Source organism: Protopterus annectens, chromosome 3.part0 (genome assembly GCF_019279795.1).
Source record: "Protopterus annectens isolate FY-2018-M chromosome 3.part0, PAN1.0, whole genome shotgun sequence".
NCBI classification, from domain to species: domain Eukaryota; kingdom Metazoa; phylum Chordata; order Ceratodontiformes; family Protopteridae; genus Protopterus; species Protopterus annectens.
In genome coordinates, this window is record NC_056731.1 from 1302881588 (window position 1) to 1302953676 (window position 72089).

The following is a 72089-nucleotide window of genomic DNA, read 5'->3' on the forward strand; positions in this document are numbered from 1 at the left end:
ACACACACACACACACACACACACACACACACACACACACACACACACACACACACACACACCAAGTTGGCTAGAGTGAGATTAGAACCCCTACCTATCTAGTCTTATACACTATAACTCACAGTACATATCGTACATGGTACAGGTTATGTCTGTTGTATACGTGATTACAGGCACAGTACTTGAGGATTACACAAGCTAGACTTCTGTTGCACAGCATGTATGGCCTGCAGAGTGATATTGCTTCATTTTTTTTTTTTTTTTTGCTGTCATTTAACTGTTGTTAGTGCTGTTTTTCTATTGTTTATTACTGTAATTCTAGTTTTATTTCTATTCTGTTTGCTGTGCTTGTCTACTACTGTAATGTTTTATTTTACTATCTGGAGCTTTTCTCCTTGGGTCTCCACTGAAAATGGGACAAAATTCCAGTTGGACTAACCTGGTTAACAAATGTCAATAAATAAATAAAAATAAAAATACTGTTATCAGCATCTAGTGTCCTAACAGTGAGATAACTATTAGTATTTTTGATGTGTGTGTACAGTTACCAGTATGGCCATATGTGGCTGATTGCAGTTAGATAGGCAAACCTGTGACCAGGGACATGGAGTCCTGTCCATGCGTGCATTGACAAAATTATACATTACACCACCTGCTCACCTGTGTCTGTCTACATGGTGACATCTAGCAGGCACAAGGGTCTGTAGGTGAGTGGATTATGTACTGTTGTGCCCTTAGTTTGGTTCCTTTGAGCAACTGTATGGATGTGTGAGTGCAGATTTACTCACCATTAATAGGGTATGTGGGACAATACATCCATCCATCCATATATCTGTCTATAACAGGGATGTCTCTATAAATGTAGCTGTGTGTGTGTATGACATGTATATGTGTCATGTAGATATATGTGGAGAGTCTATGTGTCATTGTAATATATATAGCTATATATATATCAGTATATATCTATTTGACAGTACATAGCAATAGATATACTAATCATGTGAGAGAGAGATAGGGACAGATGGATATGCATATGTATATGCCTGCATGTACAGATCTATTTACACATTGCTGGTCATTTTGATGATGAAAAACAGAACTTACACATTGCTGGTCATTTTGATGATGAGCAAAAGAACTGCGCTCATTTTAACTAAGTGTAGGAGCATGCCCAGTAGCACTGTCAATACTTACAAGGTGACCCCAGGCCAGACCAACCTGTACTCCAGTCTGGGATTTTGTGTGTTGCAGACATTGCCAGCTGCACCAATTTCTGCAGTACTGCACTTTCCTCAAATTGCCAATGGCATTCCCTAGCTGTCTGCTGTATTTAATATGGGGCTGAGGTTCATACTGTTACTCCACACACAAACTGACAGTCTGCATACATCTCAACTTTACATATTTTTGCAGAATGTTCAGAATTTTGCCTCATATTTCTGGTCTGTTCCTCATACATTTGTGGTGTTCTGGTAAATTATTGTATATTGAAGTCAATGAATAATAATAACTACAGACAAACATTTGAGTGTCAGACATTATATCCTTCAGATATTCTATAATAATACAACTCGATTTCATACTAGCAACTTTCTAGGTCAGTTGGAACAATATGTACTATTTGTTTCTATTTTTGGACCTTTGCCCCCCCCACCCATCCTCTATAGCTTGGTCTAGATTTCTTGCACTAACAGATTAAGAGGTATGACACTCTGTGGAAACACGAGCATACAAATACCTCAAATGCAAAAGCTGTGCATGCTTCCAGATTCAAGCTATCAACACCACTACCCAGGGTCTATATTATATTATCAAAAGGTCAGTTCAGTGAACAGCACTTGCATTGAAAATGCCATTCAGTGAATTTCCCCCCACACCTCCCACTATTTACATATGCCAACTCCAAAATCACACTACAGTGAGGAAAGGGCAAATTTTCTGATCTTCACAGTACTGTAACCTCACTATGAACAGTTCGGTGAACGGCATTTTTGATGTAAGTGCTGTGTGGTGAACTGTCTTTTCAATAATGTAATATAGACCCCATTATCCATACTAACACCCCCAGTGCACTGAGCCACACAGGCTGCTGACAGAGATCTGTCCATTACACAATCAACAGCATACATATGTATATTGTTATCCCCGTGTTACATGAGACATACACTGTTTCACAGCCCTGAGATTGCCTGGTCTGCTGATATATCATTGCTGACTTACTGTTACAGCATTTGTATAGGAACACTGATGTGTTGGGGGTGGGGGAAGAACAGCACATGATCTGCTGGCATAGACAATTGTGGAAATATCATGTGACCCCACTGTTTATCATCTCCCGTGACTGCTGCAGTGGATATTCCAACCATGAGGCCTAGTGAATATTATGGAACACATACTAGTAGACTGGGTATCTGTAGTCCCATGTGGATGTTACATTTCTCCAAATAGCCCACTATATTCTCTTGCATACATGTAGCAAGCCCATACATATGATACAATATTATAGTACTCCTTACAAGTGGTGTGTAGGTGAGTGAATTACATTGTGAATGCAACAGTTGACAGAACTGTAGCTCAAGGATGACTCTGTCTGATGCAAGCAGTACACAACCAATACATGATTAGGTACAGATTGTGTGGGATATCTGGCATCATTTTTAACATATGCATGTGAGTTGGAGTAAGGTGTCAGTCCCTAGGGCCCAAGGTTGTCAGTGCATGTGCTATGTATTGTCTCTTAGCCAAAGCCAGGGTGTACTGGGCATACCTACATCTGCATGCAGGGACATCTTTGGGGGTTCCTCCTCTGAGTCCTGTGAGTGTGGCTGTGGTGATCTAGGCACTGGTGGGGGGCTTTGTCTCCCTTCCCTTTGCTGATCCTGCTGCAGCAGTTTCTGCAGGATCGTATTGTGTAGCATACTGTGAATATCTGTGCACATGTGGCTGGAGAGTACTGCAGGGCTCCACCAGATATATCGAGGCACCGGAAGTGTGACTTCAGATGCCCACACATACACTCTGTGATGTTCCTAGTTTGTGTGTGTGCCTCATTATGGCATTCTTTCATGGTTGTGTGTGCATTTCTGATGAGTGTCATCATCCATGGTTCCTGTGCGTAGCCAGCATTTAGCTGTAAATGGCCATTTGGGATGCCCCCTGTAGCAAACATCTGGTACAGCTGTGATGTGTGCCAGATACGGGAGTTGTGATAACTGCCAGGGCTCCCAGCACACATATTCATTATAATGCCCTGGGCATTGCACATGACTTGGCAGTTGATGGAGTCGTACAACTTGTGGTTGACATAGATTCTACCTTCCTCACAGGCTGGTGCCTTGATATGTATATGAGTGTGATCTATGGCACCCAGTACCTCAGGGAAGTTCGTGAACATGGCATGGTTGAAGTGTTGCATATTGCTGGCCTTTCAGTTAGGGGTGAGGGGAAAAAATGTGCTCACTGACATGTGGTACCATGGCATCCAGGAACTGCTGGAGAACCCTGGATGCTGATGCCTGTGAGACCCCCATCATGTCCCCAGTTAGTCTTTGGAAGGTACCTGTGGCTATTATCCCAAGGGTTATGCATACCTTTGTTTCTATTGGGATGGGTTCCCCTCAGTTGGCTCTGGATCTGAGTTGAGAGCAGCAGAGCTCAGAGAGTTCTTGTAGTATGTCCCTGTCCACCCTTAGCACTCTACAATCTCCAGCTCATGTTGCTCCTGGGAGGTTACCCTGTGCCAGAACACTCTTCTTCTTCTCTGCTTAGACCTATTGTCAGCAGCAGCAGCAATGATGTTAGCATCTAGCACGTACAGATGTAGCAGACCTGCAGCAGTCCCTATCATTCTTTCAGTTAAAATTCCCAAGTCTGTAACCCAAAGATGCAGAGTATGGGGGGAAAATCAGATTGTAAGGTGTATGCAAACTTTATAGTGCTCTGCTGTAGTTGCTGATGTGTGATTGGCTGCCTATGATGCATGCTACCTGTCTAGTATATCATTAACATAATTTAATTGCCCTAGTTAAGTTAAACAGGGGTCAAACCTAATTGATATGTCATTGCCTTTAAGATACACTCAGCACTGTGCTGAGCCATGTAAACACTCCACTCATAGGTAAACAGAGCTTAGCATTTAGTGCACATCTTCCCCAGATTTCCATGCTCAGAATGGCGGCGTGCCACACAAACAGGTGCAGCTAAGCTCAAATCAGCTTAGAAGTTATTGGCCACACCCTCCCTTGATGTCAGCTACATTTTGTGTGGGCACCAACATGGTTCTGTGTGTACACGGAGGGGAAATGTGGACACAGATACCCATTTGTGCTATTCAGTAGCTTCACCTTATTTGCATAGGGATCCGTGCTCAGACCCTGGAAGCAACACAGTTCGGGTCTATATTAAATTATCAAAAGCTCCTGTGAACGAATGGCATTTCATCGAATATGCCGATCATCGATTTCTGCTCTTATGGGGGGCTGTGCCCCCCACACCCCCCATCAATTATATGTATATATATATATACCAACTCCGAGATCGTACTACAGTGAGGAAAGGGCAATTTTCCCGATCCTCCCTGTATCATGATCTCACTATGAACAGTTCGGTGAACGGTATGTTCTATGTAAGAGAACTGAAAATGCCATTCACTGAACAGTCTTTTTGATAATTTGATAGGGACCCTACAGTTCAAAGCTCTACCATGTTAGCAACAGCACAAATACACCATTTTAGATACACCACGTATGGTCCTGTAAGACATTTCTGTCAGATAATATTACTTTTGTTTTTCCAAAAATTTTTTTAATGAGGCATGTTTGTGCACTGCAGCACACCATGCGACTTGCAAAGATTATTAAAAAATATATATATTTTAACTTATTTCTCTTATTTTTTAGACACATGACTGATAGTTTCACTCATATCTGTATGTGCTATGTCATTTCCGTCCATCTACCTACATTTTTACAGTCCCTTTTGTCTGTCTACAGTCCTGTTCATGGAATTTTTCCTTGTACACTATGGAAACTGACGTGGGGTCTAAAGAGCTGCCTATCTGCTTGCTGGATCATTCTAACTGTCTCATTTGTATGGACTTCACCTGCTTATGAGGTGATTTGAATGCCACGGATATTTGCATGTTGCTGCATGCATGCACACTGCCCAGCTGTGTTTACTGAATCTAAAACCTGCTTACTTTCATTTAAGCACTGTGGCATGATGCCTACATGGAAAACAAAACCATGTAGGCTTTATTAAATTCCTCCCAAAATCTTTAAAAACTTTGTACATAGCATGGTTTTGGAATTACTAATGCAAATATGAACAAGCTATACTTGATGCCTAGAGGTGTCAATAGGAGTTAACTGCAGATGCACTTGGAGGCATCACTCAGATATAATGAGATAAGAATGTGGACATAACTCAAAAATGCCTTATGGTTTTCCTTAGCTTTGAAAACCATTTTTACCTCAAAGTCTGCTTTGAGAGACATGACTAGTTCCCTAATTCAGTTGTTTAGACTAATGAGGGACTTTTTGGTCTGTTGTGTACATTCCCTCTTACTTCTTGACAGTTTTTTCTTTCTTTTGTTGTACAACCTATTAATACCAGTATCTACCAGAATCACTTGTTTTTGTGGTTTAACCTGAGTTTATTGCAGTCTGGTACTGCCATTTCGATGCATTGGTTTATATGGTCATACAGGGCTTTGTTGTATGCCTCTGCATATGTTTCTAAGTTTTCTGGATTTGGGGGAACTTGGAAACTAGCTATGCTATCCTTTAATAGGGGTAATTTACCTTAGAGAAGTTCTTAACATTGTTGGGGTTAGGTGGGACCAAGGATGACACTTTGTCATCTGATCTTACTAGTGAGGACATAACACTGGGGGGGGGGGGTGCAGCACTCTCCCATATTTGTGCCAGATCTAGAGTGGGAGTGCAGACTAGCTGCTCCAGGGCTTTTGAATTTCTGAAGTCAAGAAATTTTTGGGCCTGAATGTTAATGGAAGTGTATGCCTTCTAATTAATGCAAGGGTAATTAAAATCACCTATAAGTATTGTATTGGGCTGGATAGTGAGTGATTCTATTAACTTCATCTATGATGTATGGGTTTCTAGGTTCAACATGAGGGACCTGCAGCCAGCAAGAATATGGTAATGGATGTTTCCCATGATTATTTGGACATGGAAAAGCTCAATCCTGTCATATTGTTTGACTAGCCTTGAGGTGTGCTTATCCTTGTCCTGTGGCATTAAAAATTAATAAACAGAAATTAGCAGCTTATCTTTCTTTTTATTTATAGGTTCAATTCCCAGGTTCTGTCCATCACAGTCGGTAAAATGTATGTCTTTCCAACCCATTGTGTCCCAATTTATATAAATGTATGTATGTATTACCATCACACACAGATTAATATCAACATCATAAGCAATGTCATGTCATATCGGAGTGTCATAGTAGTATATGTATGATTACAATGCAGCATACCAGGCAGCATGTCCAGAAGTGAGAATATAATAAATACTGTGAACATCACACATGGACAAATCTTAATGTCATATTTTGCACCTGTAGTGTAGTTTGAAGCAATCATACTCAATTTGTCTTCCATGTTATTTGTGTGTTTTCTAAGACACAAATGCAGTTGGCGAGGTTGTTAGTCAATGAGTACAGGCTGTTACATAACAGATTTGAATCAGGCACCAATTCCTTGCCAATTTTACAGATATTGTTATGTATGTATAAATTTGGTTATATATTGAAATTTTAAAATTACATGGGATTGATGGTATTTTATGTTTTCCTACTCCACCACCTAGGTCTTTTTTTCATTTTTATACATATTTTGTTCTTCAAGGAAAAGTTCCTAGAGCAATATGTATAACCATGAACATAGGTAGCTAGAACAAACACTGGGGATTATACCACCATATTACCACCACAGGCTGCATAGATACCATGCACATGTATGTCTCAACCTGTCAGAGTTGCCTCTACAACTCCTGCACTACCCACTCCAACTACATAAGGTAGCTTTGCCCCTAGGCCTTGTGTAAAGATACCCAACTGGTGTCATACTGTTGGAGGCAATGATTTTGTCACCTATCAGGGACTGATAAGGATAGTGGAGGACATTATGGAGAGGGGGCTTGGCATCCAAATTCACAGACTTGAGAAAGTCCTGCATCCAACAGTCAAGTCAATGCCCCATCCAACAGTGTCTCAGGGACTTGCAACAGGAGACAGTGATGACAGTTCTGCGGATGAGGACTAGATTCCAACTGTACTCATGCTGGACACAGATTATGCCTCACATGGCCCCTGCTTATCCCCAGTCATGGTGTCCACAAACATTTTGTGTCCATCACCATGACTGCCTGTCTTGTAAGCCCTGTGTATTTGTGCATGCTTCCTAACTTACTTATCTAAAACTCTTATTCCTAGCCGCCTTCCACAACATCCCTCTTTCTACAATAAAAAAATAAAATGGACACCTATCCCACAAATATATATACCCCATACATACCTTTCCAGTTTGTCTATGTATGTGCCTGCCACACTTGAATAGGTCCAGTTGTTCACACAATATTATTAAGTTGTTGTCAGCAACCTATTATCTGGTGACTATCCAAATTGCTCATATTCTTTGTACAAGTTTCCAGTTATTTTGTGTGATAAAGTGGATAACTATGGTGCTGCCCCACCACCAGCCTGCACAGTACTCTGTTCTTCTCCCTATGTCCTACCCGCTGCTTGTCTCCCACCCCATTTCACATATTTTCTTTGTTACTTGCTCCCTATTGAAAACACTTTATTGTACTGAGCATGACAGAATCATTACGATGACAAATGTAAGGGTAACGCAACACAAAGATAGCCAGAAAAGGACCATAAACAAAAAAAGCTGTTAGGTCTCTGTCCTTCACTCTGTATCTCTCTCTGTGTTCCACCACTTTCTGTGATATCACTCTTTGTCCTCATTATTTGCATGATGCCTAGCATTGCACAACTGTGGTATCTGATGGTAAATGACAGTTCATGCCTTATGGCAAAAAGTGTTGCATTTTCGCTTTGGATGCATTAATCTGCTGCTACTTGCACTACTGTGCTTATTCTCATTGCTCTCTGGAAATAAAGATTGATAGCATTATGATGAGACAATTATCATGTTTTGAATGTGCACCATATGGGACGATCCACTCATCAGTACTGTTACCAAGTATGTTGTCCACAAAATCCTTTGCTTCATATTGTTTTCATAGTCCCATCAACTATGCATGTACCTGACATTAGCCTTCAGTTGTGGTGTGATCAGCTGTTGATCATGTTTATAGAATGTCAGTGAAAACTGATTTGTGCATAAATCCAGTATCAGATCTAAAATTACAATTTCTGAATAAATGTTGCCCAAGAAATTATGGCTACAGATATTATTCTACCAGTAGTACCCAGCTTGGTCCATTGTGTGGTTCATAATCATCCCAAGCCTACTCATACCTTCCCAGCAATATATTTGTTTATTTATTATTTATTTCACATTTGTTGACCGTGTTAGTTCCACTCAGCTGAGTAGCCTATTTTCAGAGGAGACCTGGGTAGAAAAGATCCACAGTAAAATACACTTGTTATACAGAGAAAATTAGATAATAAGCAATCATTATTATACAATATATACATACAATGTGAGTATAGTTTTACACAAGTAGTTGGCAAAGAGGTTGTGACAAGAGTAAACATAATACCAATACAAAAATACATTACTGATAATAGCAATATTACAAAAGAATTTGTTGGATTTTGGCATATATTGATTTTGTAGAGGAGAAAATGAGACAAATGAAGAGAAAGAGTGATGGCTAAAGGAGGTTAAAGGCTATTATACCATGATACCCCCAAAACGTGCATGCTGATTGGCCAGCGTGCCCGTTGTAAATCGAGTTATACTAATGGAAAAAGGTCCGGTCGCCCGGACTTTTTTCCATTAGTATAACTCGTTTTAAACACTGTCTCGCTATGTTAAAGGGGTTAAACAAAGCGAGACAGCTTTAAAATAAGCAACGGAGATGTCCGTTGCTTATTTTAAAGCTGTCTCGCTATGTTAAACCCATTTAACATAGCGAGGCAGTGTTTAAAAAAAAAGCAACGGAGAAAGCAAGATCTCCGTTGCTTTTTAGTGTTCGCTATGTTAAATGAGTTTAACATAGCGAGACAGTTTTAAAATAAGCAACGGAGATGTCCGTTGCTTATTTTAAACTGTCTCGCCATGTTAAACTCATTTAACATAGCGAAACACTAAAAAGCAACGGAGATCTTGCTTTCTCACAGCTTTGCTCAACTCTGATGTACTGCGCAGGCGCCGCAGTACATCAGAACTGCCGCGGATGCCAGACATCTGCGGAAGGGCAGTAAACAGGCATTATACTATGCCATTATTTAAGAAAAGTAATAGTTTCTTTTCTTAAATAATGTCATGGTATAATAGCAATAACCCACTTCTGGGTGTGGGTAATGCTAAATTTACCCACGGTTGGCTTTGTTTGGTCCCTCGGGCTTCGCCCTCGGGACCAAACCATGCCAACCGTGGGTAAATTTAGCATTACCCACACCCAGGCGTGGGTTACTGCTATAAGATAAGATTGTAAGCTAGATAATAACTCAAGGAAGGAGGCTAGTGAGATCATACAGGAAGAGAGTGTAAGTGAGTGGGGCGGAAGTAAAACAGTCTTAGATGCATGGGAAATAGTTTAGGGAGGATCAGTGCAGTGGCAAGACCAGTGATTGTTTAGGTATTCTGTGGTGGCTGTTTTGAATTGTTTAGGGTGTTTGAGGGATCTAATTTCTAAGAGAAGTTTGTTCCAAGATATGGCAGAGTTATAGCTGTAGAGGTTGCAACCAGTTTTGGTCTTGGGTTTATATAATTGTAGCAGGTTTTGGTCAGAGCTGCGTAGAGACCTAGTTGGGGAATATTTACAGATAATACGAGTTAGGTTAGGTCAGAAATATTGCAGGTATAGAATTGAGTGAATTATCTGTAGTTGAGAGAGGAGAAGCTGGTGGGTTAATTCCAGCCATCTAAGTGTCTTAGAGAAAGACAGTGATGAGACTTAAAAGTATGGTGTGCAGCAAATCTAGGCACCTTGTTGTATTTTGATTCAAGTTTAACTAAGAGTGTGGAGTTCAGATTAGTAAGAATGTGACAGCTATACAATAGGCTAGGAAGAAGGTATGCATGAGAAAGGGTTATTTTTGCATTGCTTGTTAAGACCTTTTTGTTGCGGTAAAGGAGTCCCAAGTTTTTGGTGCATCTTTTTAAAGCAGTTATACAAATGTAAATCAACCTTAAGTTGGTCATCAATTGTAACTGCTAGAAGTTTTGTGCTGGATTTGACAGTGATAGATGTGTTATTGAGGGGCAGTATAGTAAAAGCTGATTTGAGATTAGTGAGGTTTTTGGGGAGAAAGAGTAAGAGTTTAGTTTTCTTAGGGTTGAGAATTAGTTGCTTGTCACAGAGCTAGGATTCTATGGAGTTCAAAGATTATTGGGTAGCACAGTTAATGTCAGAGATAGTGTCAGCGATGGTGATGACTATAGAATCATCTGCATATTGTATAATGGATGACTGGGGACAAGAGGTATATAGTAGATTTGTGATTATATTAAAGAGTAGTGGGCCAAAGATAGATTCTTGGGGGACTCCCATTTTCACTTGGAGGGGATAGAGTTGAGAGCCATTTGACAGATTGAAGATGATCTGAGAAATAGCTAGAAAACCAGATAATAGTAGAAGAAGAGAAATTAAGATTTCATAATTTGGGCAGAAGAAAAGGATGGGAGACCATATCAAAGGCCTTGAAGATGTCTGGGAGTAGGCAATAAACTAGTTTATTGTTATCATGAGCAAGAGGGATTGTATTTATGAAACACATTTGGGTAGTTGTGGTACTATGGGTAGGTGTAAGTAAGTTTTCCTAAAGTAGGTATTGCATGACTTGTTTATGTATATATATTTTTCCAATATTTTTGAGAGACAAGATAGGATCACAATCGGTCTGAAATTAGTGATGTCGATGGAGTTACCTCCTTTATGTATAGGTAAGGTGTAGAATTTTTTCCATACGTAGGGGACGTATGATTTGGAGATGGAGTGATTTATTAAGATAGATACAGGGAATGCAAGGGATTCTGCTGCAACCTGCAGGAAATAGGGGGATAGATTGTCAGCAGAAGGAGAGCAGGGTTTATGTTTTGAGAGTAAAGATTTAATATAGTTTGTAGGTACTGCTTTAAGCGTGAAAGTGTTAGAGGGATTGGGTGAAGGAGTAGATTTGGAAGAGTTGTTACTATTATTAGTAGAGGGGAAGGAGTAATTCATCTTAGATATAGATTCAATAAAGTGGGTATTGAATAAGTCAGCTGTTTCTTCAGGTATGTTGTTTGGGCATGTGTTAGGGTAGGAGGGGTTTACAGGATGCAAAATGTGATTTATAGAGTTCCAGAATTTTTTAGGGTCTAACCTTTGGGCAGAGGGGAGGTTTGTATGGAAGTCCTTTCTGTCTTTGTAGATATGTTTTTGACCAGGTTTCTGGGTTATGTTTATTTTTGTAAATGTATGGGGAGCTTAGTTTTTTCCACAATCTCCACATCCTGTCTCTGCTTTTATTAGGGTATGGGTAGGATTAGTTAACCAAGGAGATATATTAGATTTGATCCTGACAGTGCGAAGAGGAGCAAGTGAGTTTAGGAAGTTGGAGTTGAATGAATGGACAGCTTCATTGAGGGGGAGAAGGGTTAGACGTGACCAGTTTATTCTGGAGAGATGGTCTTTGAAGGTCTCTGGGCAGAAGGTGGAAAGATTGCAGTAAGTTATGTATCTGTGGGGCCTAATAAAGTGTGGAGTATATCGGACAACTCTTACAGGGGAGTGATAATTAAGGGAGTTTGGCAGGATTATGGTATATGTGGGGGTGGGAGACTAAAATCCAATCTAGGAGAGAGCTAGGGAGATTAAATTTGTAGGTATGAGTATGAGTGAGTGTAGAGATTAGTTGCACAAAGCCATGCAAGTTGATGAATGAAGTGGTGCTAGATGCCTGATGAGTAAGCCAGATAATATTAACATCCCCGAGAAGAATGGTTTCATTAAGAATGTTTTGAGAGAGGTGGGAGGGAATGTTTTCCAAGATGGTAATGTTGTCTCCTGGGGGAATATAGATAGCTGCAATAGTGATAGTTGTGTAATGTTTAGTTTAAAGTTGGCCATCAGGAGTTCAGCAGGTTTGAAGGAGGGAGTTGATTTGTTTGGGCTAGAGGTAGTAAGATGGTCAGAATAGACAATGGCCACTCCACCACCTTTTTTCTTTTGTCTATCAAGTCTAAGGATGTTATATCCTGGTGGGAAGATATCACTGTCTCATTTGTTTCAGCCAAGTTTCAGTCAGAATGATTATATCAGGGGTGTAGTTAGGCATCTAGGCATGGAATTTGCTAATTTTGTTAATAATACTTCTAAGATTCAGAGAGTAGAAGGATACCTGTCTTTTGAAGGAGTGTAGCTGGTAGGTTTTGGGGGCTTAATATTATTGACTGGAGTGGTGGGGCAGGGACCAGGTTTAAGATGAGTATCACCTGACAGAAGTAGAAATCTTCGGAGGAGGAATTGTTTGATTAAGAGGTGCTTTACTTTTTCTTCTAATGAGATAGTATGGAAAGGAGGTACCCTGATTTTAGGGTGAGGAAGTGTTTAGAGGAAAGATTGAAGAGCATATGAGGAAGTATTGCAGGGGTTGTATGAAAGAATTGATATTAATATTAGTAGGAGAGAAATGTGGCGGTGTTAGATGGGAGTGATAGGATATGAGAGTGCAAAGAAGGAGTAGGGGCAGTAACAAGAGAAAGGTTTGTTTTTTTAAGGCATGCTGGGGAGAGAGGCAGTAGATAAGAGGGAGGTGGAAGTTAAGGTTAAAGGGAGGGTGTGTGAGTGATGGGGGGAAAGGAACAGGGTGGATGAGAAGTAGTGAGGTAGCCAGTCTTGAAGTAGCTAGAGTCTAAGTCTGATGTAAGAGAGATGTGGGAGAGATAGAAGGAAGGTGTATCTGGGAAACAGGAAGGGGTGGTGTTTGAAGGTGGGATAAGTATAAAGGAAATTATATGGGAGTGGATGGAAATGAGGGTCGGTAGGGGAATGGAGTGGGGTTGCACCCAGGTTTGCAGCACTACTCTTGAATGAAAAACAATCAGCCAGATGCCACCTTGGAAATAAGGTAATACAGGGGCTACTGGTAAGCTTGAAAACTCTATTTACTAGTGGGAAAAACAGTCAGGTTTGTAATTGCAGGCCTTGGGGGGGGGAAGTCTGGGATGTACAACAGAAAGACGGGAATCTATTAGAACAGGGCTAAGGAATTAATGGATGGATGGAGTTCCAGGTAATGTTCTCACAAGGTGTCAGCTTAAATGGTTTAGTTTAGCTACTCTAACAGCAAAATATAGTTTGCATACTTTTTCTTTTGTTTTTGTTCTTTTTTTTTTTTTAGAAGAGCATGAAACTGTTCTTATTAGGGTAGGAAGAGACCCAAAAATGCTGGTAGACCATTTTTGCAGGGATTTGCTGTGAGATGCAGCTGGGAAATGGCTGGGCAGGAAGCTAAGGAGGGAAAAATAGGATAGAGAGGGAGGAAAAAATTAAGTACAAGAACAGAGGTCTAATATTCAATAAAAATAGCTCAAATAAAGCATGTGCAACATTTCCATCAAAGGTTGTACTTTTCCAGGACAGCCTAGCTAGTGATTACCGCATCACATGTAGATAAGGACTGAGGACACCTTAGAATAGAGAAAGCACTCGTTCTACCCTTCTAGTAGCAATTCTACTTCAGTACTGCCTGAATGTTCAGTATTATACAGTTCTATCTAGCTTGCTATGATATCATGAAAGTTAAAAAAGGAACAGCTCAGATTAAAACATTGATGCACATTAAAATGCATAGCAGCATGATTACAACTGGGTCGAATTATTACATTACAAGCCTACTAATGATACAAAAAAGTGAATACTGTTCAAAAAACAAAAAGCACTCTGCTAACAGGTATGAATGAGCAACAGCTAGAGCAAACCACACCTTATAGGGTCATGCAAGTGGAGTACAGTCACAGTAAGCAAAATACAAAACAGTGCTAAGTCCATATCCCTAATGGAATGGAAAGCTTTAAACTGCTTTAGTCACTTTCAGTAGGATTATAGTAAAGCATACTTCACCAAACAAACTTTTTTTCCAGTTTAGCTTCAATTAGGCATGGTAAAACACAAAAAGAAACATTAATAGTAACATATTCTGCAGCTGAGTCCTTACCTAGTGAGCACACTACCTCAGGTTAATCCACATCATGGGGATATTTTAAATATGGCACCCGTAGCTGCAGGGCAAAAATAGAGATTTGTACCAGATAAAGGTGCCAGGAAAAGGCACGGGATCTGGATGGGCTACACCCAGGTTCACAGTACCATGCCTGAATGAATGTTTTTCTTTGGAATAGCAGGAGATTGTTCTTATTAGGGTAGGAAGGGACCCAAAATGCCGGTAGACCACTTTTGCAGAGTCTCACTGTGAGATGCAGCTGGAAAATGGCTGGGCAGGAAGCAGTCAGACAAGCAAATTTAGAGTGTTACCATAATAAATAATAGGAATAATTTCAGATTAGGAAAAGTGCACACCAAGATATGTGCTTGTGTTATTGTTGGAGGTTGGAAGACAGTTATTCAGCTGCAGGCTATTTTTCTTAATAGTACAAAGTGCTTTTCTTTTTCTGCAAGTCTTAGTATGGCTCTCATTTCACTCCTGCTGGCTCATTCACTGGTTGTATCCTGCCTATGAGGAAGATTACACACCATGGAAGACAAACAGCTGCTGTGGGATTTGAAAAAAAAAGTTGAAAAAATATCTGTAAGACATTTGGTCAAATGAAGGACTTATGGTGTAACAATTGGAAAGTATTGGTCCTATACACACAGGTGTTAGGATTGATTCTTTAGCATTGCCATGCATTTCTGAAGTATTTTGAAGTATGTCAAATAGAAATATATTATCATGTAGTGACTGTAGTACCCAGCGATGTCATACAAACAAATACAAATGCATAAGAAGCAGTGGCAGCTAGTGACTTCAAATCAAAGGTGGTCTGCAGCAGTCAGCTGAATGTGTGTAGCCAATGTGAAGGTGTGTGGCCAACCAGAAAGGGGAGGAGCTATACTCAAAACCACAAAACTGAAACTTTAATTAAATACGCTGCCCTGGGTGCCAAACTGCAATTATGTGTGTCCAATCAAGACAAAATGAAGTGTAGAAGGAAAAAAAATAGTTCAATGTACTGGCTGCATGACAGCTTACTTAATATCTAGATGGAAACAAAATGGTTTTGAAGCATGAAAAAATAAATTACTTTTTAAATACATTACTGGAATGCCAGTCAAAGTCAAGTATAAGAAAAACAAGCAGCACACAATTCAAACCGCTTCTCCTTGCACTGCAGTTCTAATTATAATGTATATTCAGCTTTATAAAAGCATCAAGTAACATGCTGAAAGTAACAATCTCTGTGATACCCCCACTTGTAAAAATGTTTCTTATCCAAAAAAGACTTGCTGCCTGACAACAACTATCTACTTGTTTCATGGGGAAAACATGATCAAAGTAAAAATGAACAGCAAACAAGAAACAAGCTCAAGATAAATTGCTTAAAGGATTACTGCACAGGTTATGGACCAGACATGATAGATTGGCATTCTGTTTAGTTTACGGGTAAAGCCTGCAAAGATGACTGCAAGTCTCCAAACAAAGGTAATGAGCTTCTTAAAATACTGTAATCCTGTCCTTTATTACAAATACTGTCATATCCATTTCAATACCCAAGGCTTATACGTTATCTAGTTATGTAAGTATTGTCTGCATGGCAACAACAAAAAGGCTTTCCATGCTGGTAATTCTTTAACAGTATGCGCATTAAAGTTTACATGCATCTTACAATCTCAGACAAGCTTACCTGATGGTCATGAAAGCATTGCTACTTAAACACAGAGCAACAGGCACTTTTTAAATAATAAGAAGCATAAATCAACAGTATAAAAATATGACAGAAAAACAGAATATTCTGCAAAATCAAACAAGGACACATGTAAAGCCACTGTATTGCTTATGTCTACCTTGGATGGGGGGATACTCTGCACACTTAACACTGCATAACTGCTCCTTGCCTTGTTTAGACACATCCAGAGTCACTACATGGGTAAGTGGAGTGCAACAAGTATGTCACAACTTGAAATGTCTCTGGCTGACTGTGATGGCCCTGACACATTTGTCATACCTCTCAACCTCAGAGCAAGAAATCTGGAGAAAGCCATACATAGAAGTGGGACAAAGGCCCAAAAAATAAGGACAATATTTAAATATTGCTCTTATAAACTTTCTAATAGAATAGCATGTCTTGCATTAGTATGAATTTTCTGAAGGGTATGAAATATGAAACTCAAATGTCTGTCATTATTTTCTAACTTCAGTCTTTAATGATTTGCCACTAAGTTGCCAGAAAACCACAATTTTATGAAAAATAGACCAAAAATGTGATGCAAAAATATAAAATAACTACACAATACAGCTGGGAACCTGTCAATGAAAGGACACTTTTTTAATATTAATACTGTTAACATGAGCAGCTGTCAAAATAAATTTATCTACATGCATTCTGAAATAAAAGTAATCTATAACTCTGATTATTACAGTTATTTATTAATTGCAAACCCTCCACATTTTTGTCCAAAACTGCCATTTTGTGGAGATATTATTAGAGGGAGAGCAACATTTTGAGCCAGGGATAGTTGAGAGGTTTGGATATGCTTAATTCTATGAAGCAATTTATTTGCATGCACCTCTCAACCTGTTAACTCAGGAAATAAGGACAAGGCCAAATATATTGGGGGAACATACAAACAGTACTAAAATTGCTCTTGTATAAACTAAGTTGATAGAATAACAGGTCTTGCTTTCTGTCATTATTTAGTGATGTAATTCCTAAATTATTTGCCAGAAAACCACAAATTGTATGAGGAACAAACCAAAAATAAGAAGCAAAAATCTATTCATTCTGTGAAAATCTGAGTAGTTGAGAGGTATAGTTCAGCTGGGGCTGTCTTTGAGCTTGCTGCCTTTCCCCCTCACAAAATCATGGTCGAATTGAGCCTCCACCCTGCAGCCATTCCAATGTCCCATCACTTGGCTATTTTGCCCCATTTACCATAAAGACTGTAATGTGCATACTGCTTTACTTCTATGATGATTTGGATTTCATTTGAAAGTTTCATTTTGCATTTTACAGCACAAACACTAAGACATCTGCTAAACAATGCAATGCAGTCTCACAATGAAAATAGACTAAGCATTAAAACGTATCTGCCCTTGAAACTCACATTCATTGAAATAGCATTGAAATCCACATTCAAAGAAAATACATTTGGCTAGTAAAGAGATTACCTTTGGGCTGTTTTCAAATGACAGGCCCCTTGTACACAAGACATACATGTATTGTGTGATACACCTTCCTGATTGTATTGAATTATATTCCTTGGTATAATACAGTACAGGTGTTTTAAATTTGTTTTGAACATTTTTCCAGTAAACAATGAAACAAAATGCATGCACCAATAATGACAAAACTGCCCAATTGAGAACATTTCCATTACAAAAGTCTACTCAAACTTCTACAATCCACCAGTATCAGTAAATATGCACAATCTCTGCAGAAGTAAAATTCATCTAAATAAGTCCACATTAAAGAGATCTGTAACTAATAAAGAGGTTGCTGCTAGCAAACAATTTTATATTTCCTTGATTCATCTACAAATAAAGTGCCTGTATCTTCGCCGAAGAGGACATTCTCAGTACGGCAGCATTCACCCCCTGTGGGTATAGAACCCACATCTTTCTGCATCAAAAGCAAGTATACTACCTGTTGTGCCATAAACAATGCAAGCCATCTTAGAATAAGCAGCCCTAAACTTCTCTTCCCCTGCAGCTCTCAGCTCCTTGTAAAATCTACTCGACATTCAACTGTATGTCTCAACTTTGCAGCACAAGAAATCTGGAAAAGCATCTAAATTTATTGGGGGGGCAAAACCCCAAAAACCAGGGACACATTTTAAACATCGCTTGTTTAATCTTGTAAAGTTGCTAATATAAACTGCTGGGTTAACACCATACATTTCACTGCCAAGTCTTGAACCCAGGACCCTGTGCAAAACAGTCATAGAAATATACCACTATGCCAAATCAGCTGTTTTATAAAAGAGAGGAAGACTGAAACTTAAATGGCTACCATTTAGTGAATTCAGTTCTCACCATAGCTCTCAAACTTAGCACAAAAAACCTGGGCAAAGCTAATAATGGGGGAATACAGCCCCAAAAATTAGGACATATTTCAAATATTCATCTTATAAACTTAGAAAATTGCTAGAATAAAAGGTTTTGTGTTACTATTTACTTTCTGAAGAATATGAAGTCTGAAATTCAAATGCCTGTCAATTTTATTTATTTAACATTTGTTAATCAGGAAAGTCTGACTTGGAACAAAAGCAAATTTACAGCAGAGGCTCAGGGAGAAATACTGCAGACACATGTCATTGTAACATCGGAGGACACCAGATCAAACCCACACACAAACACAGGGAGGACATGCAGACTCTACACAGAAGGAACTCCAGCTAAGAAGCAAACCAGAGAACCTCTAGCTGAGAAGCAACAATGCTACCACTGTACCACCAACGATTTAAGGAATTAAAAATTCAGAAACCACAGATTTTATAAGGAACAGAACAGAACAAAATATGAGGCAAAAATCTGCAAAAGTTTCACAAATGGTGGTGGGTAGGGAATTCAGGCTCTTGTTACCTGCACCCAGGATATAGGGTTCAAGCCTGAGGTATTCTCTAACCACCGCCAGCAGGTATCCTGATTTCTCTCTATAGCCACACATACACACACATACACTACCTTCTGTACCTGCAATCCATCCTGATGATAAAATAATCCAAAGCTGTGTTCGCACCAGAATGCACACTTCTGGTTTTCCATCTGATCCCCTTCCAGTCTATGTGGTTCACACCACATAGACTTTTTGGGGCATCAGCAGTCTGCTGCCTTCTTCCTGAATCTGGACTGGTAAGGCAGCAGTCTGGATTCACTTTCATTCACTTTCTATGCGAGGTTAGGAAGATTGCACCATTGTGGTTCACAGCTGGGGGGGGGGGCTACAGTCCTGCAGTCTGATATCACAAGCCACCTCTGATAAGAAGCAGTATACAATGGATGTATGAGGACACTTTAAGCATGCATCTACATTATCCAAATAATGAACAGTTTACTGCAATTATCATGACAAATGTGTATATGATGACACACAAAACATTAACATGAAACACATCTGTTCTGAAATGGATCAGAATCAGAACTGCCTATGTCGTTGTACCCCTTACTTACATAACACTTGACAAGGAGCACTATAGTCCACTGTTAATTTACATTCTAAATTTAAACCCTGAAAAAAAGGTAATTACACATGTGATAATACTTTGTTATTATTCATGCAAGTGAACTTGTCAGTGATATGCTTCAGGAAGTGGTTTTGAAAAAAAATATTAAAGTCAGTGGCTTATGTAATTGTGCATGTTTTAATGGCTTGTTGTACTCAAGATATGATGAGTTCACTGTGATGCTATCTAAACACTAAGTGATGTATATTATGTTTACCCTGCAGCACGTTATATTTGCAAATGATGTACAATATTGTGGGACCATTGACCAACATACTTGCTGAGTGGTGTTAAGTACTGTCCTTTCATATGTTTAACATGGATATTTTATATTTACATGGCACATTGTACACAGATTATAAAATATTCACAATAGTACACAAACTAATGAAGATTTGCATAGAATCATCCTGAGCTGAACAGTCAGAAATGTTTGATTGTCACTTCACTGTTTCACAACTGTGATTATCATCCATAATTGGCATGGTCAGTACAACATAATGTGAAACAGCTACATCTCACTCACCTTACTACAATGCGCATGAATGAAAGCATATATAACCTATGTGAGCAATATGTAATTACTTGTGATCAGCATACTGCTGTTTTGTCTGCTTGTCAAATCATATTGCTTTTCATACAACAAATGAGGCACTCTATCTTTTCTATGACACACTAATGAGGTCATCATTTTAAATGTGCTGTATCTCACACTTAAAGTCAGACTTCTACAGTGATGTTTATCACTGATGTAATGTACTGTAGACTGTGTACTTAGAGAGCTAGGTGTTTGAATCCAGGCAGCAATGAGTGTGAGTGTGTGTGTGTGTGTGTGTGTGTGTGTGTGTGTGTGTGTGTGTGTGTGTGTGTGTGTGTGTGTGCACGTGTGTGTGTGTGTGTGTATGTGTGCATGTGTGTGTGTATGTGTATGTGTTTGTGTGTGTGTGTGTGTGTGTGTGTGTGTGTGTGTGTGTGTGTGTGTGTGTGTGTGTGTGTGTGTGTGTGTGTGTGTGTGTGTGTGTGTGTGTGTGTGTGTGTGTGTGTTTATGTCTCTTTTGCTAGGTAGGAATGGTTTCACCCACAGATCTGATGTGTATACTTCTACTCTGGAGAAACATTTACACACAGAAACAGCTCACTCAATCACTATTTATCCCAGAAATCCTCATTGCAATGTGCTGATGAAGTTGTCCTTTCAGTTGTGCTCTATCTCACACTTAAAATCAGACTTCTCATTTGACACTTACAATTTATTATGGTGTAGCCTGGATTGTGTAATTAAGGTAGGTGGGTGGTTCAAATCCATCAGAGAGTTAATAATATGAGTGTGTGTGTGTGTGTGTGTGTGTGTGTGTGTGTGTGTGTGTGTGTGTGTGTGTGTGTGTGTGTGTGTGTGTGCCTGTGTGTGCATGTCTTTGTGTTTTTGTGTGTTTGTCTCTAGTGCTAGGTACCGATGGCATTACTCACAGATCATATATATTCACTTCCATTCAGAAGAAATATTTATGATGTATGATGGGAGAGGACATCCCCATCAATTTCTTCCATTTTTAACACAAACAGATGATCTGCATTGCAATGATGATGGTATCCTTTCAAAGGTGTTATAGCTTGCTTTTGTAATCTGAATTCTCTTGTGGTGCTTGCAGTTAATAATATACACTCTAGAGTGTGTAACTAGATATGTAGGTGGTTCAACTTCAACAGTGAGCAACTAGTGTGAATGTGCCCATGTGCCTGTGTGTCTCTAGTGCTAGTTAGGAATGGCTTCACTCACAGATCTGATGTTTACCTTTATAGTGGGAGACAATTCTCCCACCACTTTCAGTACCCTTTAGCAGACACACACACATCTCCTTTATAAATAAATGAGGAAATCATCCCTTTAAATCTGCTCTAGAGTGTGTAACTAGATATGTAGGTGGTTCAACTTCAACAGTGAGCAACTAGTGTGAATGTGCCCATGTGCCTGTGTGTCTCTAGTGCTAGTTAGGAATGGCTTCACTCACAGATCTGATGTTTACCTTTATAGTGGGAGACAATTCTCCCACCACTTTCAGTACCCTTTAGCAGACACACACACATCTCCTTTATAAATAAATAAGGAAATCATCCCTTTAAATCTGCTCTGTTCACATTTGTGGTCAGAATTCTTATGTGCTGCTCACAATGCATTAAATATCCTGTAGTTTATGATCTTAGACAGTTAGGCAGTTTGAATCCAGATATTAATCCATAGACTCAGTTGTATCTGTATATTTGCATGCATGCATGCATGTGTGTCTGAATCTACACATAGGTGGGAGTACTGTCATCCACAGATCTGATGTATAGCTAGTAAGGGCTCATCCATTACGTTCTGTCCCTTTAAGTCCAGAGAGCTGCTTTGGCAAACAATGGTGAGGCCATTAATTAAAATGTAATTTATCTCTCTCCTGCCATAAAAATTCTCCTGCGATTCTAGAACATGATACAATACTCTCTAGCTTATGGACTTAATTAGGTTATGTATTGTTTGAATATTTCTACATTCACAGGGATGAATGGATTATCCAGCACATGTTGTTGTGTGCAGTAACACTCAAGCAAGATACTGACATAGACCGACAACTCACATCACTCTTTCAATCAATTTCAAGATACATATATGCCTTGCAGTACAGTGATGAATTTTTGCTGTCAAATGCACTCTGCCAGTTGGAGTAAGATTTATTTTGTGGTGTGTACTTAGGCAAGTAGGTGTTTGAATCTAGCAGTGACTGAGTAATATGTGTGTTACTCTACTGCTACTACTACTGGGGATGAGTGATATCCACTAGAGTTTTAATTTATAGAATTACAATATTGACAGACAAGAATAGCTAACGCAGCATACACTTATATGGCTATCTCACACTTGTGTGAACAATAACATGGCAAAATCATTTCACTCCCTCAGAAACATTTTTAATGGATACATGAGCATCAAAATCTTTCTTTGTTTCCACTTTAAAGTGTGTCTCTTCTGACATATGTAGATGTCAGTCTCCTGTGGCAGACGCAGTTAATCCACAGCTCAGTACAGTATGCAGCATGTTATGAATCTTGTAAGGTATGTCTGTCAGACAGATCTGAAAGATGAAAGTGTCTTAGCCCAAAGAATGTTAATATAACACAGTAAGAGGACACATTTTAAGGCTCACACTCCATGGAAGAAGAAACATAACCAGTCCAAAGCAATATTGATGTAATTATTTCATGTGTGTTCTTTATTACTTGGCAGACATTCTTCTTTTTGTAGCATCAGTGGTTGATAAACATATCTCAGATGTCTAACCTCAAGCATGTGTTCTAGTCTAGCAAGGTGTGACTGCTGAGTATGTCAACAATGCCTACAGGTATTGTTTACTTCCACAAAATAATGCTCTGTATTCCATTACTTTCTGGTTCGATTCTCAGCTAGAGCGTCTTCTGTGTGGAGACATGCGTGAATGGGCGTACGTTCGTTGAAGGCTGTGCATCAGACCTGGCAACTCGGCACATAAAAATCTACTGCCAATAATTAGCGGACCGGAGTTCCGCTGTGGCGACCCTAACTGGGAAAAGCCGAAAGACACAAACAATTTCCATTACTTAACTGAAACATTAACATATACTGTTTTATTAATTTATTCACAATATAAGGCTTTAAAAGGAATATTGGCATACTCATCCGTTCTTGATGTGTGTCATGCTGCAAAGTTGTCACAAAGTATGCGTGGACCTGTGTTATGATGCTTACTTGTGTTTATGTGGTTGGGAGGTGAGATTTTTGTATTTGTTGCTGTATTTCCATATGAGCATGCCCATTATAATGCTGTAGCAGATGTTCCCTATTTTAAGTAATTGATGTTATGAGGTAGTTCTTTTTTGTCAAAGCATAATATAATTAGCCTCTGGAATGTTGGCTTAGCCAGTGTCTGTGCAAGAGGAATTTTTGACCTATGCATAGAGGATAACAACATTTGTTACTAGCTTGTGTACTTTCAGTGTATGTGAAATGCAGATTTTCAACAGTTCACTTAATAATGCACATTAATGTTTTGCTGGCTTTGATTTGTACTAGTGTACTGTCATGCAGGTATTACTAATGTGTTAGACAAGGCTCACTTCAGGGCAAAATGTGAAGTACAACATGTTTCCCTACTGCATTCACAGGCTTAGTTTGACAGACTTGTGTATTTCAACATGCACAGTGTGACACTTTCAGCAAGAAGGACATGTAATATGACTGATTACACTCACACAAGCGCAATATAATCAAATCATTTTAAAATGGCATGTGATACATTTGCACTGTAGCTGATGTTATCATACAATACCGCTGGCATGTATGTTGTTTTAGGTCAAGTTTTCTGTGGGCTACCTATCCATTTGTGGTCTTTCTGTCCCACATACATGCATCATATGCATAGGGATATACTGACATTCCTGCACACAACCCAGTTGTCAAGACAGTGACTACACTTGAGTTTTGCCTAGATTTACATGCATGTTAGTACATGTCATTGATCATGTCCCTCATTTTTGCAAGTACATCCATTTCTGTTATAGCTTAACAGCTATATATATGGAGAGCATCAGAATATTCTGTTGAATCAAAGTGACAGTTTTGTACATGTGTCAGGTCCTTCTGGATTGCAGTATATAAATACACAATTTGTGTGAACATTCACACTTTCTAGCATTAACAGCATGCAGTTTGCTGTCACAAATGATTGTTTCCAGAATTAATAGTTTTATTGGAATGATTTCACAGAGGTGCATGATTCTTCTCAGTTTGTCACTGTTTTTAAATGTGTACATTGCCATTACAACTTCATTATTGTTTACTTCATAAATATGAGACAATAAAATGGTTAAAATTCAGTAACCTGTATGTATGTTCAAACATCAGTCATGTGTCTGTATATTATTTCCTTTAATTGCTTTCACACCATAAATAATAATGGTTGTGAAGTTGCATACATTTGCACCAAGGGAGTAGCTAGATATACTGAATATACTCCAGGGATTACAGTTTTTTTCCTGAGCATCTCTCTAAAAATATAAAGTGCAAACTGTACCTAATTTTTTATAACTGTCTGAACTATCATATATTGTACATGCCTACACAAAACATGTTTTCTTAAGAACAATATACCTCTGAAATAGCCACCTTTTTATGGCTACAAGAGACAACAACTGGAAAAAATCCCTTTCTGAAGTGCATGTGGTAGCAGTTTGATAGCTAAATACATTTTTTAAATGATAGGCAAGTTGTGGGACAACAGCAAGTGAGGTACAAAATATACATTTCTGGCGACACACCTGATGTGCACTCCCTGCAGTACAGGCAATATCCCCTAATGTATTTGCTGTCCTTGCCAACTGTTATCTCATCTATCCACTTTAACAGTCATTTAACATATAACACATTTACTCCCTCTGTTTCACTGTTGCTGTGACCCTCTCATGTCCTTCTGTCAGTGTTTCCTTTTTATTAAGTAGATGTGTTCCTGAGTGGATATGATTATTTCTATAGTTATCAATAATTATTATTAGTGTTGCTTGTACAGTAATCTATTTTTAAACTATACATTACTCATAAAGCTCACTCTGTCTCTTAATCATGTAAATCAAGTTGCCCTTGCTTTGCATTGTGCCATCTGCTTGTGTTCACTTACTGAGGTCAAGCTTATTCACAACTTGTTGTTTATACTGTGCACTTGAGCCGATCTGCACCTCAATGTGGCCGCTCGCAGGTGGTCTTGGCATGCACATGTGTTGCTTGATGTGTAGGGTGTTAATAGCAGCTTACATATTCTATGAACACTGCTGCTCATCACGATAAGACAAATGAACGTGTGGGCTTAGCATGATGTGTATGCACTTGTTTATGAATCCCTGGGTTAATCTCGTCAGGTATCATTAAAAAACATCAAAAAATAAGCACAATATTGCAAACATTTAAAGTAATCATAAGTATACAAACATGTTTTTCAAAACCTTAGTATCAGTTAGACATAATTAGGTGCAATTCACCTTAATTGCTGGCAATATTGTTTGCCATGCATAAAATATCTGTTAGATAACACCAAATGCATGCACTTTGTCAGGACCTTAGCTTTATGAACCCCATACGCAGTGTCCTTTGTAATCATATTTTACACCTGATTCAACCTCTGCCCTTGTGAAATCTTTCTCTGTGCAGGAACTTGATATCTATCATATCAATGGATGATTCTTCTTTTCTTCACCGAAGTAAATTTTGAAATAAAATGAAGGAGTTCTCTAATGAACGACTTTTATCTTCCCTTAGCATTGCTCGAGGCTTTTTTAACAAGCATAGACATAGTCTCTAATTTAGAGCCAACAGTAGAAACAATATGTTTTTGGACAGGATCATTTTAGTTTTAATAAAATGTTACTCCAGTTTCTGAAAAATGCATACATCTCACTAGTTAAGTTACCTTCTGGTAATATATCATTAAATTTGTCTGTATGCTTTTTTTTCACATCATAAATAATGACTTTTTTGTAAACAGATATTGCCAGATAAGAGGGCATTCATCCTTTCAGGAAAACTTACACTATCCATTAGATGAAACTGCCCACTCTTGCCTGCGTTCATGACATGTTGTTTTATCCATGGACAAGTGTTTCAAAATGTGTTTTAAATTTAAATTCTATTGCACTTACTGCTGTAAAGCATGTTTGACTTTTGCCACAATTCTGATATCTGTTTTATTTCTTTTTTCATAGAGATTTAGTAATTCATTTAAGCTGGTCCTGATTTTTACTTATTTATTTAGTTAGTTAGTTAATATATTTCTCTGTGTATGCATTTATGTATGTACTTATTATGTATGTATCTGTTCATTATTTATTTATATATTAAAGTATGTATGCTTTGTTTTTTGGGTATTCATAAATAACATTTGGAAATGGTCACAGTTTATTCAGTCGTTCTACTATGAAATGACAGTTTCCTGAAAGTCAGTGTATCAAAAGCATGAAAAAGAATGTCCAAAATTCAAAAGGATGACAAAATCCATTTTAGTTGTGTTTTGCAGAGGCCAAGCCCCCCTGCAACTTCCCACCACCTGAACTTACATATACCAACTCCACAGTCGCACCAATTTGAAGAAGGGAGAAATCTCCCCAAAACAAGTGAATCATTGCGGGAGCACACTTAGAAACCATACCAGCAATCATTTTCAGTAGGAAACAGCATCTGGAATTATGCCATTCATCTTTTTTTTTTCCTTTGAGCCACTGAAGCTTGAGAAATTTCACCTCAGGGAGGTGTAGAGGAGTCTTGTTCTATAAGTTTCTTGTGGACTGTAGATGGCTCTGTTATACCTTCCTGTAATTCATTTTTCTGAGAGGGATTTTGTTTCCTAGAGGTGTTTACACAGAAATAACAGCCAAGATAGTTTTAGTTTGTCTAATCTGGTTTAGAATTCAAGTTTGGCAATACTTTAATGATTCAAGTCCCACGTTTTCGAAGACCACTGTCTCAAAACAAGGGACTCAAGCATCTTGTAGCTTATAGAGGCAGCTCTTCATGCTCAAACACAAATAAGAGCTCAGGCAAGCATCTACAGCACCTTACCCAAACACTTTATTTGGGTTCAAGTGAGGTAAGCAGCTGTGGGCAGGGAGTGCAAGGGGCTTTTAGGGTTAGGGAGTGAAAAGAGAGTTTTAGGGTTAGGGAGTTGGAAGGGAGTTTTAGTTTTATGGAGAAGGAAGGGACTTTAGAATTAAGGAGTGATTGGGAAATTTAGGCTTAATGGATGGTGTTGAGTTATGTTTATGGACTGATCAAGGATTTTAGGTTCAGGGAGGAGCTGTGGACTTTCATGAATAAGTAATGAAGAATGTGGTTAGAAACTGGATGGAGTTTTAGGGTTAGCATTAGGACTGTAGCAGGGGCATGCAGTTTAATCAGTGTGGGTGTTGGGAGGGCTAAATACTTATGTAAGATTGAGCTTGTGAGAGTTAAAGCTTTGCCTTTATGAGCAAGGTGGTATCAAGCAAATGTGTTGTGAGTAAAGGCATGTGAACACTTCTAATAAACATGTTTTAAGCTTATCCAGCTCTCTGTATTCTGTCTGTGTGTATGAATATATATTTATTATCTATACCTCTATCTATCTGTCTATGGTTGTGCTTGGAAATATTGAAATACAAAAATACTGAATGGCAAAACATTGATACAAAGTAACAACAACAAAAAAAAAACAAAACAAAAGAAAGCTTGTGTTTTTTCAGGGTGAGTGTCAGCCCCTATGTGATGGGGTAATCCTTGTTAATTACATACGCTAACTCCTAGAGTGCACACCAGTGGTGAAAAGACAAATACCCCTTTACAACTGTTGCTTAAACTTCCAGAAAATAATGGCAAAATAGGCAGTCAAATGAGTATCGAATCACTCCTGCTGGCAGTAAAAAAACATTTATTATTAATGTTAAATTATATGACATATTTCCATATATATATATATATATATATATATATAGAGAGAGAGAGAGAGAGAGAGAGAGAGAGAGAGATAAAGAGAAACAGAGGCAGGCAGACACAAGCACACATACAGATGAAACTCACAATTTGTGGAGTCGATTCTAGTAATACTCAATTTCTGGGAGTATAATAGCAAACATTAACTTGCAAAAATATAATTTGACATAAAAGGGTTTAGAAAGTGCTATCATGCCTCTCAACTACCCAGAATGTTACAAAATCTTCAGATTTCTGTCTGATATTTTTGGTCTGATTCTCATTAAAACTGAAGTTTTCTGGAAAATAATTTAGGACTGAAATCAATAAATAATGACAAACATTTCAGTTTTAAACTTCATTTCCTTCAGAAAATGTGCACTAAAGGGAAAAGACTGTTATTCTATCAATTTTTTGTTAGTAAGAGTGGTATTTAAAATGTGTCCCTAATTTTGGGACTTTGCTCCCCATAGTTGTTGGCTTTCTCTATTTTTTGTGATGACAGGTTGAGAGGCGTGAGCACTATTTATGCCCAGTCATATGATGCATCTATAGTGTTCCAATAAACAAAGCTACTGGCAATCTTTCTATCAGTATATCAGCAGATATTTTTGATGTTTGATCTAACAACACCCTTATCCATGTATGAATATTGCTGCCAACAACATTTAATGTATACAACTCATGTTATTAATAGAACAATAGCTGTCTCCTATCAAATATAAAAAATACACAGTTATCAGCTGCATCTTCCTCAACACTCTTCCAAGGCTCCAATATGCTTAAAAACAAACCAAAGGAAAATGAAGTACTGCAGCTAAAATGATGTTCAACCCAACATGAAGTAGCAAAAGAAAAAGAAGTCCAAGCAGAGCTTCAGGCTATCATACTTTAATACACAAATGTTAAAACATATGATATGATATATATATATGGGTCCCCTTGACTTCATCGACACGCCGAAACACCAACGCTAAGAAGACGGAGTTGAGAAGACTGACGAGACAGATGATCGACAATGTGAAATCTTGACAGCCAAAACACCGACATGGGCAACGTGTGAGCGCGAGTCGGTAAGTGTGCGATAGTGAGGGATTTAGCGTTAGGGAGCGGACAGGTAAGTGTGTCCTAGTGAGGGATTTAGCATTAGGGAGCGGACAGGTAAGTGTGAGCTAGTGAGGGATTTAGGGTTAGGGTGTGGGAAAGGTGAGTGTGCGGTAGTGACGGACTTTAGGTGTAGTGGCGGGTTAAGTGAGTTAGGGTTAGGATGTGGGTAGGGTAAGTGTGCGATAGTAACGGAATGTAGGTTTAGTGGCGGGTTAAGTGAGTTAGGGTTAGGGTGCGGGTAGGGTAAGTGTGCAGTAGTGTTGGACCTTAGGGTTAGGGTTTGGGTTAGGGTTAGTGCATGTATAGTTGTGTGTAATGTGTAGTTTACGTTTTGTGTGTCGGTGTTTTGGGTGTCGGTGTTATGGTGTTCAGTTTTGTGAGTTGCCGGTTTTCTGTGTTTTCGGTGTTTTGGTGTCGTTGTTTTGAGTGTCGGGTTTGTGGCCTGTCGGTGTTGTGATAGGGACCCATATATATATATATATATATATATATATATATATATATATATATATATATATGTATATATATATATACATGTTTTCAAATATGACTCTTCCTCAGATGCTTAAAAAAATGATATTTTCCTTCTTCAGCCAGAATCTCCTTCCTGTGATTGTCTTGTCATAAAATAGTGTCTCCTTTTATCAGAATATTAAGCATATGTTTTGCTGTTTTCAATATAACTGTACTTCATTTTTCATAAAATAATTTATCAGCAATTATGACATCTCTCATAATTTTCTATTACAAAATGGAAAATGTTCATCATGCATGAAAATAGCTGGAGAATGAAAACATGCAGCACTTTCCTTATTGGATATGGATTGTTCTTAGAAGAATGATGTTTAGTGGGTGTCAGCCCGTTCATAGTGGCATGATGTCTAATGGGTGTCAGCCCATTTTTACATTAATGGGTGTCAGCCCATTCTTAGAGGGATGATGTTTAGTGGGTGTCAGCCCATTCTTAGTGGGATGATATTTAATTGGTGTCAGCCCATTCATAGTGAAATGATGTCTAATGGGTGTCAGCCCATTTTTACATTAATGGGTGTCAGCCCATTCTTAGAGGGATGATATTTAGTGGGTGTCAGCCCACTCCTAGAGGAATGATGTTTAGTGGGTGTCAGCCCATTTTTACTGGAATGATGTTTAATGGGTGTCAGCCCACTCTTAGAGGAATGATGTTTAGTGGGTGTCAGGCCATTCTTACCGGAATTATGTCTAATGGGTGTCAGCCCATTCTTAGAGGAATGATGTTTAGTGGGTGTCAGCCCATTCTTAGAGGAATGATGTTTAATGGGTGTCAGCCCATTCTTAGAAGAATGATGTTTAGTGGGTGTCAGCCCATTTTTACTGGAATGATGTTTAATGGGTGTCAGCCCACTCTTAGAGGAATGATGTTTAGTGGGTGTCAGCCCATTTTTACTGGAATGATGTTTAATGGGTGTCAGCCCATTCTTAGAGAAATGATGTTTAGTGGGTGTCAGCCCATTCTTAGTGGAATGATGTCTAATGGGTATCAGCCCATGATGTTTAATGGGTGTCAGCCCATTCTTAGAGGAATGATGTTTAGTGGGTGTCAGCCCATTTTTACGTTAATGGGTGTCATCTCATTCTTAGAGGAATGATGTTTAGTGGGTGTCAGCCCATTTTTACTGGAATAATGTTTAATGGGTGTCAGCCCACTCGTAGAGGAATGATGTTTAGTGGGATTCAGGCCATTCTTATTGGAATGATGTCTAATGGGTGTCAGCCCATTCTTAGAGGAATGATGTTTAGTGGGTGTCAGCCCATTCTTAGAGGAATGATGTTTAATGGGTGTCAGCCCATTCATGGAGGAATGATGTTTAGTGGGTGTAAGCCCATTCTTACTGGAATGATATTTAATGGGTGTCAGGCCACTCTTAGAGGAATGATGTTTAGTGGGTGTCAGGCCATTCTTACTGGAATGATGTCTAATGGGTGTCAGCCCATTCTTAGATGAATGTTGTTTAGTGGGTGTCAGCCCATTCTTAGTGGAATGATGTCTAATGGGTGCCAGCCCATTCTTAGAGGAATGATGTTTAATGGGTATCAGCCCATTCTTAGAGGAATGATGTTTAGTGGGTGTCAGCCCACTCTTAGAGGAATGATGTTTAGTGGGTGCCAGGCCATTCTTACTGGAATGATGTCTAATGGGTGTCAGCCCATTTTTAGAGGAATGATGTTTAATGGGTGTCAGCCCATTCTTAGTGGAATGATGTTTAATGGGTATCATACCATAAACTGGATATAACTGATAAAAATGGTGTTAGAATAACACCTACTGACTTAAATATTTGCCTTTTGTGCTTGCAATTGTACTTTCCGACACATGATATATACTCTCCACTCTATTCTCGCCATACATATTGCTGTCTCTTTCATTGTACACTATGTCAATTCACTACTTTGTTATTTTTGTTGAGCTCACATAGTGCTGAAGTAAGTTATAGGTGAACATGTCATATAACCTGTGCTACAGCCTGATAGACTTTGGTACCATATGAATCAGACCATGATAAACAGCACATGTGCCTGGTACACAGATCCACAGACAGATTAGGACCTACTTTACTAGTGATCATAACAGTAACTTGAGTAGGCCTTCCACAGATATTTGCTGCTAGCTGCAGTTGTTTTATATGTTGTCACTAAGGACAGCATAAGAAATGGTGTTTGCTAACAGACACATTTGTTTCTGGGCCCTGCAATGTCATGATGTGAGGAGGGCAGCTTGATTACTTAGGGGGTGGAAATTGACAGGTTAGAGTAATTAGGGTGGACTAATTATAGATTACAGATGGATGCTAAGGGGATTGATATATTAGGCTAGGTTTGGGATGGATTACTGTCTTTGTTGTTGCAACTTTGATTTGCATCTAAGTTGACCGTTGCAGTATACAAACTGATCAGCAGGTACCCTCGTATTGGGCTTTGAAGAAGGGTAACTCTCCTTCTAAGACATGGGTAAGTAATGCTTTATTTTCTATAGGGTTCATTCAGATAAGAACTGAAAAAGAGAGAATGAAAAAAAGTGTTAACTCATTCCCTCCATTAAGGGTCTATTAAGTGTGCACCTTTAACTCCCAGTGTGTGTGGCTTAAGGCTTTAAAAAATAAAATTATAACCTCACAGTTCAAACAAATATTCATATCTCTGGAATGTAAGTGTTACTAGAAAACTGTAAATGGCAAACTATTGAGAATAAATTAGTTCTTGCATTGGTTGCATTCATTCAGTTTGATGCCTTAAACTAGATTTTATAAGCCAAAATAAAGGCTGTGAATATTAATTTTGTAATGTTGCATAAACAGCTTATGATATCTCAGTTACTATTCAATCAAGACACATACTGCTAGTAGGGTTTTCTTCATACAACTGTGGGCTTTCCTATGAGGCTATGCAATTCTGTCTGTGTTATCCGATTGTCGAGATATTTAGAGAAATATGAAAATTATTACAATACAAATAGACAGTATACAAATAATATTCAATATCTCTTTAGCTGTATTAGACAATGATCAAATACCAATGCAGTTGTATTTGCCATCATGTATGCTTTAAAATAAAATCTTCTGATACCTTGCATGTAACATGATTTTGGAATTTTTATTTGTTGTACTTTGCATTACTTTATTGCCTTTTTCTATTTTGTATACTGTGATTTGTTTTCTTTACACCATGTTTTACTTGTATTATGCTTTTAACTGCATATTAAAACTTGAAAAGAGACCACAGCTCTGTCTCTTGTGAGTCAGGCTGAAATTTTTCCCACCCATTTACTGTTGTGTTCTTAAACCACATTATCGTTCTAGTTGCCTGCTGCTTATGTTAATTTGACCATATATCTCATTTCCTCTCTGCTTTTACTGGCTGGTGTGAGTAAGCACAAAATTATCATTTTCTGAAATCACTCCCCTTCAACTATTTCAATTTATTGGCTATCTTACTGTATTCCATAGAACCAGAATACAAAAGTGACCACCCCCTTTCAGTCTATCTTGCTGTTTTAAAAATAGTGACTCTCCACTAAAATGTAACTTTTTAGACAGGTAAAACTTAAGTTACCTACTTTCACATCCAACTCCTCTAGTGCACACTGTAGTGTTTAGGATAAACCATTTTTTATCTTACCTTTAAGCATCTATTGCAAGACCACCAGTTATTGGAGAGCCCACATTCTGCCTCTCAGTAGTCATCTTGGGATTAGTGCTTCTGTTTTCTCCTGGTGAGAGGAGGAGTGCAGTTACATTATTTCCTGGAGTCTGTTGATCACCAGAAAGCTTAATAACTACTTTATAGTTGACAGCTTGGAATCTGTGCTTATATTCGGATTCTAGTGAGAGTAGGAGCACAGCACATTGATTCATGACTCTTTCTGGTTGTCGAGTGAGTGTCTGTGCATAACATACCTGATTGGTCTGTTTGCTATTTGAGGCATCTACCAGATAAAGGGTACACGCTTGCAAACCCTTGCATCATCTGGGACAAGACTGTGGATCACCAAACAGGCTGTGGCCTGCTTCTCTTCTTTGGATTGGTGCTAACATTTTGCTTCTAGTGAAAGAATAAGTAAAGAAGCATTGTATCCCAACAGAATGAAGCTGTGCTGAGACCAGCATTAGTAGTAGCCAGGCAGGAGCCATTCATGCAACTCCCCACTTTTCATCATTCTTGACGAGCTAATTCTTTATTTTTCACTAAGTGCTGCTTCATTTCTTCATAACTTCAGAATATCTGCGTAAATACTTCATCCTTAAATTTTCATGCTCTACATATTAGTTTCCTCTCAGGTGTTTGGGAGTGATCTGTACAGACTCAGACATCTTGAGTGACATTTTTTCTGTAAAAGGAATATATAAGGAAACAGCTACATTACTTAGTAATAATGACCATCCCTCCTGGTATATCTAAAGGTCAGTTCCCTGTACTTTCTCCTATTAACATGGTGAACTTGGGCATTCTGCAGCAGTGTAGCAACTGCCTCATGTACACAGACAACCCTCTTCTCTTACCTCCCAACACGCAGACTTGTGAGAGATGCACTTATATATCCAAATTGGAAGCCATGCACTCTCAAGCCAAGACCGGAATAACTGGTCATGAGGAGAAGGTCAACACCTGCACCACACCACATGCAACACATAGCCCTCCAGAACACCCACCATCACAGGTCTCACATAAAAACACAAACCACACACCCACCTTTACGGAGATTCTCAATAGAAATCTACCCAAACAGCAGAGACCACCAAGGTAGAAATGCACTCAACCACCACAACACAATGTAAACCACAAAACACATAGCTCACCTACACAGTGTGCCCCTCAACCTAAGCCCCTAAGGCAAGACAGCTTGCCCAATACACTAATCTTATGTGACTCGACAGTGAGGCACACTCATGTCCCACTCACTAGGTTGAATAAGGAGAAGGTAACAGTCAGCTATCAGGTGCAAGAATCCGACACATAACACATGCACTCAGGTCACTCCACAGCAAGTACAAGTATGACTCTGTCCCACACACCCACCTTCACAAAGGCTCTCAATAGAAATCTACCAAATCAGCAGAGACCTCCAATGCAGAAATGCACTCGACCACCACAACACAGCACAGACCATAAGACACATAGCTCACCTACACAGTGTGCCCTTCAACCTAAGCCCCTAAGGCAAAACAGCTTGCCCAATGCTCTAATCATACATGACTTGATAGTGAGGCACACTGATGTCCCACTCACTAGGTTGAATAAGGAGAAGGTAACAGTCAGCGGTCTATCAGGTACTAGAGTCTAACACATAACACACACACTCAGATCACTCAACAAGTACAAGTATGACTCTGTCACTGCCCATGTGGGTGTGAATGACCTAAGACACACCTCCCTTGTCTACATGAAAAGAGACATGGAGGAGCTCTTGGACTATGTGGCCCAGGTAGGTATGACCCTAGCCCTGAGCAGCATCCTACCGTCACCAGAATGATACTGCAGTACAAGCAGAAAATTCTAAGGGAATCCAGTATCTGTCTGCTTGGGATGACATGATTGACAGACCTCGATGCTTGGCCTGCATGTGTCACCCCTGGGTTTCGGGATACTGGCTAAAGCTCTTGCCAACCCTATAGTGCCTTTTTAGGTGATGTTCCAAAGACCAAGTTGCAACTGTAACAGCTGTAATCAATGCAATCTGAGGGCCATGCTGCTCAATGCTAGAAGACTAAATCTCAAGATGCACTTGCTCAAAGCACTCTTCAAAACAGAGAACATCGACATTTGTGCTGTAACCGACACCTGGTTTAAAGCAGCAGAAAGCACTCCTGCACTACCAGGCTATAACTCATTCTACACCTTGTCGCCTCAGAACATGGACTGAAGCTCCAAAGATGGTGGTGTCTCCATATTCATAACGGATATGCACACCTCCAGACTAGTAGTCTAGCATAACTACAACTAACATTAGTTAAGATGGTGATTCAGGTCGTAGCCTGCTATAGGTGCACAACCATGTCCAAGACTCTCATTCCTAAGCACCCTGGAAACTATTAGGGTTCAACCTAACACTATCATACAAGGTGACTTCAACTACTCCACCATCAACTGGGAAAACTACTCATGCACCAATACACTGGCTCAATGCTTACTGTAATTCATCATTTCCAGTGCCCTGGACCAGCTCTTTCTTATCCTCACTAGAGGAAGCAACATCCTTTACCTGGTTATTACTAACATGGGCAACCGTTTCTCTACACCAATAGTCAATTCCTCCCTGGTTAGATGCAACCACAAACTAATCACCATGGAAATCCACATTTCATACCCATCCCCCGCAAAGGTAACCACCATGAAAAACTTCTCCAAAGCTGACTTTGGGCTCCTAAAGACAGAGGTGGCTAACTTCACGGCACCCATGTCAATGGAAAATAGATGCATGATTACCGAATCATACACCAATGCACTATACGAACACTTACATAAATGCATGGAACTAGCCATACCCAACAGAACTAAGACACTCTTCTCCAAAAAAAGGAAGACAATCTGATGGTTCCCTGCCATTAATAAACTTTATAACAGAAGGAAGAATATGTTGCAGAAAAAAGTGAAGTCTCAAGATTGGAAAAACTTCCTTATTAGCCTCAACAAAAAGTTGAGATCCCTCATCAAAACCTCTAAAGCCAGCTATGAAGGCAGAATTGCAGCAAACACTAAAAACAACCACAAAGCCTACTATAGTTATATTAAGAATGTCCACAGCAATACCCAAGTTTGCTCTGAGTTACTGCACAATGGTACCTCCTATACTGAGCCAGCAGATATTGCCAACATACTGGCCAACAGATTCAGTGCCAAATTTACCGCTCTCTCCCCCTCTAAAGGACCAATCACAATACCAGAGGAATGCCAGGCACCCAGCATTACTGCAGCACAGGTTAAAGCTGCATTGTACAAGGTCAAGAATACAGCTTCCATGGGACCTGACAATATCCCTGGATGTGTACTACATGAAGTAAAAAGTGAATTGGCACCACATCTGTGTGCCCTGTTCAATCACAGCCTCATCTCAGGCTTTGTCCCTACTGAATTGCGCACTACTACAGTCATCCCTTTCCATAAAGAGGGAGCGACTGCAGACCCTGGGAATTATTGCCCCATTGGCCTGATGAGTCTGATATGTAAGGCTATAGAGCATCATCATGGACCTAATTAACAAGGATATAGGGAATCTCCAAACTCTAGATCCCATGCAATTTGGTTTTTTGAAAGATAGATCATGCCTGCTCACCCTGGTTGACTTGTTTGAGTCAGTCACCGGAGCTGTGGATGAGGGCAATGCAGTTCATACAGCCAACCTCAATCTGGCCAAGGCCTTTGATACCATTCCCCACTCAGGAATTATTGATAAACTCACCAAACTAGGCATCAACCCCTATATCACCTGGTGGGTTGCAAACTGGCTCACAGGTAGAACCCACAGTGTGAAAGTAGCGGAGTCCAAGTCAGATTGCCGACCAGTTATGAGTGGAGTCCCACAGGGATCAGTCCTGGGTCCTCTCCTGTTTGGCATCTACTTCTCAGTAGTCCAGGTCAACACAGAGGGTCTCTGGCTGACCAGGTTCACAGATGAATGCAAGCTGGGAGTCATTATTAACTCCCCAAGTGATGTAGACATCCTACAGAAAGGCCTCACTGAGACCAATGACTGGTGCCAAAACCATGGCCTTAAGCTTAATGCCAAAAAATGCATCGTCATCCCCTTTGGAAAAATCTCAGTTCCCACTAATTATTACATCAATGGGAGCTGAAGGTGTTATAAAAGATCTGTGGACACAGGTTGATATCAACATCTCCTTCGACAACCACATTGCCACTGTGGTCAGAAAGTCCTTCTATGTGGCACATCTCATTGCCAAGGGTTTTGCATCCAGGAAGAAAGAGGTCATCTTCTCTCTCTACTCTTCCTCATTAGGCCAATCATTGAGTATAATGCCCCATTTAGCATGTTCCTCACTAGACACATGTAACAGCTGGAAAGGCCACAAAAGTACCTTACGAAGAGGATCCTAGGCCTTAAACACATGTCCTATATGGACAGACTCAAAAAACTCCAGCTATTCTCTGTTTCATATCGTCTACTAAAAGGCAATCTCTGCTTGACTTACAAAGCCATGTCTGCCCCAGCTCTATTAGAAATGCTACATCTAAAGAAATCCAAATCCCACCACACCACACGCTCCGGAGACCTCAACCTCATTACCACAATTAACAGAACATGCTGGAGGGACAGGTTCATAACACACAAACAAGAAGAGCACCAAACCAGGACTAGTAATCCAAAAAAGCAGGGCAAAAAAGGCTTCCATACTCCAAAATGGTTTTATTCCACATAGAACAGCTAAAAACTGCTTCAGCCAAATGCAGTGCATAAAAAGGCAACACACTAGTTAAAAGTAATCCAAAAAAATAAGCGCTTTTGTCCCACTAACATATAAAAAGGAAATTCATCAGATAAATGAACAAACTGAATGCTCTTAAACCAATCACAACAAAAATTCAGCAAATATCCTTTTTGCATCAATTAGCCTGACATAACCTAAGCATAGTAAAAGAAATACATCCCACTGGGGACTGAACGCAGGACCTTCTGCATGTAAAGCAGATGTAACAACCACTACACTACTCCATTCATAAAAAGAATGTAACAGTGTTATACACAATACTAACATCCTAAGGCTTAAAGAAATACATTTTATCTGTTTAAAGCTCTTAATTTAAGCAGGCATTTTATATTCTCTGCATCATTTAGCCCTGGCCAAAATCGTGCATTTAAAACATAGCTGCCAGAGCAATTTTGCTTTCTCAAGTAAAAGGGACCAGGCACCTCCACGTTCTGACATTATTACATTTGTAAAACAACAACTAGCAATAATATGTCTTGCTAAAGCATTTGTTTCTTTCCTTAGACGGATGTCACTAAGGTGCTCACTCATTCTGTTTTTTAATTTGCATTCAGATTTCCCTACATAAAAACATGAACAATGAGAACAAATAGCACAATATACTATCTTACTAGTATTACAATTATGTCTACCCTTAATGCTCACCATATATTTATTAATGAATGTCTCACTAGTTTCAAGAATATAGCGACAAAATACACATGAACCACATTTATGCATATGACCTATTTTACAACTAGGCACAATGTGTTTGAAGGCTGACAAAAATGGGGGAACCACCCAAATGGTCACTTAGGGTATTTTCTCTCTGCAAAATTTCCCAATTCTTATAGAGAATATCCCTAATTGTATAACTGTTATTACTAAATGTGGTAAGAAAAGCAAGAGAAATTTTTTTATTATTATTTTTACTCATTGTTTTGTCATTACCATTTCCAGTAGGAATAATAACATTATTACGATCCATTGATGAAACACAAGAAACTACCTCATGTCAGTAGGGAGCATCCTATTAGGCTTATCACCCAAGATGGGTCGGAAATACCCCCTAGCTCTTTTTTCAGTAACTTCCTGACTTAATTCATTAACCATCAGGTCAGGATACCCTCTATGTAAGAACATATTTTTCATTTTATCAACCTCATTTAAAAATGATGACCAAATAGTAACCATCCTCACTGCTCTAACAAATTGTCCTTTGTGTATAAGGATGGTTACTGCTAAAATGTAAGACGGTATTGGAATATGTCATTTTCCGATAAATTTCGGCTACAAATCTATTATTAAAGATGTGCTTGATGATAAGAACATTTAGATAAGTTATTTGGTCTGTACTAACAGTATGGTAAATTTCAGAAACAATGCGGTGTTATTGATGTATTCAGTAAAATCAACAACAGCTGTACTGGGGCCCTTCCATAAAATAAAAATATCATCCAAAAAGCAGGTATGTGACACACAGTAGGTGTACCTATCAGATGGAAAATAAATCTTCTCTCCCACTGAAGCATCACTATGTTGGCATATAAACCACCACATGAGGACCCCATAGCTACCTCTTCTTTCTGATGGCATAGTTCCTTATTAAACAGAGTAAAATTTGACATTAACACCAAATCTAATAGTTGTTCAAAGGTGATAATCTGCTGTTGACCTATACCCTTAAGCCTGAGGTATTCACAGAACCAGTCTTCACCAACATCATGGGGTAAGACTGAGTACAGATCTTTGACATCAATGGTGATAACCAAATAATCTGAATCAAAGATTACTGTATCAAATCTCGTTAAAAAATCTCTCAAATCTATACACAAATGTGATTCACTCCTAACTACATCTTTTAACTTAGTATCCAGGAATTTAGGTAGTGGGTGAGTGATATACCCTCTAGCATCAACTACTGGTTGCACAGTTGGCTGGTTCAGGTCTTTGTGAATTTTTGGTAATCCAAAAATTGTAGGCGTAACCGGGTATAACACCGACAACTAATTATACTCGTCCACAGAAATAGACCCATCAATAAAGAGATCCTGTAAGAAACTTCTAATTCTAGAATATGTGATATTTAGCTCATTCTGTGAACTGTGATCATATGTTCCACTGTCCAAAATATGTTTCATCTTACTATTACAATAATTTACATTCATAATTACCAACACCCCCTTCCTTATCAGGTTTCATGAATTGGATACCAACCAATGACAAAAGCAGGTCTAGATTGAATTTCTCATATTCAGATAAATTGTTTTTACTTCATTTATTACCTGTCTGAACTAAATGTTCTGATTTAGAATAAATAGACCTAATGTCCAATTCACACATATGTTCAAAAATCTCCAAGGAAGGGTGGGGGGGGGGTTAAATGTAACAGAAACTGTCAAACTATTATTTGGAAGAGTGTCATTGTGGAACATTAAGTTCATATTTAATTTACGCACATAAAGTTGAAGATCAAGCAGTACTTGTACCAAGTTAGTACTTTTGATGGGAATAAAAGACAAACCTTTAGCTAGCAGATCACACATATCAGTATCAATGACAACCGAAGAAAAATTATAAATTTTAAAATCACCAAGGGAATTTTCCACAATATTTAAAGCAGGTGCTGTATATGAGAAGTCATTAGTAGGCAAAATATAAATAGTCATCTCCTCCCTTACCAGGAACCTCTGTTGTAACCTCTGAATTGATTGGATACTCTCTGATATTGGTGGTGCCCCTGTTGTCTCAATGCATTCCAGTAGATGTTCGATCTATGCTGGTCCATCAGACGTTCTGATGCTCTCAGGGAGGGAAATTGTTGTTGCCTAAAAAAATCAGGCTGTTCTCCCATCTCAGAGGCAAAGTGTGTTCTTCTATTCGACACTTGTGAGTGTGGTGGTGGGGGATAAGCCATGTTACTTCTATATTTCTCTATGTCCCTTGTACGTTTTTTTAAGTTTCCTGTTCTTAATGGTTGTCATCTGTTCATCTATTGAATGCAAAATATGAGCATATTCATATTTATTGTCATTAAAAGTCACATCTTGTTAAATAGTATGGTCTAAATGTGGTGTCTCTAGTGAGGAACTCAATCAGTTCTGTGTTGTGTTTAATCACCAACTCTATAGATATATATATATATATATATATATATATATATATATATATATATATATATATATATATATATATATATATATATATATATATATTCAAAGCCATGCCTATCGAATAATTGAAGGAGTTGGTTATGAAAATTGGAAATGGGAACCAAACCTGTAGGAAAACGCGAGAGTCTAACACCTTTAGGTACTACTTTCATTTTACTACATTCCTTAAAGTAATCAGTGTCGATCTGTTTTTTTTTCATTTTTAACAAATTACGGTCCAGTTCAACAAGTTTCTCATTTAGGGAGCTATTACTAGCAGCAGCAACATTATTTAGATAAACATTTGCATCTGCTTTACATGCAGAAGGTCCTGGGTTCAATCTCTAGTGGGGTGTATTTCTTTTACTAGGTTTTTTACTATGCTTAGGTTATGTCAGGCTAATTGAGGCAAAAAGGGTGTGTGCTGAATTTTTGCTGTGATTGGTTTAAGAGCATTTAAGAAGCTCAATGACTGTTCATTTATCTGATGAAGTTCCTTTTTATATGGTATATGTTAGTGGGATAAAAGCACTTTTTTTTTTGGATTACTTTTAACTACTGTGTTGCCTTTTTATGTATTTCATTTGGCTGAAGCAGTTTTTAGATGTTCTACATGGAATAAAAGCATTTTGGAGTGTGGAGGCCTTTTTTGCCATGGTTTTTGGGACAGGTTCATAACCCAGAGATATCCATGCTCTGGAATAGACTTTGCCTACATGTCAAGCAGAGCACCTCACTGGCCCACTTCAAGAGAAATCTTGATGAGTGGATGGGAAATAGAAGTTCACTCTGGGGATCACTGCAGTGGCTCTACTTGATAGAGGCACTGGGAACTAACGTTGGGCAGCACAATGCCAGGGCACTTCTATGGTCTAGGCTTGTAAAGGGTCCAGAGCCATTAGCCTAGTACACACCTATGTACCTTTGAACCTATTAATTCAAATATGAACAAGCAATATTTGATGCCTAGAGACGTCAGTAGGGGTTAACTGCAGAAATGCCTGAAGGCACACTTGGCTGTAATGATGGGATTATTTGGGTATTTGAGTAGGTGGTAATTGCTAGATTAAGAGGGTGGACTGCGGATAAGCAGTATTTGTTATTTTCTCCAGGTTTTGTGAGTTTGGTAGTATTTTGGGTCCTGGGCTTCACTTGGCCTCATGTGTTAGCTACAATAAATACATTTTAAAAAGTGGTAGTGAAGGCTTGCTGCAAGCTAGATTTTTGATCGCTTGGGTGGTAAGCTGGGTAGGAGGCTAGGCCACCTATATAGTACTTCTGACGTATATGATTCATGAGTAGGAGCTCCCCTTAGCTGAATGTCATTACCACATTTTTAATGGCCCAGATTGATGCCTTTTATTTTACTACTGTCCTAATAATTTATGAATTGATGACAAATCATTGAAGGTAATAATCATAAGATAGTGACAGACATTTGAGTTTCAGGCTCATGTGTAGACTAGCAACATTTTAAGTTGTTGAGTAATTCTAAATTGTCCCTGTTTCATACCTTGTCCTCCCATTATTGCTGACTTTGTTCAGAGTTTTGCTCTAAATGGTAGAGAAGTATGGTTCCATAGGCTTCCCATCCTTCCTCTTAGTCCTATAGCAAACAGTGATTAAAAAGAGGGGGAGGGGTATAATTGGAAGTTGCTTCAGTGGCTGTCAGGGGCTCTAGGCTAGTCATCTAAATTATGGCATGGTCCCCAGAATGAGGGCAGAAAATTGAGACCACAATAAATAATTTCAAAACTTTTCCCACCATTAATGTGACCTATAACCTGTACAATTCAATTGAAAAACAAACAAATCTGTTAGGGGAAAAAATATAAAAAAAATGTACAATAAGCTGGTTGCATACGTGAGCACACCCTTAAACTAATACTTTGTTGAACCACCTTTTGATTTAATTACAGCTTTCAGTCTTTTTGGGTAGGAGTCTATCAACATGGCACATTTTGACTTGGCAATATTTGCCCACTCTTACTTGTAAAAGCACTCCAAATCTGTCAGATTGTGAGGGCATCTCTTGTGCACAGCCCTCCTCAGGTCACCCCACAGATTTTCTATTGGATTTAGCTCTGGGCTCTGGCTGGGCTATTCCAAAACTTAAATTTTCCTCTGGTAAAGCCATTGTTTTGTTGATTTGGATGCATGCTTGGGATCATTGTCGTGATGAAAGATGAGATTCCTCTTCATCTTCATCTTTCCAGCAGATGCCTGAAGGTTTTGGACCAAAAGTGACAGGTATTTGTAATTGTTCTTTATTCCCTCCACCTTGACTAATGCCCCAGTTCCAGTTGAAGAAAAGCAACCCCAAAGCATGATACTACCACCACCATGCTTCACCATGGGGATGGTGTTCTTTTGATGATGCAAAGTGTTGTTTTTGCGCCAAACGTACCTTTTGGAATTGTGGCCAAAAAGTTCAGCCTTGGTCTCATCAGACCATAACATATTTTTCAACATGCTTTACAGAGATGTGATGTATTGTTTTGCAAAATTTAGCTGGGCATGAATGTTTTTCTGTTTAAGGAAAGGCTTCCGTCTTGCAACCCTACCCCATAGCCCAGACATATGAAGAATATGGGACATTGTTGTCACATGTAGTACGCAACCAGTACTTGCCAGAAATTTCTGCAGCTCCTTCAGTGTTGCTGTAGGTCTCTTGGCAGCCTCCCTGACCAGTTTTCATCTTGTCTTATCATCAATTTTGGAGGGAAGCCCAGTTCTTTGCAACATCACTGTTGTCCCATATTTTCTCCAATTTTTGTTGACTGTCTTCACTGTGTTCCATGGTGTATCCTGATACCTTTCAACAATGAGATCCCCTTGATGCTTTGTAAGCTCTCTGCAAACCATGGCTTTTGCTGTAGCAGGCAACTGAGTAAATGTCAGGGAAAATCCTACAAGGACAGCTGAACTTTATTTGGGGTTAATCAGTCTATTTAATTGATGGCAGGTGTGTATCCAAGAAGACTGAATGCTGTAATTGAATCAAAAGGTGCTTCAACAAAGTATTCTTTTAAGGGTGTGCACACTTATGCAACCAGTGTATTGTACGTTTTTTATTTTTTTATATTTTTTCCCCTAAAAGATTTGTTTGTTTTTCAATTGAATTGTACAGGTTATATGTCACATTAAAGGTGGGAAAAGTTTTGAAATGAAGTATTGTAGTCTCATTTTTATATATCACAAAAGCCAGGCATTTTAACATGGGTGTGTAAACTTTTTATGTCCACTTTATAGATAGATAGATGGATAGACAGACAGACAGACAGACAGACAGACAGACAGACAGATAGATAGATAGATGGATAGATATCATTAAGTAAACAGAAGGCAGCATTTTGTACACCTGGTTCTGAAGGGAATTGACTATGTGTGGGGAATAGGAGGCTTGGAGGAGCTTCAAGACTGTTCTTTTCTTTGTTGTAGCATCAACAAGTGTCAGCATGGCACAGAATAAGCAGCTTGCCCAGAGATGGAAAGTGATTGACACAAACAAAATATTTGTTCTAGAATGTACAGAATCAAGAGCAATCAGCAGAAGAGACAGAGCATCTAGAGAAGCAACATTGGTGTCGGAAGAGAAGAATCATGTAAGACTAGCTTTCAACGAAGGTCTCTGGATTGAATAGCAGAAGGACCAGGACAGCGGCAAACTGGGTCATTAACCCAGCACCAATATAACCTCAACTGGTGACAGTTGATTAATTTATTGACTGCTAGGGGAAGGGCAATTGGATAATAGAAGTTCTGACTATTATTTGATTTGTCTGGCGCTGCATAACAGGGCTAGTTTACAAGGTCTGCTAGTATTAGAGAGTCAATAGGAAGCAGTACCAGTTAGCCATGGTTGGTTCAGGACATGGAAAGCTCACTGGGGATAGGGATTTCCCTCTTCTAGCAGGGTGTTTCAGTGCAGAAGCAATGAGTAATGTGGTAGGGGTAAGGGTGGGAAAATGTTTGCAAGCATACTAAGGAGGGTTCCAGGAACAAGGTTGTTTTAATTACCACACACATCCCATTGGGTAAAAGAAAAGAATAGAATAGAAAAGATTTTGTGGAGGATTTTGTGGAGGTATTTGATCTTATTGATGTGGAAGGATCTCAGAGAATTGCAGAGTCCATTGGGGTCTATGATCTTATAACAGCTTTGGCATCACTGGAAAGGAAGGGAGCAACTAGGTAGAAGCCTGGGATACCTGAATTCTGAGATTTGTTAAATTGTTTGGCTGTCATACTTGGATGGAGCCCCAACAAAGTCTTGCATTGCTGCCATATTTTTTGACCATTAGACAACCCATCTTTTTTGGGAAGTAGGTATTGCTTTGGTATGAACACCATTTCCATAAATTGAAGGCAGTGGACAAGTTATTGTCTAGGGGATGCAGGCACCCCAGTTCATGGATGGGTACTATGTTTGACAAAGTAGGACATCCTGTTAAGGAGATGGCTGAAGGGGTGGGGGGTAAAGCTGTGTCATGCTGTATTTTTAATGCAAATAAATGTAGTTGACTCACTTGGCGGCCATGGTGGTACAGCGGTTAGCATTGCTGCTTCATAGCAAGAGGTTCTCTGGTTTGATCCTTGGCTGGGGTGCCTTCTGTGCGGAGTTTGCATGTCCTCCCTGTGGTCGCGTGGGTTTCCTCCAGGTGCTTCCGTTTCCTCCCAAAGACATGCTGTAGGTGGATTGGACACTCTAAATTGGCCCTAGGTGTGAGTGTGTGTCTATGTGTGCCTTCTGTGGAAGGTTGGGCACTGAGCTGGCAACTTGACACTGTAAAACTCCACTGCCAATCATGATCAGACAGGTGATCCGCTGTGGCGACCCCTAACCTTGAAAAGCCGAAAGAAGAAATGCAGTTTACTCACTTGCACATTTCCAGGTTTTCTGGGTGGGGGGAGGGAATTTTAGGTTTGCTAGTGGTAGTGAACTAATGGTAAAAGACAGATGTGGTCCAGGGAGGAACACAACCTTGTTACCTTTTCGAGTAGGAGCTGGCTAGGCATTCTGCTATTAGGGTAAGTATGTTGGCTTCTTTGTAAAAGGCTACCTGGATAGGAGTGTCACTTGTCCTTCTCTAACACTGATGACAGGCAGGCGGGTTATTTTGATTAGATACTTTAATACATAAAAACACATCAAGATGGATAGTAGCATCATACAATAAAAGCAGACTGACTAACAGATAGACCTTACATATATACATGCTTACATCTCAACAACTAACTACAAAATGGCAGTCAGGCTTGCACGTGCTCAATGTTTATACACTTGTGCAAGCCCTTGGATAGCTTCTTAAAGGTACATACACACACACACTGATCTACATACTCCCTCTTAAAAGATTGCCCTTTGTAAAATCAACATTAGTGTTAGACATGCATTACTATAGACATTAGAAACAAAACATAATATTCATGTCCAAGTTGCTTTGTATCTGTTACATTATTTAGAGAGGTGACCATATCTCGTAACATAACAAATTGGACTAAATTTAGCAACAGGAACAGTCTTCAGTGAACAACTCATATCAGGAACTTTTGGATTCTTCACAGGAGCAGGGATATTCTCTGGAACTTCCTCTGGAATTGGAACACTGGACAACTCACTCTGACATAAAGAATGTTTCTCACAGGTTATGTGCTGTGGTATAGGCTCAGACACTGGTATTAAATGCTTCTGATTCCACCTAAAGTCTGCTCCTTGTGATTCCACAATGTATGATTTTGGGTCTGGGCAAATATTCTTCATGACACCAATACGATCATAACTTCTGGACATCTGCATCCTTAACACTTCTTCTCGTAATGGATTGAGTGGTTTTCTGGTTTTATTGTAGTAGACTTCTGGGTTATATGCTTCTTCAACAGATTGGTTTTCACTGACCTGTTGTTCTTGACACATGGGACCAACAATTGACTACTGATTAGTAATGTGTTTCTGGTTTGTCTCGACAGAAGTCTCTGAGCAGGAGAACCGAGTTGTCTATCACGAGGAATGTTTCTGAGAGTCAAGAGATTTAAGAACACTTCACTATTATCTTGTTTTGATTTCTCTAATAACTGCTTTGCATTTTGAACTGGACATTCTGCCAAACCATTTGACTGCAGGTACTCTGGTCTTCTTATGACATGAGTAAAATCCCATTCTTCAGCAAATGTTTTGAACTATTGGCTTGTAAACTGCATGCCATTGTCAGAAATAACTTTGTGCTGACTACCATGTACTGCAAAATTATGCTTAATCTTAGTAATGACAGTACTGGATATTAGGTTAGGAATTAAGTCAATCTCAAACCAATGGCAGTAAGAGTCTACTAACACCAAATAATGTTGACCATTCCACTCAAAAATGTCAGAGAAAACTGTCAACCAAGTAAGTTCCAGAATATGGTTTAACTGAAGTAGATCTTCCTGTTGATGTGGGTTAGCACCACTACACACGGAACAAGACAAAGTGCTCACTCAATGTCTAGTGACATAGAAGGCCAAAATACTAGCTCTCTCACCATTCTTTTGGTTGAGTTGGTTCCTGAATGACCACAATGCAAGATAGTAATGTACTCTTGTTGCAAGGACTTTGGAACTATTACTTTTGGACCTTTCATAATCATACCTTTGTCACACAAAATCTCATCTCTGTATGGAAAATAAGGTTGCACTTCTTGAGATAAACTAGGTTGCTCTGATGGCCATCCTTGTTAAATAAAGTGGTTGAGGCTTTGTTAAACTATATCTGTGGCTAAGTGATCTCTCAGCACATCAAGATGTATAGAAGAAAAATGCTTCACTTCCTTGACTTCAAAATCAAGATTCTCATTTTCATGCTGTTCTGTGGTGTTTTTGGGTGATCTGGATAATGTATCAGCAAAATAAGAAAGTTTACTTTTCTTGTAGACAAGACTGAAATTATACTTTTGCAATCTCAGCATCATACATTGCAGTCTGGCTGGAGCTGAATGCATAGGTTTTCTCAAGATAGTGACTAGAGGTTGGTGGTCTGTTTTGGTCTGGACAGGTCTACCGAAAACACAGCTGTGGAACTTTGAACATTCAAGCACAATTGCCAAAAGCTCTTTCTCGATCTGAGAATACTGCATTTCAGTTTGGGTAAGAGTTCACTATGCATAGGCAGCTGGTTGATCCTCTTTAGAATGACTGCAACAAGACCAGATTTTGAAGCATCACATGAATGACTAACTGGTTTATGAACATCATAATATCTGAGAGTTGGTGGACTAGCAGTTGTCTGTTTCAAGACATCAAATGTTATTTGGTGTTGCTCTAACCACGACCATGATACATCTTTACATGTCAGCTTCCTGAGTGGTGCTGAAAGTTGGCTCAAGTCTAGAATTAACTTGCCTAGGTAGTTGACCATGTCAAGAAAATGTTGCAAGGCTTGAACATTGTCTGGAGCTGGCATCTTGAGAGTGGTTGTCTGCTTAGAAGGGTCTGGTCATAGGTCTGTATTGATAAATAAATGACCAACATAAGTGACTTCTTGTAACCTGAATTTTCATTTCTGTGGATTGAACTTAAGATTCACTTGACGTGTCCTTTCTAGAAGTTTTCTGAGATTTCCGTCATGTTCAACTTCACCACGACCTTCTACTAGTATGTCATCAACTATGATAACACAAGGATACCCAGAAAAATTTGCTCCATTTCATGCTGAAAGACTTCACTTGCAGAATTTTTCCCAAATGGCATTCACAAAAATCTGTACCTTCCAAACAGAGTACTGAAATTAATGAGCAATGAGGATATTTTGTCAAACTGAATTTGCAAAATAAACTCTTTGCATCTAAGACAGAAAAAAACAGTGACATTTGGCATCAATGCTGCGACTTCTTCAGCTGTGCACATTGGATGATGAGGTATTTTTAGTGCTTTGTTCTAATCTCGTAGGTCAATGCATATTCTAAAGTGATCTGAGCTTTTCTTGTGAGCTACCACCATGGAAGATAGCCACTCAATTGGAGTTACAACTGAACAAATCACACCTTGTCACACCATTTTATCTCGCTCAGTTTTGACTCTGTCCTGCATGGCTGTTGGGAATTTACATGATGGCCTGATAACTGCACTGACATCTGGGTCGAACTTCATGGAGTACACAACTAGAAGCTTTTCTAGTTTGTCTTCAAAGAGATCAGCATAGGTAGAAAAAATCTACTGGGTGAAATTAGAGTAGTGGTCTTTTAAGCTGACTTGGTGGACTTCCTTATTAAATGAAAGCAGCCCCATTTTCAAACTGTCTCTGAGCCTTAATAATGACTGGACGTGCCTTTTGACCACATAAAATAACAAGTCATAGCATCTTCCAGCAGAGTAACATGAAAGCACTACTGAGTCTTCAGTCTGAATTTCTTTACCTCCATAAGCAAAAAGCTCCACACAGCTTGCCAAATCACACCTTTCACCATGACACACTCTTGCAAATGTTTCTGTTGATTTCTGCTGATGCAACATTGCACTTGAAACCTGTATCAACTTTGAGCTGTATGGGTTTTCCATTTATCTAAACAGTACAGAATACTTCATTCTTTGCCCTCAAATCTACTGCATTAACTGTTTGATGAAGCACTGACATACCATCAGCATAAAGAGTAGGGTTGCAACTCTCTAATTGATCAACTCATTTCTTAAAATGTTCCCTCTTAATAAAAAAGTGGGCCTTTTGATCTACAAAACTTCTTGAAATTATTCCACTTATTATATTTGTGACATTACTGACCAAAATCTAAACATTTTTCCCTTTTAGATTCATGACTTCCACCACAATTACTACAGTTAGCAATGAAACTGGGTTGGGGCCTATGTTTGAGTTTGCTGACTCACACTTATGCTTCACTGAGACTGTGCAAACTCTGGAATTTTCTAGAAAGTTCTGGGTTTTATCAGTGAGTGCTACAGGGGTTACAGTTGCTGCCATGTGCTTGGGCCTGTTTCTTTTAATGACATGATGTATGCTATCAACATGAGCTTTACCTCTGTGCCTTCTAGAGCTATTCTTGTTTGTAACCATTTGTGTGTGCCTTTCCTTGAGCTCATATATCTGACAAATCTCAATGGTCTTATTCAAAGTTAAATCACTGTTACAAAGCAAAATCTTTCTCAAAGCATCATCTTTAATACCACACGCAAGTCTGTCCTTTATCAACTCATCCCTTAAATCAACAAATCTGCATGTTTTAGGCTTATTTCTCAGGTCAGTTATTGTATACATGCTGCAAAAGTTTCACCAGGCTTTTGATCCCTTGTCAAATAAGTGCCTTTGCATAGCAACATTTGTTTGAGAGTTACACATTTCTCTAAATTTACATTTTAAGCACTCTGGGTCCTCCCTTGACTCAGCCGGTACAACAATATGATGTTTTTTCTTCCTCTCCTGTATAGATAGCAGGTGCATACACAAATGAACGTTCTATTGCTATGGTTTCTATCCCAGCTAAATTAAGCAGAATAAATGCCTTTGTACAGTCATCTTTAGCAGAAAATTAAGTCTGTATGAAAATGTACTCTTGCTCAAACACTCTCCAGTTCTCAGCTACATTACAGTCAAACACAAGTGTACTTGGTGTTTGAAATCCATCTGTCTTGCCCACAAAGTATGTGCAAACACACTGAAAATATGGCCCTTGTAATTAGGTATGAACAAACTGTTCTGTGAGCTTGCAATAACATTCAAATGCACAAAAAGCTCTTTAAAGTGCTGTACTTTGTAAAATATGCTCTGTAATGGCTGTATTCTGTGAAATAACTTTACTGTAATACTGCACAAACATTCAAAAACTCAATAAACTTGTGATAACTTGGGTATCTTTTATTAATATGAAAAATATGAAAAATATGGATTCACTAAGCATGCATTGAAAAATGCAGTCATTTCTCTTTATTTTATTAATTTTATGCAGTTCAGGCTTTATTTCAAAAATTTTCCTTAGTAATTCAAATTTTTTTTTATCAATATCGTACATGTCGGTTTATGCAAATATCGTCTGGAATGTTCTGTGAGCCTTGTTTTATATCTTGGAAATAAGAAATAGTGCTGAGCAAGTTTTAATATATGAAATTCGTTTCTGGCTTGTTTTGTGAAGTATATGTACAGTAGGGACAATTCACTCCACTATTTTCCACCAGTTCCAAGCAAGTGCCTTAAGTGGTTTTAGCCATGCCGCCTCTAACACCATGTCCTTTAGACATGCCACTTCTGTCACCATGTCCTTTAGACATGCCACTTCTGACATCATGTCACTCATCCTTCTCTAACATAGATGACAAGCAGGTGGAATATTTCATTTAGATGCTTTAATACATAGAGACACATCAGGATGGATAGTAGCATCATGAAATATAAGCAAACTGGCTAACAGAGGCTAACAGACAGACCTTACATGCATACATGCTTACATCTCAACAACTAACTACAAAATGGCAGTCAGGCTTGCATGTGGTTAGTATTTATACACTTGTGCAAGCCCTTGGATAGCTTCTTAAAGTTACACACACACACACACACACACACACACACACACACACACACACACACACACACACACACACACACACACACACACACACACACACACACACACACACTGATGCACAGGCGGGTGTCACAGGAGCTGGTGCAGGAGTTTTCAGTGTGTTTTCTTATTAATTCAAACTAATTCAGTTTATATTAATTCAAAAGCTGATAGTTTAAATAAAGTCTATGGTAATTTTAAATTAGTTAAGGAAATAAAAAAATGTAAAAAAACAAAAAAAATTTGGCCTGCTAACTGACACACCAACAAAAAATAATAAGGCACCAAATAAAGGGAAACAGAAGATTAGCACTTTTGTTGCATTTATTTAAAGTACTTCTTCAGAAACTGTTTCCACATAAAAATAAACCATTTATACACGATAAGTACGACCTGCCAAAACTTTAGAATGAATCAACTCTGTTTAAAACAGTAAAGCTACATACATTTAAAATGAAATTACTTTAATGAGAATAAAAATACAACTTAAACACTTCAGTTTTAAATAAAACACACTTTTGTAAATACTAATGTCAACTTCAACACATTAAATAAACCTAATTAATTTTGTATTTTAATAAACATTTTATACTTATAATATCACTGAGACCAGGGGACTGATCGGCTCTCAATTTTATTTGCCACATTAATTCTCTGGTCTCCAGAATATCAATACAGCTATTGGGAACCCTAATAAGATTGACTTAATCTAAAACAAAAAATTGATACTTTTTAAAGTTGAACAACACATGCTTTGCTTGCTTAATGCATTATTTAATTCCCTATCTTTTATAGACTTAACATGTTCTCTAATATGTATACATAGTTCCCTAATACTCTTTCCTAGCTTGTAGCCAAATAAACAAACATTGTGCTGCGACAATTAAAATGTCCAGTGCTGAAACAGTGTAGTTTAAATGTTCAAAGTAAATAGTATTAACATTATTAATAAAACAACACTGTGCAAGAATTACACAGAAATGTGCCTGCCTTAGAACACAATGTAATTGTATTTCTACCAAGAATGAATTCTAATAGTTTTTTGATGTTAAAAGGTTTATTATATACAAATTTTGGAGAATCTCCAATAGCTTTCACTAAATCAAAATTACCCTGTATCATTTTCCCGTTGTTTACAATAATGTTTTTAATCTTACAACAATCAGTAGTCATGGGTAATGGAAAGGCCAAAGTCTTATTATTACCATGTAACATTTTTTTCTCTAAGAATAAATCCTTTCAAATTAATAGGTGGACACTTATTTTGCCTTTGTGAAAGAATAGGTTCATAGGTTCATAGGTTCATAGGTTCATAGGTTCATACTAGGCTATCTGCCCTAGGGCATTTATAAGCCTAGCCAGAGTGTGTGTGGCTTTCACCACCCCTTAGGATGAGAATACTATACCCATTAGTTTGCTGTGCCTCTGTCCAGCAGTGACACAGAGATGATTCCCGGGGTAAACCTACGATCTCCCATCCACTCGTCAAGATTTCTCTTGAACAGAGTCAGTGAGGGGCTTTGCCTCACATGGACTGGGATTCTGTTCCATAGTGTAGGGAGTCTCTGGGTGATGAATCTGTCCATCCAGCACGTCCTATTTATATCCGTGTTGAGGTTTAAGTCTCTTGCTCTCGTGGCTCTGGTGGATTTGGATTTTTTGAGGTGGAGCATGTCCATTAATTCCGGGTTGGACATGGCCTTGTATGTCAGGCACAGATCACCTCTGAGCAGACGGTATGCGACTGAATAGAGCTGGAGTTTCTTCAGTCGGGCAGCGTATGACATATGTTTGAGCCCCTTTATCCTTTTGGTGAGGAACTTTGGGGTCTTTCCAACTGCTGCAGGTGTCGGGTAAGGTACATTCGAATGGGCGTTGTACTCAATCATTGGTCTGATAAGTGAAGAGTACAGGGTACAATGACCTCTCCTGATCTGGATGTGAATCCCTTCATGATCAGGTGGGCAATGTAGAAGGTCTTCCTAACCACTTTGGCAATGTGAGTGTCAAAAGAGATTACTGTCAACTTGGGTCCCCAGGTCCCTGATAACTTCTTCCGTGTTTAATGGATTACCACCTATGTGGTAATTAGGGGTTACCTTGTTTTTCCCAAAGGGTATGACTATACATTTTTTGGCATTTAGCTTAAGCCCATGGCTCTGGCACCAGTTATCCATTTCTATGAGACCTCTCTGGAGGATGTCTGTGTCTGATGGAGTGTCAATTATGGTGCCCAGTTTGCAGTCATCTGCAAATTTTGTCAGCCACAATCCCCCTATGTTTGCCTGCACTTCAGAAAAATAAATGCCGAACAAGAGGGGCCCAGGACTGAGCCCTGTGGGACACCGCTCGTGACTGGATTAGAGTCTGACATGGCACCAGCAACTCTAACCCTGTGGGTTCTGTCCTTGAGCCAGTTTGCAACCCATCTTGTGACATATGGGTTTACATCTAAGCTGGTGAGCTTTTCTATGATGCCCGAGTGGGGTATTGTGTTGAATGCTTTTGCTAGGTCAAGGTAGGCTGTGTGAACTGCCTTACCCTCATCAATGGCCTTAGTGACTGTTTCAAAAAAGTCGAAAGAGGCAGGATCTGCCCTTGACAAAGCCAAATTGGGTAGGATCCAGTGTCTGTAGGTCCCCAATGTCTTTATTTATGAGTTCCATTATGATCCTCTCCATAGCTTTGCAGACAAGGCTCGTCAAGCTTATGTGGCGGTAATTTCCAGGGTCTGTAGAAGCACAGCCTTTGTGGAGTGGGACCACAGTTGCCATACGCCATTCTTTGGGTACGTATCCTGTAGTAAGGCTAAGATTAAACAGCAGCCTTATGTGTGGGTTTAGTTCCTCATTGAGTTCGTGTAGCACACAGCCGGGGACACCATCTGGTCCCATTGATGCTGTGTTTTTTGCTTTAGAGAGAGCAGCTCTTACCTGGGCATCTGAGATGTTTGGGAGGCTAGACACTGGTGGGATAGATATTTCTCCTTTTGGGGGGGGGGGGGGTAGAAATTAGCACTGAACCTGTCTGCCAGTATGTTGGCAATGTCTGTGGGTTCAGTGATTTTTGTATCATTTTGGACTAATTCTGAGCATATCTGGGAGTTTCCACCCAGGTTTCTAACATAGCTAAAGAAGGCCTTATGATTGTCTTTTGTGTCTTTAGCGATTTTTCTCTCAAAGTTGGCCTTGGATGATTTTATGAGAGATCGTAGTTTTTTTGCTAGTATTGATCACAGATGCCTTCCCTTTTAGGGATTTTGCTCTGTCATGTAGTAGCTTTCTCCTCTTGTTGTAGAGTTTGTTTATGGCTGGGGTCCACCAGACCGGGCACCTGCCTTTGGTGGAAAGGGTCTTGATTTTATTAGGGATTGCTTGATCCATACATTCCTGGAGGTGCTCGTAGAAGGCATTTGTAAGGGTTTCAGCAGCGTGGGTTGTGGTTTCCACTGGCTCGGGGGCCTTGAAGGATACCACTCCAGTCTTAAGAAGTGTTGAAGTTTGCTTTTGAGAAGTTCTTCACTGTGGTCTTTTTTGCTGGGGTTGGGGGCGGGATGTGGATCTCCAGTGAGATTAATTTATGGTCTGATCTCACCAATGAGGGATATACTTCCAGTGTGGAACATTTTGTCCCCATGTTTGTGATGATCAGGTCTAGTATATTTTCTCCTCTTGTGGGAATGGTGACTAGTTATTCCATAGCATTTGAGTTTATGAACACCAGGTTCCTTTGGGCTAGGGTGTTGGGGCTTGAGTAATGTTCCCAGTCTATGTTTGGGTAGTTGAAGTCACCCAATATGATGGTGTTTGGAGAGACATTCGTACTCTCCAGTGTCTTCAGGAAGGCTGTGTGGGTTTCCTGAGTTTGAGAGGGTGGTCTGTAGCATGCTACAAACTGTAGGGCAGTTTTACCTATGGTTAATTGCACCTGGATGGTCTCCGATGCTTTGTGCGTTGCCACTAACCTGGAGGTGTGGGTATCCTTTATGAATATGGATACTCCCCCTCCTTTTGTGGTTCGGTCCGGATTTTGGGGCCGGAACGCATGATATGAGGTATAACCTGACAGTGCTGGGGTGCTCTCAGGAGCCTTGAACCAGGTTTCAGTCACAGCACAGACATCGATGTTCTCCATACTGAGGAGGGCTTCGAGTGCGTGCATCTTGAGGTTTAGACTTCTGGCATTGAGCAGTAGTTGGTGCTGTTTTATGCTACTTTAAGGCAGGATAGTTGACAGTTAGTGAACATTTGGTGAGGTTTCTACCTTCTTGGTAAGGTGAGTGTTCTGCCAGTGTACATGAGTTGGATAAATGTTGTTTCATGTTGGGACTATTCATCTTAGCAAATAGTAAGGTGAACCTTCTGCCATGCTGCCCTAAAGATGGTTACTTTTGTGATTTTATCAGTGTAAGAGTTTATATATTGTGTTCCACTATAGCTGGTCACAAGGTCTTTAATGTGTCAGTTTTGTGTCTGGGTTGGAGAGGGAAAAGGTACAAGTGAAACATTATCCTTGTTAGCGGACGCTTTTGCTGCTGTGCCCTGCAGTGTCATGAGTTGAAGTTGGAGGTTTAGTCTGGAGGAGGATTTGATATGCTACACATATCGGGGTGGGATTAATTGTTGAGAATGGACAGGCCCTAAAGAGAGTGATATGTAAGGCTAGGTAAGGGAAGGATTAGTCTGTCTGACACTGCTGCTTTGATTTGCCATCCCAGATCTGCTCAGTAAGTTGGAGGAATGGATGTGATTCAGAAGGAAGAATGGACATCTCCTTCACTTAGGGAAGGAAGGTCACCCTCCAGCCCCCTTTTTATTATGTTGCTGTCCTTCTTTACTTTCATCCTTGTGATGGTTAGTGAGCATTTGCTGATGTTCCTGCCATCTTTGGAAGGTGGGCAGCCTTCCATTCTGCCTGAACTGAATACATTTTTTTTATGTTGTGGTTATTCATATGAGTAAACAGCATGGACAACATTCAGTCACATTGCCCTGAAGATGGTTATTGTTGCGATTTTATTGGTGTGAGGTTTTATGTACTATTTTCTACAAAGCTGGCTTCAACATAATCAATGTGTCATTTTGTGTTTTGGCTTGGAAAGAGAAAGGACATCACTGAAAAAAAAACTTTCTGTAACCTGTAAATGTTTAGAATTGCTACTTATTCCATCTTCATGAAAAATGACTGTATGACACTCAGGAATTTATTTAGAAAGAAATAAAATATATCTTTGTATTGCTTATGTGCTATATGCAAAGAAATTTTCTGATCAGATATTCTTATAAATCTTAATAACATGTACTATGTTAAAAATTAGATACTGCTTGAATAGCAAAGTGAGAAGAACAATTTATTTTCTGTTCCATTTGCAGATTTTTTTTTTAATTTGCATGTCACTGATTGTATAACAACTGGGGAATTATGAAGATAGAAGGTGTTTATTCTGTTACAACCACCAAAATTGCTTATACCCTACAATATATTTTACAAAGAAAGGGAATGTTAGGGGCTGATTGATGGTGTCTGTGAGAAAAAGAGAATATATTAGCACAGTCTTAGTATGACACTGTGATGAATTGTGAAGAAAAGAGATATAAAATAAGAAACATGAACTAGAAGATGGTGTGTATGGTGTATTATAAATAAGCTCTGCAAGTAAGTAATCTTCTATAAATGGCAGATGGTGCATTGCAGTTAGACCCTCTCTAAAATGAAAGACATGTTAAAGCAGCTGCAATAAAACATAATAAAATATTTTATTTTCTTGTGCTCTTAAGATTCTTCTCTGGCACTGTTATTTTTCTTTATTTCACACTTGTCATTCAGGATGCTGTTTTGCAAGAAAAGCAGAAGTCTGCTAATCCTGTGATAGTAAGACAGGCAACATTTTGATAATAATTAAATGTCATACACAGCATGATTATAAATAGCATGCAGTCTCTCATAAACAAGTCTTCTGTTTTTCTAATATAAAAGCAGAATTAGAACCAGATTTGTGAATGTTTCATGCATTTGTCCGAAAGGTCAGCTGTTACTGGGATTATCTGTAGTAGGGCTGACTGATATTTGTAGTCAAAGACTCATATGGTTATACAAAGCCTTTTTTTTCTCACTGTGATATATTTAAGTTATAAATGGTGAATAACAAATGATTGTCAGAACACATACAGACATATTAGTCTTTTGTGTTTTTACAGCTAAATACAAAGACACAAACAAAAGGCTGTGTAATGGACTTGACCTGCATAGTTCATCTTTCTAGACTCACTGGTATCAAACATCACTTTTTCAGATTGAAATAAGGCTAAATGACTTCCAAAGTGCCAAAATAAGCAAATGGATTCATGTAACACAATTTTATGATTAGAGCTGTACAGAAGAGTGATTCCATTTTTATCTGTAATTCTCAAACATGCTTTCGGGGCATTATTAAATTAAATATACAGATTACTTTTCACTTTTGTTGTTACTTTGTGTATGGGTAGTGATGTTAGCAGATATAGTAAAGTGAGTTGTCTATGTTACCATAAAATCACTGGTTTTATATACTCAATACCTACATTCTTGGATACACATATTCTCTAATACAGTCATAATGCCATTTATCTCCTAATGTCAATACTGGTCTGAACACATACTTGTGTCTTTCTTTACAAATTAACAGGTTATGTTCCCTTACTATTACCAATATGAATTTTATTGTAGATTCAACACAGTTTTGTCTAATTTCTCCAAATCTTTGAGGTTTCTAATACCATGACGGGAATGGACCCCATTCCTAAGTCAAAGTATGATTAAAGTTCATGAAATTAGTATTGTTTCGATCTTTTTTGTCAGCCAAAAGTGCACTTCGTAGCACCCACAATGAGCCCAGTAATGACTCCTTCTGCAATTTGTATGGGGTTACATGAATTGGTAACATATCTAAATATGATTTGTAAATTCTGTTTTTATAAAACCCATTGCTCTTACTACTATTGAAGCTGTCTGGGTATCTTTCTTCCACATTGATCTCATTTCTGCCTGCAGATGCTGGTATTTTATGACTTTGTGTCTTTCTGTATGCAAGACACTATAGTCACTGAGTGTGGTGATTTCAGTGATCAATGCTGCTTTTGTCTTCTTTTCTTGGACCACTATATCCAGTTTTCTAGCATCTATCTTTTGAACCGTTGGTAATGGGTGATCCCATGTGATATAAACTTCATCATTTTCTATGATGCTTTGTGGCTCATGTTTCCAGTGTTTTTCAGCCACTTTGATACCATAATCTTTGCACAATCCCCAGTTCAACAGTCGCACCACATTATTGTGCCTTTCATTATATAGTCCTTCTGCCATTAGTGTGTTGCAACCAGCAACAAGGTGTGTGACTGTTTCCAATTCAGTGTTACAAAACCTATATTTGTCTGTTTCTCCCACATGTTCAATGGACTTTGTAAACCAGCATGTTCGTAGCCCACTATCTTGGGCTGCCAATATTAATCTTTAATTTCTTGGTTTGAATTTGCTTCCTTAACCATTCCTGCATTCATTCTTCATCAACATGAGGTTCTTCCAGAAGTTTTCTGTACTTGCAACTATATTTATGTTTATTCCACATTTCTTGCTTTCTCATCTGGTCCTTCACCTTATATTCTTTCTTTTGTTTATTGGTGCGTTCAGTTGCTGCCTGGTTTTTATCTACTTCTGGTTTGATTTCCATTCCTGCTTGACATTGATATGCTTCTGGTAAATTAAGCAGAGAAGTAATCTTAGATTTATTCTCCTCATGTTTCAAAACTTTCACTACATTTGGATCTTGTGAGGTCAGTAGATATGTGTGGAGTCCCACAATTGTAGATTCATACATGTAATCAGTTTCAAGCAGGCCCATCCCTCCTTTGGAATGGAGAATATATAATCTTGGTATACACTGATTTTTATAAATCATTTCGTGACCATGAACCATCCTTCTTGTTTTAATATTTAATCTACCCAACACTTTTTGGAGCCAGTCAATCACTCCAAACTGTATGTTAGGACAGGAAGAGCAAATTGATTTATAGCTTGGATCTTGTTCCTAGATGTCAATGCTGTTCTCAGGATTAATTTAAGTCTTCTAAAGTATTCCTTACAGAGTTTTATTCACATTTGTTCATGTTTTATTGCTGATCCTTCATCAATTCCCAAGTATTTATACACTCCCTCTTGCTCAAGTTCTTTTATATCACATTCTTGTCCCAAAACTCTTTTCTGGTGCTGCAGATTTCCTGTTTTAAAAGTTGCTTTTGCACATTTATCAAGACCAAAAAACATTCTAATATCATCTGAAAAAGTTTTAAATAATCAACAAAGAGAAGATGAGAAGTCATTAGACTTTGTTGTTTTCTAGGAACCAAATTGTAGCCATGGCTTAAGCTGTTAAGTAAACAGTTTAATGGATTAACGGCAAGGCAGACTAGCAATGGTGACAGAGTCACCCTGGAATATACATCTTTGAATTTTTATCCCTGGGATAATAATCTGTCCTTTATTATAGCTTAATTGCAAAGTGGTCTGCCATTGTTTCATGGTTACTGTAATGTAGTCAGTCAATGTAGGGTGTATCTTATACATTTTAAGTACATTTATCAATGAATGTGGGATACTATCAAATGCTTTTTTGTAGTCAATCCATGCCATACTTAGATTCTTCTCCCTTTTACAGTTCTCCACTATAACTTTATTTAACAACAAACGATCCTATGCTCCATATGATTTTCTTTTATTGCCCTTTTGTTCTACTGCCAAAATTGAGTTTTCTTCTAAATGACTATAAACTCTGTCAATGTTAATTACCATGTATAGTTTATATGTCATCAGAAGGCAAGTTATTGATCTATAATTTTTAGGGTAGCTTTCAGGTTCACTCTTAAGTAAGAGCATTGTTTTGCCTGTTGTTAGCCAGTGTGGTGTCTGTTCTGGGTGCGAATATAAATAGTTCTTACTCATGGCTAAATCCTTGTACAAATATGTTAATACTTTCAACCAAAAGTTAGGTACTGCATCTGGGCCTGGGGGTTTCCAGTTAGAGGCTTTTCTGAACTTTGTTTCAATCTCTCTGGCTGTTATTTCATCCAGTTTCATATCCTGTACCTTTAAACTTCTTATTCTTTATTTTACTTCTTCTATCCATTTAGCATCTTTGTTATATTCCACAGGATCTTCATAGATACTTAGTCTTTCGATTCCTTTTACCTTATATCCCAATTCTCTATAAAACATTTTTGGGTCATCAAGTGGGTATGCCTTGCCTTTCAAGATAATGGCATCCAGTAGCTCTCCTGACAAAACAACTTAAAGAGTCATATATCTCAACCATGGATGAGAAGTAAGAAGTTGACTTAAAATTTTGCAGTAAATCTTTTCAGGGTAATAGTCCAATCAAAATTAGTTCTGCTGTACGGCTGCCTCCATGTCCTTTCTGCCTTGGTAGCTACCAGTCCTAAAGATATGGAAGTGAATTATTAACATCAGTAACACATTGAAATTTAATTTAATTAAAATTGATTTTATCACATAGCTTCCAGCACCTTGTATGTCCATCCAACTATTAAATCATTTGGATTACTAATTTATTCTTTCAGCTGTATTCCAGTCTAAATGCTTACCAAATTCTTTCTAGGTAATGGCCATTAAGGAGTTGACTCATAATGAGCTTCTGCCATTTATGTTAGCACACTGAGGATATTTCTTTGTACACTTGGCACTGTATCTTAAATTACATGTGTTCAACTATATGGTATTAAGAAAATGATGTACAGCAAGCAAGAGGCCTACACAGCATACTTAGAATACTTCCTGCAATAAATGTGCATTCATTTAAAAAGTGAATTATCTGAAGCTTAATATGAAGGTCCTACCCACCCACCCCACCTTGCAAAAGCATTGATTTCATAGTGCATGGTAATTTTTGTGGTAGTCATTTGATAGTGTGATTAGAGTTAGGTTTTTGATATTTTGGTTATTTCAGTCTAAACTAAAGTGCAAACAATGATAGTAAACCTAAGCATGAGGCTATTGAATAAAAGAGACAGATGTGCTGATAACTCACAGGTTTTCTAACAAGTGGGGGTGCCTTGCCTTTCAAGATAGCAGCATCCAGTAGCTCTCCTGACAAAACAACTTAAAGAGTCATATACCTCAACCACGGATGAGAAGGTAGAAGTTGACTTAAAACTTTGCAGCAAATCTTCTCAGGGTAAATGTCCTGTCAAACTTTTGTTAAAAACTCTTGTCAGCTGTAGAAACAGACACAAGTAGACACAGAAAAAGAAAACAAAACTCAGATTCTTCCCACAATCAGTTTGGCTGGAAAATAATAAATCAGAAAAATCTCATGCTAGGAAATAATGTCCTTATCATGAACTACTTAGCCTTTTAAAAATTGCTTATTTCTGCAAAAACAAAACTAGTTATTAAATGGAAACATGCCTGCTTCAATAGAAAGTTTAGAGGGGTGGTTTAAAAGAAATATGACCTCAGAATACAGCAGGAGAAGCAGTCATTCTCCAGACATCAGTAGACACCCGAATGGTTCACAGTATGATTATTTTATACAAAACACAGAGGATTTTGATGAACATTTTTGGACAGTAGTCCCTTTCCCTCATAGCTCACACACTATTGCAGTTCTTGATTAAAGATCGAAATCCTAATTAGATTGTTAAGAAATGGTTGATACACTAATGCATTAGTTATGTGGAAACAAGGAAACAAAATGGGTAAAAACAGCAAAAGGGACTGGCAACTATAAATATTCAAGATTTTCCTGAAATATTGCATTTCTTTTTTTCTTTCTTTCTTTCTTTTTTGATTTGACAGAAGCAAAAAGATTTCACTACAAGCATGACTGGAATAAAGATTTATGACAGCTTTTCAAAAATAATATATTGATTTTTCTCAAACAGCAAAAGTGCTACTGTAAAGGAATTCATTTTTACTTAACAAAAGTGATGGTATGCATGTATAATGCACACGTGTGTGTGTCTGTCAGTTTGTGTGAGCATTTTTATGCATCTCTGTGTTTGGGTGGGTGGGTGTATGCAAAATCATGTACTGTTGATACTTGTCTTCAGATGCAGCTTTTAGTAAATACTATTTGTGTGACAATCCAAGGTTTGCTTACTTTTTATTTGCTAGTTGTTTCTACAATGTGATAATTTGTGATTCAGAGACACATTAGCTGTATTGAGGAAAGATCTCATTATTGGCTAATTTGCATATCTCTGAATTGTCATTAACTACTGTAAGTGAAGTTTAACATTTTCCTGCAGTAAATAATACTGTCTGCCCATGCATCACATGACAGTCACCCCCATTCACTCTCCCATAGACACACACACACACACACACACACACACACACACACACACACACACACACACACACACACACACATACACACACACACACACACACACACACACACACACACACACTCACACACTCACACACTCACACACACATACACACACAACCCCCTCCACACACACACACACACACATGCACACATGTGCACACGTGCACACACACACACACACACACACACACACACACACACACACACACACACACACGCACACACACACACACACACACACACACACACACACACACGCACACACAGACACACACACTTGCATACACCATACCTCTCAACCTATTAGTCCAAGAAATCTTGAGAAAGCTTTACATAATGGGGGGACAAAGGCCCAAAACAAAGGGACAGATTTTAAATATTGCTCTTATAAACTTAGAAAGTAGCTGAAATATCAGGGTTTGTGTTAAAATGCATTTTCTAAAGAATATGAAGTCTGAAACTCAAATGTGTCATTATTTAGTGATTTTATTCATCAGATCATCTCAGTGATTTGTCAGAAAACCACCCATTTTATGAGGAACAGAGCGAAATTTTGAGAAAATAATCTGGATAGTCTGTGAAAATCTGCACAGTTGACATCTATAACACACGCACATACATACATACACACACACACACACACACACACACACACACACACACCATATACCATAGGGGTGTCCAAACCACGTCAGCCAACTGCCCACGATCCATTTTTAATTGGCCCGGCAGCAAATTCCAAAAATCTACCAAATATGGCCCGCACATAGGTAAAGAACAGTGCACAAACAAAAAACAGAAATCAAGCATCGGACAGCTCTAGGAAATACAGTTAATCCATTCCACATGAAATGCTTGAGCTTGACGAAACTCCGCATGTTTAAAACTTATTGTAGTACACAACAATCATAACTGAATGCTATAATGGTGATCTCCAACAAAACAGTTTTGTTGGCGATCACCAACATTATAGCATTCAGTTATGATTGTGTACAATAAGTTTTAAACATGCGGAGTTTCGCGACAAACTATGCATGTTTAAAACTTATTGCAGTACACAACAATCATAACTGAATGCTAGTATAATGCTATAATGTTGGTGATCGCCAACATTATAGCATTATACTAGCATTCAGTTATGTGTTACAACAAGTTTTAAACATGCGAGTTTCGGATAAACTATGTATGTTTAAAACTTATTGCAGTACACAACAATCATAACTGAATGCTAGTATAATGCTATAATGTTGGTGACCGCCAACATTATAGCATTATGATGTTGTTGTATAATAAGTTTTAAACATGCGGAGTTTCGTGACGAAACTATGCATGTTTAAAACTTATTGCAGTACACAACAATCATAACTGAATGCTGGTATAAAGCTATAATGTTGGTGATCGCCAATTGTTTAAAACTTATTGTTGTGTACTGCAATAAGTTTTAAACATGCAGAGTTTCGTGACGCCAACAAAACTGTGTATGTAAACACACAAATAACTAGTGACCACTAGGCAGTAGGAAAATGATTTGTAAGCAGCCTTTTTCTAAATCTCTGTATTTACTAGAAGGCTATAATGTGGTATAGGACACTTTGATGAGTGACATTTTGGTGTCATTATATGAAGTTCAAGTGTACCAGATGAGTGATGACTTGTGTTTCGGCTTTTCCCGGTTAGGGGGTCGTCACAGCAGATCACCGGTCCGTAGATTGGTTGGCAGTAGAGTTCTATTGTAAAAGAAAAAAATGGTAGATAGAAGATGCACTGAAGTCTCTGGCATTTTTTGAGGGTAGGGGAACCTGAATCCAGAGTAAATGAAAAGTAGAAACAGTTGTTTTGTAACTAATACAACACTCCCCTCTAGTGGACAAAAGCCAAAATTACATACAAAATGAATCAAGATAAGTTGTACTTAAAATTCAGTTAATCATGGATCCATAGATGAAAAACGCGGTTTCTCCTTGATACAGTGCTTTGTGGTTGCTTACTAGTTTATTTCTTGGTTTTAACTCTAGCGGTGGAGCTACTGAGTTGATCAAGGCAGTACCTGTACAAAACTAAATTAAGGAAAGAAAAATTTTGCCACAGCCCACTGAAAATGACAACACCAAAGAAACGCAAGATAGCAAGTGAGTTTCGAAAATTTCAGACAAGGTGGGAAAATAAATACTTCTTTATGGAAGTCAGGGGGAAATGTGTGTGTTTGATTTGTAATGAGAGTGTCGCAGTGTTGAAGGAGTACAATGTAAGATGACACTACGAAACCAAACATCAGACCTACATGTCCTACACTGGTGTGGAACGAGAACAAAAGGTTAAGCAGATGACAGCTAGTTTGCTAGCTCAACAACAGTATTTTTCCCGTGTCAAAAAAACTCAAGAAAATGCCACAATAGCCAGCTATGAGGTGGCTCAACTCATTGCCCAGCATGGGAAGGCTTTTTCAGATGGTGAATTTATAAAACAGTGCCTCACTAAAGTTGCAGGAATAATGTGCCCAGAAAAAAGTCAAGAATTCGACAGTGTTAGCCTATCAAGGAACACAGTTGTGTGGCGAATCGAAGACTTGTCAGCCAACATAAAACATCAACTGACAGACAAAACATGTGCTTTTGATTTCTACTCCATTGCATGTGATGAGAGCACAGACGCCACAGATTCCGCACAGTTACTAATTTTTTTGCGGGGTGTTGACAATAACTTTTGCATTACGGAGGAGCTGCTTGATCTCACCAGTCTAAATACCACAACAACGGGTAAAGACATTCTTGAAGCTGTGTCAAATGCAATTGACAAGATAGGACTTAAATGGGACAAGTTGTGTGGAGTTACAACGGATGGAGCTCCAGCTATGACAGGCCAGCGCAAAGGAATGGCCTCTATGGTATGTGCCAAGGTGCAGGATAGCAGAGGTGAGGCAGTTAAAATGCACTGTATCATCCACCAAGAAGCACTCTGTGCCAAGACAGTACAGCTTAATGATGTGATGAACACTGTTGTGAAAACAGTAAACATAATTCGAGTATGAGCACTCTACCACAGAGAATTTCAAGCTTTCTTAACTGACATTGATGCTGAATATGGGGACCTGCTCTACCATTCAGAAGTGCGCTGGCTAAGTCGTGACTCTGTGCTTAGGCGGTTTTATTCTCTGAGATCAGAGATCGACCAGTTTTTGAAAGAAAAGGACCGACCTCTTCACGAGCTGAGTGACCCTCTATGGTTGGCAGACCTGGCATTTTTAGTTGATCTCACTGAACACCTCAACACACTCAACAAAAACCTACAAGGTAAAGACCAACTTGTACCACAGCTTCACGCACATGAAAGCATTCTGTGTGAAGCTCCGACTGTTTGAGGCACAGTTGCACACCTTCAATGTCGCACACTTCCCCACACTGTCCAAAATCAGATCTGCATTTCCAAAGGTCGATCTCTCTGGTAAAAAGGGGAAATATGTGTCTGTGATCACATCCCTCCTGACAGAATTTTCTCAGCGCTTCCAAGATTTTTCTACTATTGAGAATGATATCAAGCTGTTTGCGACTCCCTTCATGATAAATGCAGAAGAAGTGGAAGAGAGTCTTCAATTAGAACTTATAGAAATGCAGTGCGATGATTCTCTGAAGAATCAACATCAGCTTCTCTCTTTACCTGACTTCTACCGGAGCTTGGAAGAAGCCAAGTTTCATCTGATGAGACGCCACGCAAAAAGAATGATGAGTCTGTTCGGCTCAACATACATATGTGAACAAACATTTTCTCTGATGACGCTGAACAAAAGCAGATTGAGAACCAAAATTACCAACGACCATCTCTGTGACGTCCTTCGCGTCTCAACCACAAAACTGATTCCGGACCTGCCAGCAATCCTGCAGGCCAAAGCGCAACTTCATTGTTCCCACTGAGCGCAACTGTGTTCCCGAGTTCAAAATATATTACACATTTCATGTGTTATTATTAAGCCCTATTACTAATAAATCATTTTATGTTGATATCATTTTTAAAACAAGTATTAGTTGATCTGTTAACAATCCAAACTTATTTGCATAACTAGCTTGAAATATCCTATTCATGAAAAGCAGTGTTGTAGGCTGATTAATTTAGTTTACTTGTCTTAAAAAATAAACCAGGTGAGGCAATATAATATAATATACTTCACCTCGAGTGAGTGGCCCGGCTGTTTGTGTATTTTACCGCATATGGCCCTTGGTGAAAAAAGTTTGGACACCCCTGATATACCACATATTAATGTGTGAGTTGTCAGAACATCCCTGATTTCTCCTTTCATTCTGCCCTCATAAATCATGATGAATATAATCAGTCATTAGAATTTCAAAGTTCACATCCTTCAATAAATGCATGCTAATGCAAATATTGCTATTCTAATGACTTTTTATGTTTATAGTAGAAATAACAAAACTTTGTCCTTAATTGTATGTTTTTATCCCCCAATAGTTATAGCTTTAACTACATTTCTTTTACTATGAAGTTGAAGTATATGCTTTACACCCTGTCCCTCTCCCTCGTAACTCACAAACTATTGCAGGCGTTGAATAACTATTGAAATTCTCATTGTATTGTTAAGAAATGGTTGATACACTAATGGATCAGGTAACAGAGTGTGTTAATTCTGGTGTTAAGGTTGCAAGGTTTGAAGCCTTTTTCATTGCATTATTCCTGGTGTTCGGCATTTCCATTCACACTCCCTCCTCCCCTGTCTTTCTGTTTCCTTTTATTTTATTTTATTATTATTTTTTTTTTATTATTTGTATTAAGCATCATCAAGTTATGCTATAAATAGTATCCCTGGTGTCTAATGGTCCTCCCAACCTAATATTAATAAAGGTTTGGCTCATTTGTCTCAGGGAGTGTTGAGATATGACAACCCATCAACCAATCCCACACAGACACACATTCAGTCCATACACACACACACACACACACACACACACACACACACACACACACACACACACACACGTGAAAACCTACCCTGCAGTATCCCCTCACTAAGCCCCTTACTGTGCCCTCCCAGGCAGACAGACACAAATGCTGCTTCTCACATATACACAAGCACCTACCCAGCAACACTGTGTTAACAAAATGCCCTGCCACTTACCTCTATGACAATGGATAAACATGAGCTTCTGTTTATGCTAATGAACATGAACAGCTGGAGCAGCTATTTTAACTTATCCTCTGAATATGGAAAGGTGACTCAAGGTGTAAACATTGTGTACACATCTTTGTCACCTTTCTGAATTTGGTCAATAATTTAATATTTTTGTAATGAAACTTACAAACGTGTAAACATTCCAATTTATAAATGTATATTTCGGTCTTTTGCTGATAAGCGGTACTCTTTATTCTGTCTGTAATGTTAATTGTACAAAATCAGTATATGTTGAAGTGCAAGTTTAGTCTCATTTCATATATTATTTAGTAAGTTAGCATTTCTTAAAGTGATAGCAGATATTTATAAGAAAGTTTTCTTGATACATCATTTGCTAATTATAATACTGTCTATTTAAACATTACTACTGTTTCAGTTTAGCGGTGTTCTGAACATATATTGCATTTTATTGCAGCTTTTTAATATTTACAGTAAAGAAAATGTATAGTTTTTGTGCGGATAATGGCCAAACATTAATCTTTTAAGCAAGAAGACTAACTTTTAACAGCTAGCAAATAGTGAATTAAATGGGGAAATGCAACTTTAAATGTAACATTTTACAAGTTAGCATGTGTTAAACTGTTAAAACGTATTTATTCATTATGCACTTATGAGAAAACCTTCTTAATGAATGAATTGTTACTTATAGTTATAGACATTATTATTGGTAGTGTTTGGTATTATTTGAATGAAATATATTGAGCATGTTTTAATAGATCTTATGTTATAAAAGTATTTATTACAGGCACTTGTTGACAGGAATAAGGATATAAGAACAAATTAGGCAAATTCAGAGGGAAACATTTCTGTAGCACTGACAGAAGTTGATTTGCATGCTCTGTAAGACATAATGGCTCTTCACTGAAGACTGGAAACTTATATATGGACCAAAAATAGACAACCCTGAATTTTATTGAGGTTAGAATTTTAGTTTTGTACAACTTCAAATGGTAGATTACAATTTGGGATGTATAGTTGGAATCATATTATTTTCACTTTATGCAACTGAAACAATATTTTAAAATGACCATTTTTGATTGTTCTGTTTTTTTTTTTTTCCTTTAGCTAACAGGTGGTTTAGGATAACTGTCTAGGCCAAACGGACCACAAATATGGGTGTTATTGAATGAACATAGGCTTTTTGGACAAAAAGGGGAATTCTTTAACTTGGAGTGGCATATTCAGGTCTCATTTGGTGTGAGAGCACCATGAAGTCTTTCAGGTAGTAAAAGCATATGCAAAACTTGTTTTGACTTCTTGGAACGTAAGTGTACTTCAAATTGTATCAAAAGGGAAAATGTTTTGTAAACTTAAAAGACAAACAAGAAAAAAGACGTTGATTAAAGACAACTTTGGAATTTGAATAATAGCGTTCAAGGGGTAAGAGTGAAGAAGCAATTTTATTTAAGGATAAATTAGACAAATTCAGAGGTACAACTTCCTATAGCAATGAAAGAAGTTGATTCACATGCTATGTAAGACATAATGGCTCTTCATCCAATACTAGAAACTTATATGGACTAAACATGGATGCCCCTGAATTTTTCAGTATTTTTTCAATGAACAGAGAAAGCTAAAAGCTATAAAAACTGTGACAAAATCTGATTCCTGGATGGGCTATCAGCTTAACTGTAAATGCTGGTCTAGATAGTTTGCATAGGAGGTTTGATAAATAAGAATAGGATAAAAACCTGTAGAAGTACAGAGAGATGATATAGTAGATGGCATTTTTTAGCTATATACAGGGAAAAGAATACTCATATCGAATAGTTCACATTTATCTGAAATATCATCCCACAGGCCAGTAGATCCAGTTTGTTTTTTGTTAATGATAGTTTAATGGACATTGTCCTTGATACCTTAATTAAGGCCAGAACCATTTCAAATTAGGCTGCTGTTCAATTAACAAATAAAAAGTAAACCATTAGATGTGGGCTTCCAACAAATGGGGAAATGAGGAGAAAAATAACTTTTTTGTGAAATATTTCAAATGAACTATAAAAGAGACATTAAAGACTTTGAAAATGCAGGTCTGATTTTGGGAGATGCTGTAGAAGTTAAGGCTAGATAAAAATAATGGTTAGAGAAAGTAAAGAGAAGATCAAAAGAAAATAACTTTAAAAAAAAACAGTTCTATATAGAAGTAGTTGGATGTTGCCATACACAATGCTTATCATGTATTACAAAAAGAACAAGTGATCAAATCTAAACATATAACTGAGTTAGAACCAAATTCTTTTAAAGCAGATTATTGGTGGATACAGGGAGACAAACACATTCATTTTTAAGCAAAGAGATAAAGAAAATAAATATACCAAAGCTGTATGTTTGGTTTACAACTTGTGTGAAATGCTATTCTCAGAACAAGAAATTAAATAAAAACTTAAAAATGGCATCTGTTATAACCAGTAGTTTTGAATGTTCAGAAATGGTAAAAGGATAGTTAATAGAGCCAGCTTATCTCAGGAATTCAGTGACCAGAGTTCATGAACACCTGCTCGTTATGTTAAAATAGTTTGTTTGATCAGCAGGAGCATGGAGTCTGTGATTCAGGAAAGAACAGTACATACTGGCTGCAAAACAAGAGTTAGCAGAAAAATATGCAAATGACTATGTAATGAGCAGGGATGTATGCTAATGAAGCAAAATCACAAAACAAACAAACAAACAGAAACATGGCACCATGATTCAGAAATGTATAAAACAAGCATCAACATAACAAGCAACAACATGTCACACTGCTTTAACTCTCAATTCTACCACATGCTGGAATACAGCCACAGGAAAATTTTAAAGAATGTTAGGGGTTGCCACACCCATTATAAACTTATATCTGCAACAGACTCTCATAGAAGGTGCTACTGCTGTCAGAGATCACCTTTAAAGGTATAGGGTTTTAGTTCATGTTCTACCTACAATAGGCTATATGAAACTGAAATACTTAACTGCTTCTGAGTGGACAGGGACAGTATACAGGAAAAAGTAGACCTCTGCAGGCCCCATCTGAGGCCCCATGGAAATCATGGAGAATCCATCCCATTAGACACTAGAGTTTATCTAGCTTTACATATTTGAGTTACAGGGAATTTAACATATAGCTGGGGGGGTGGGGCACAGGCATCTGACTCCTCAATACAATGTTTCAACATATAAGGAAGCATATCTGGTTTCCGCATACTTTAAAGGAGAGAGCTAGCACTGTGCAAACTTTCTATGCCACAACACAATTCCCTGAGGTACTGGGAGACATAGTCTGCACAAACTTTAAAATACCTGGTGAATTGGGAAGGAGGCTACATGATCAAAAAAGGTTAACACAGCATTCATTTGTGCTGACTGTGAATGAAGTTCCCTACACTGAGGCTGAAGGTATAGTGAAGTTACTAGCTGATACATTTAGCTCTTATGTTACCCTTCCCTCTCCTCTGTCCTTCCCTCAAGATATACCCACTCAAGATATACATGAAACTGGCTTGCCTCCAGCTGTTACAGAAGACCATATCCTAAAAGTGCAATCAAAAGCTAAAAATATTACATTAATGACTCCTGACTATCCTCCTTGATGCATCTTCAATAGCATGAAGCCAGACTAGCCAGACTAGCCATACTCCTAACAACACTGTTCAGTCTCAACCACCATACAGGTTTTGTACCAAATGTGTCAAGAACAGCTTCAGTCATTCCCCT